The sequence below is a fragment of the Phaseolus vulgaris genome, chromosome 4, assembly GCF_051622355.1.
Source record: "Phaseolus vulgaris cultivar YP4 chromosome 4, ASM5162235v1, whole genome shotgun sequence".
NCBI lineage: Eukaryota > Viridiplantae > Streptophyta > Magnoliopsida > Fabales > Fabaceae > Phaseolus > Phaseolus vulgaris.
Genome location: NC_143501.1, coordinates 23,760,736 through 23,832,824, shown reverse-complemented (window position 1 = coordinate 23,832,824; position 72,089 = coordinate 23,760,736). Strand labels below are relative to the sequence as shown.

General features: G+C 41.7%; 3 protein-coding genes, 1 long non-coding RNA gene and 1 pseudogene across 4 annotated transcripts; 1 reads left to right on the top strand and 4 right to left on the bottom strand.

Moving 5' to 3' along the window:
• Positions 1 to 35,557: 35,557 nt before the first annotated feature.
• LOC150027976 (uncharacterized) lies at positions 35,558 to 40,816 on the bottom strand. The gene is made up of 6 exons (XM_090300979.1): positions 37,649 to 40,816; positions 37,290 to 37,343; positions 37,151 to 37,204; positions 36,727 to 36,928; positions 35,884 to 36,458; positions 35,558 to 35,799 (listed from the first exon to the last, which is right to left on the bottom strand). The coding sequence occupies exons 1-6, from the start codon at positions 40,814 to 40,816 to the stop codon at positions 35,560 to 35,562; spliced, it is 4,293 nt and encodes a 1,430-aa protein (XP_090157105.1). The 3' UTR covers positions 35,558 to 35,559.
• A 10,264-nt stretch (positions 40,817 to 51,080) lies between these two features.
• Positions 51,081 to 52,266, bottom strand: LOC137837435 (uncharacterized). Its single transcript, XR_011085458.2, has 3 exons — positions 52,165 to 52,266; positions 51,612 to 52,085; positions 51,081 to 51,362 (listed from the first exon to the last, which is right to left on the bottom strand). It is a non-coding gene; the product is annotated as an uncharacterized LOC137837435 (long non-coding RNA).
• A 2,410-nt stretch (positions 52,267 to 54,676) lies between these two features.
• Positions 54,677 to 55,231, bottom strand: LOC150027975 (uncharacterized; annotated as a pseudogene).
• A 5,362-nt stretch (positions 55,232 to 60,593) lies between these two features.
• Positions 60,594 to 66,770, bottom strand: LOC137836465 (protein unc-13 homolog). The gene is made up of 6 exons (XM_090301111.1): positions 66,353 to 66,770; positions 65,348 to 65,780; positions 63,377 to 64,261; positions 62,596 to 63,054; positions 62,288 to 62,474; positions 60,594 to 62,134 (listed from the first exon to the last, which is right to left on the bottom strand). The coding sequence occupies exons 1-6, from the start codon at positions 66,718 to 66,720 to the stop codon at positions 61,158 to 61,160; spliced, it is 3,309 nt and encodes a 1,102-aa protein (XP_090157237.1). The 5' UTR covers positions 66,721 to 66,770; the 3' UTR covers positions 60,594 to 61,157.
• Positions 66,771 to 70,085: 3,315 nt separating this feature from the next.
• LOC137838463 (uncharacterized) lies at positions 70,086 to 70,649 on the top strand. Its single transcript, XM_068647707.1, has one exon. It carries the CDS (start codon positions 70,086 to 70,088, stop codon positions 70,647 to 70,649), a length of 564 nt encoding a protein of 187 aa, XP_068503808.1.
• Positions 70,650 to 72,089: the final 1,440 nt, after the last annotated feature.

The following is a 72,089-nucleotide window of genomic DNA, read 5'->3' as shown; positions in this document are numbered from 1 at the left end:
TTAGAGCATTAAAGCAGCTTAGCCTAGAAAATAAAACCAAAAATTGTAGAAGAAAAATACAATATCGATTATTTTTTAAGATAACATATTGATATTTATATCAGATGGCACAGTTATGCAGAAAACCAATGCAGTAAAGAGGAAAGCTTAAAGAACACCAAGATTTATACTGGTTCACTCAAAACTGAGCTACATCCAATCTCATCTCAAACTAAGATGGATTTCACTAAATCGAAATTCTTTTTACAAAAAGACTATTCAAGAACAACTCTTGAACTCTACAAGGGCCAAAGACACACCTTGTAAAACTCAGAAAAGAGTTGAAATGAATTCACCTTTGCTTGTGAACCAAGAAACTCAGAAAAGGATTTCTAAGTCCACAACACACTTTGAAAACCTTTGGCCTTAGAGAATGATGAAAGTTTAACACCAAGAACACTCAAAGATTTTTTCAAAGATAAACTCTCTCACACTTGATCCTCTCAAGCTTGCAAAAGTATGTATGTAAGTTGATCCGATCGGTCATCGGTAGTCGATGACATCAGCATCAGAGAACCACGTGGACCACTCACAGGGTGACACGTGGACCAGGTGGCAGAGAGGTAGGGGGACGATCGCCAAGAGAGGTGATCGGTGGTCAGTAACCAAGTTACCACCGACAGATCAGGCGGCAGAGAGGTCGGGGGACAGATCACCCAGAATGGTGATCGGTGGTCAGTAGCCAAGTGACCACCAGCAGACCAGTTCCCAGACTCGCGCCTGGAGGCAGAGCGCGAGTAGCGAATAAACACTGATCAGTCATCGGGTGTATTGTCATCGGGGTCTCGTGTTACACGCAGTTAAACTGGGACTAAGGTTCCCAGCGAGAGCGTTACGCATGGACCTCGCATGAGCACACCTCAAGGAATCATGCACGAGAGTGGCCTGAGGGAACCAGTAAGCCAGTCGGTGATTGGTGATTCCCTCAACCCATTACATGCGTGTCATCCTGAAGGGTAAGTCGCCTACGCAGAGAGTAACGTTTGGTGAGGGCGCCTAGACCAGCCACACCCGACGTTCTCCTAAGAGTATGCAATTTGCCCAGATAAGAGAAGCATCCCAAGTTACTCCGCAAGGGTGTAGCTTAGGCAGACAAAGAGAGGCGCTAGAGCCCTTCCAGTAAGTGACACGTGTGTGGTTAGATGTGAGTTGCAGGCCTCCACGTGTCACCATCTGAGAGGGGTGCGGTCCAGACAAAAGAGCACTCCGTACCGCTAAAGGTACAGACAGGCGCAGCCAAGCGCAGACATGCGCAGACTCTCACGCTCCCCATTGCTGATTCTGAAGGTACGCTTTCTCTGAAAAGCACGACAGGGTTCTGACACATGCCAGAAAAGCATAACAGAATTCTGTTATGCCCAGAAGCAGGGAAAGAGGGATAAAAGACAGAATCAGAGGGAGAGTGAGGGGGGGAAAAAAAAGATAGAGGGAAAAACAGAGTGCAAGTTTTTCTGATACACACGTTTTTTACTAAGTTTCCAGTTTTCTGGTGGTTCTGTTGAACTAACTTGATCGTCGGAGTGCAAACGGCCGCTAGAGGCGCCGTCTGTGTATTTTGCAGGTCACATTTTGAAGACATCGGAGAGAGAGAGTTCAGAAGGTGATTCTTCAGGAGACACAGTCGCGAAGACAGGGCAGAAAGTGTTACGAAGCGATTCACCCACGTTCAAGTTGCCGGCAGGATCATTTGGCGCCCACCGTGGGGCCCGAGTGAATCGTTGTCCCACATATACCACAGTTTTAAAGCTCACCAGAGTTTTATCAGTTTCTCTGATAGGGAAGATGCCTAGAAACAGACAACCATCACCTGCGCCATCCGCTGACGAAGGAGCTGTGACAATGGCGCAGGTCCTGGAAATGGTGCGCACGCTGCAGGATAACACTGCAGCGTCGAAAGTCGAACAAGAAAGGATGCAGATGGAGTTGGCTGCGTCGCAAAGCAGGAACGACGAACTGAATCGTGTCAACGAAGAGTTGAGAAGATCGCTGCAGGCGCAGAGGGAGCACGTCGTTGACGAAAGGGTGTCTAGGCAGCCTTCACCTCCAAGGGCATTTCCCATGCCATTCTCCCCCGAGATTATGGGAACCATGGTGCCTTCCAACCTGGTGGGGGTAAAAGCGTCGTTCAAAGGGGTAGAAGACCCGGAGGCGCATCTGACGGCATTCCACACCCAGATGATGTTGTCTGGGGGCTCAGACGCTGTATACTGCAAGATGTTCATGAGCACACTGAGCGGAATCGCCATGGAGTGGTTCGTGAGTTTACCAGAAGGGCATATCACGTCTTTCTCTCAGTTCTCGAAGCTCTTCATTGAACAATACATCGTCAACAAGGCACCTGCAGTGGTGTCCTACGACCTGTTCGATGTGCGCCAATACCAGGGGGAGTCGCTGAAAGACTACCTCAACCGTTTTGGAGCACAAGTGGTTAGACTACCCAGCAAAGATGAAGACATGCTTGTGCACGCGTTTAAGAAGGGAGTGCTGCCTGGCCCTTTCAGTGAGTCTCTCATCAGGAGCCATCCCAGCACCTTTGCAGAGATCCGACGGCGTGCGGTGGCGCACATAGTGGCAGAAACAGAAGTTTCTGAGAAGAGGGGAAGTGCTGCGCCACCCAGACCGCGTGGAGGGCAAGGAAAACCACAGCAAGCGAGGGTGCATGAGGCCAAAGAAGGGAAGAAGGTGCGGGAAAAACCTCGTCCCTATGCACCAGGCAAAGACCAGAGTAAGGGGCGTGCAAGGGAGAATAACGCGCCCCCAAGATACAACTTCATGGTGGGGTTGGCGGATCTCATCGCCCTTCCTGCCGTAGCAGCAAGACTACGAGTACCAGAGAAGACAGATAAGGTACTCGGAAGGAAGAAGAATGAATGGTGTGAGTTTCATCAGGCCTCTGGACATACACTTCATTCCTGTTTGGCGCTGGGACACCAACTGGCAGAGTTGGTGAAGTCTGGTTTTCTAGCAGATTACCTGCGTGAGCCACAGGGTGATCGTGCGTCAGGATCCCAAACTGGAGAGCAACAGCATGAAGTCCCTGTGCATGGGGAAGTGCAGACGATCGCTGGAGGCTTCTCTGGTGGGGGATGCACAGCTTCACAAAGAAGGAGATACACTCGATCTGTGATGACGATAGATGCAGCGAGTGAGAGTCATTTCCCTGAGGTGGACATTGTCTTCAGGAAGACTGACCTACGAGATGTTGTCCCACACGACAACGACCCTGTGGTCATTTCTCTCATCACCGCAGGAAGACGAGTGCATAGAGTACTCGTAGATCAAGGAAGCTCGGCGGATGTCATGTTCTGGCCAACGTTCAACAAGCTACAGTTGTCCCCTGATCAGTTGAGACCGTATACTGGTTGTCTCTACGGTTTTGCAGGGGACCAGGTAGAAGTGCGGGGATACATCGAGCTGAGGACAACGTTCACCGACGGAACGGCAGCCCGCACGGAAAAGATAAAGTACCTGGTGGTGAACGCCCCTTCTGCGTACAATGTCCTGTTGGGGAGGCCAACGCTCAATAGATTGGGTGCAATACCATCGACAAGGCATATGAAGTTGAAGCTGCCGTCGATGGAAGGGGCCGTGATAACCATCAAGTCGGATCAGGCTGAGGCAAGACGCTGTTATGAGAACAGTTTGAAGCAAAAAAGAAGTGTATGCCATGTCACAACAAAACCACCACCAGGCGTGCGCAAAGAGCAACCGGCGGTCAGGGAGACACAAGGCGCTCAGAGGATGGAGAACGCCGCGGTGGGGGGCTCCCAGGTGGCCCAAGTCGTGGAAGAGGAGGAAGGCGCGATCACTCCTCGCGAGTCAGGGATCGCGAGAGCGGTCATTGCCAGTGAGAGGAGGCCCCACCCAGCTGAAGGATGGGTCGAGGTGGACATCAGGGGAAGAAAATTCAAGTTGGGGAAATCCCTCATTGAAGAAGAGCGAAGGCTGATCATGGGTGTAATTGAGAAGCACATCAATGCCTTTGCATGGTCATCATCCGACATGCCAGGAATCGACCCCGATTTCCTCTGCCATCGTCTATCAATGGACCCCATGGTTCGACCGGTGCGACAGAGAAGAAGGAAATTCAACGAGGAAAAGAGGAAGGTGATCCACGACGAAGCGCAGAAGCTCCTTGTCGCAGGGCATATCAGAGAAATCCAGTACCCCGAGTGGTTAGCGAATGTGGTACTGGTGCGGAAGGCAAGCGACAAGTGGAGAATGTGCGTGGACTTCACTGACCTCAATAAGGCGTGCCCCAAGGATTCTTACCCCTTACCCAGTATAGATGCTCTAGTCGATAGCGCCTCGGGGGGAAAGCTACTCAGCTTCTTGGACGCTTTCTCAGGGTATAATCAGATCAGGATGCACCCAGTGGACGAATGCAAGACCGCGTTTATGACGGAACGGTCTTGCTACTGCTACAAGGTCATGCCATTTGGGTTGAAGAATGCGGGGGCTACCTACCAGCGGCTCATGGATAGGGTGCTCTCGCCCATGCTGGGAAGGAACGTACACGCCTATGTAGATGACATGGTGGTTACGTCCCAAGAGAAGAAGCATCATGCAGCTGATCTGGAAGAGCTATTCACCACCATTGCCAAGTATAGGCTGAAGCTCAACCCTGAAAAATGCATATTCGGTGTAGAGGCTGGGAAGTTCTTGGGTTTCCTCTTGACAGAGCGAGGAATCGAAGCTAACCCGGAGAAGTGTGCGGCGATCGTGGCGATGAGGAGCCCAACGACGGTGAAGGAGGTACAGCAGCTCACCGGCCGCTTGGCAGCACTGTCCCGGTTTATGTCTGCTGGTGGGGAGAAAGGTCACCCATACTTCCAGTGTCTCAAGCGCAACAACAGATTTCTCTGGACGCAGGAGTGCGAGGAGGCCTTCATTAAGTTGAAGGGATATCTGGCAAGCCCACCAGTCTTGCGAAAGCCCCAGGTAGGCATCCCCCTCCGTCTATACTTTGCTGTTACGGAGAGGGCGGTCAGTTCAGTCCTGGTGCAAGAGCTGGACCAGGCCCAGAGGCCTGTTTATTTCGTCAGCAAGGTGCTGCAAGGCCCTGAAACCAGGTACCAGGCCCTCGAGAAGGCTGCTCTAGCGGTGGTATTCTCAGCCAGAAGACTCAGGCATTACTTCCACAGCTTCACAGTGGTGGTGATGACTGATCTGCCTATCCAGAATGTATTGAAGAAACCTGATGTGGCAGGAAGGATGGTCAAATGGGCAGTAGAATTGTCAGAATTTGACATTCAGTATGAGCCCCGAGGACCGATCAAGGGGCAGGTGTTCGCGGACTTTGTAGTCGAGCTATCATCCATCGCGACACCTGCAGAAGGGCTAGATTTTCGATGGGTGTTATCGGTGGATGGCTCCTCTAATCAGCAAGGAAGCGGCGCTGGGGTCATCCTGGAAGGGCCAAACGGAGTACTGATTGAGCAGTCCCTCCGTTTCGCCTTCAAGGCTAGCAACAATCAGGCGGAGTACGAGGCCCTGATCGCGGGAATGTTGCTAGCAAGGGAAATGGGAGCAAGAAATCTGCTGGCCAAGAGCGATTCGTTACTGGTCACCGGGCAGGTTACCGGGGAGTTCCAAGCAAAGGACCCCCAGATGGCAGCCTACCTGGAGTATGCGCAGCTCCTGAAGACGTCTTTCGCCGAGTTTGAGTTAGTGCATGTACCAAGAGAGCAGAACGCCCGAGCAGACCTGCTTGCCAAGCTGGCCAGCTCAGGCAAAGGGGGGAAGCAGAGGACTGTCATTCAGGAGACCCTGAAGGTGCCGCGCGCGTTTGTATCAGACAACCAGGTGCTTCATGTATACAAGTCAATGGAGCGTCAAACGATCGGTCATCGGTCGTTGACTCAAGAGACGCTGAGAGCGCCGAGGGTGAGACCGCGACCCTCAAAGATCGGTGAGTCGATGGAGGTCCACGCGGAGAAGGAACCCCACACCTGGATGACGCCATACCGGCTATACTTAGAAGATGGTGTACTCCCGCTCGATCTGGCAGAGGCAAAAAGAATAAAGAGGAGTTCAAGTAAGTTTACTCTCACAGATGGAAGCCTATTTAGATTTGGATTTTCTCACCCTGTGCAAATCTGTGTACACGGCGAACAATGCACCAGACTCATGTCTGAGCTGCACGAGGGGGTGTGCGGAAGCCATGTAGGTGGTCGCGCTTTGGCAAGTAGAGTACTCCGCGCGGGGTACTACTGGCCAAAGCTGAAGGAAGATTGCATAAGGTTTGCTCAGCGATGCAAACAATGTCAGCTGCATGCAGATTGGCACAAGGCACCCCCTGAGGAGTTGAGGTCCATCCATAGCCCGTGGCCATTCCATACATGGGGGATTGACATCCTAGGACCTTTTCCCCTGGCGACAAGGCAGATGAAGTTCCTCATTGTGGCCATGGAATATTTCACTAAGTGGGTGGAGGCAGAGCCAGTTGCCCACATCACCGCACAGAAAGTCGAACACTTCGTCTGGAAGAACATTGTCTGCCGCTTCGGAATACCCAAGAGGCTGGTTTCCGACAATGGCACCCAGTTCACCAGTCATCAGTTGAGGAAGATGTGTGAAGAGCTAAAGATACAACAGGTTTTCGCATCTGTGGAGCACCCACAAACAAATGGGCAGGTGGAGTCAGCAAATCGAGTGCTGCTCAGGGGGCTGAAGCGGAGGCTAGACAAGGCCAAAGGAGGCTGGGCAGAGGAGGTCCCCAGAATTGTGTGGTCTTACCACACCACCCCACAGTCCAGCACCCATGAGACACCCTTCAGCCTTGTCTATGGGACAGACGCCATGATTCCTGTGGAGATACAGGAGAGCTCCCCCAGATTCTTGAACTTCGTTGCTGAAGAGTCCAATGAAGAGCGTAAGGTGAATTTGGACCTGCTAGACGAAGTGCGAGAAGAGGCCAGAGTCAGTGCTGAAGCTGTGAAGAGAAGAGTAGAGCGGAGGCACAACTCTAAAGTGAGGCCCAGGCGCTTCCAGGAAGGTGATCTGGTGATGAGAAAGGCGCATCAGAATGACATGCAGAACAAGTTATCCCCGAAGTGGACAGGCCCGTACAGAGTGGTGGAGACATTAGAGAACGGAGCCTATCGCCTAGAGACTTTGGAGGGAGGAGCAATCCCCAGAACGTGGAACGCCACCCATTTAAAATTTTATTTCAGTTAAAATTGTACGGTAATGGCGTTCTCACGCTAAAAGGCACATGCTTTGTTTATGGTGGAAACAGTTGAACAGACAAGGGGGCACTCTTTTCCCTAAAGAGGGTTTTTAACGAGGCCACCCAATTAAAGAAAAATTTCCAGCATATAAAGTGTTATCAAGTATTAAAGTTAAAATCCTCCTTGCCCCAGGTGCAAGTGCAGGTGATTGGTTAGGCCCTACTTGCCCTAGGCGCAAGTACTGGCACCGATCTAAGTCTTCCTCACCCCAGGTGTGAGCGCAAGCAGAAAGGTTTGAAAGGCCAGGGGTGCTAGTAAGACCAAGAGAAGGAAAGGAAAGGTTTTGACAAAACGTCCTTACCCACTTGGCATGCACCAATATTGGCCCAGTAAAACTCTCAGTCAGAAAACCTTACTCACCCCAGGAGTGAGACAGGGAGTGATCGACTCAACCCGCCAAAGGGTGATGACCTCCGGGAAAGGGAAAGGGGTTAGCGAGAAACACTTCCTTTTCCCCAAGATGAGGCCTCACTTTGAGCAATCGATGTCAAGGTCCTTTATGCACTTAGCGCTAGAGCGACAGAGAAAGCTAAGTAAGGACTAAAGAGCGATCACCGATGAGTCGTCAGTAATTGGCTAGTAGTACAAAGCAGCGCACGAGGACTGTTAAACACCAAGCTGAGGGAACAGCCAGTCGAGATCATGCAGATCGCGCTAAGCCTGAGTTGGTTAACACTTAGTCGCGCGCAAAGAGAAGAGAAGCAGATCGCGCTAAGCCTGAGTTGGTTAACACTTAGTCGCGCGCAAAGAGAAGAGAAGCAGATCGCGCTAAGCCTGAGTTGGTTAACACTTAGTCGCGCGCAAAGAGTAAGAGAAGCAGATCGCGCTAAGCCTAAGCTGGTTGACACCTAGTCGTGTGCGAAAGGAAAGGCAAAGCCCAAGATCGCGCTGAACCTAAACTAGCTAACAGTTAGTCGCGCACATAAAGGTAAGTGGAGTCCAAAGAAAATACAAAGAAAAATTGAGCAATTGAAACCAAGGTATATCACCAGAGATGTTCATACAATTGTCAGTTACAAAGAGTTGAATGGTGCAGAAACATAAGGTTACAAAATGAAACTTTGTACAGAAGAAGTCAAAATTACAGAAGGAAGAGATTCAGGGAGTAGGAGGCTTGAGCTTCCCATCTACCACCGAGTGATGAATGCTGAATTGCGCAAGGTCCAGTTCTGGAAGGACGCAGCGGACTTGCTCGAGCGCCAGCTCGAATCCATCAATGAGGGAATCGGCGCCCACGTTCATCAAGTCCTCTTTCTCCGCCTCCAGACTTCGCCTCGAAGCCTCTGCAGCATCCCTCTGCGTGGTAAGGGTAGCAAGGGAGGAGGCAGCCTCAGAGAGCTTGCCCACTGCCTCCTCAAGCTTCTTTTCGGCGGCAGCAGTTGCCTCCTTGGCGGCCTTGAGCATCTCTACCCGCTGAGAATCCTGTTGGCGTAGGGAGGAGTTCTCAGCCTCTAACTCCTCCACCATCTGACTCCGTTCGAGCAAAGAGGAATTCTCAGCCTGTAACTCTGCCACCTTCCAGTCCAGAGGACCAACAGTCTGCCCCATCAAGATCTCCATCTTGATGGTCTCCTGGACCTGCAGCAAGTACTCCCTTCTGGCCTTCTCCACCATGCCTCGCATCAGCTCGACGGACCCCTGAGCGGCTTCAAGGTCACTGCGTAGCGACTCGTTGTCGTGCTCGAGTTCCCTCACCCTTTTCTCCAGGACCTTCTGCTTGCGATGCTGGTTGGAGAACTCCAGCGAGAGCACCACCTGCTTGGCAAGGTGTGCGTCAATCTCCTCCCCGCTCCAGTCGACGAGCTCCCCATTGCTGATGTGCTGTCGCACCATGGAGATAACTCTGCTGAAGTTTTCATGGTTGGCTCCAGTGTTGCTTGGGCGCGAGCCAGACCCACCATGTTCAGCATTGGCGGTGGAGATTGTCATTGGAGGCGGGGCACACTCTTTTTGAGCAGAAACACCCCCAGCAGGGTGAGCGGATGGACCAGGTGATTGGCCTGCTGGGGGGAAGTTGGTGGTTGAGAGGTTGGGGGCGATTTTTGGCCAGGAGAAGGAGGACATGCGGGCTCTGGAGCCGGTCGAGTAGAGGGAGAGGGAGGTGGTGAACCTTCTTCTACCTCTACCACCTCTATCCCTCCAGGCTGGAGAGACGAGACCCCCTCAGCCACTGCTTTCTTCCTCTGGCGGTGAATGAGGGGGGAGCCTGAGCTTTCCTCTTCCACTGAGGCAGCAGCAGCAGCAGGTACCAGCGAGGAAGCCTTCACCAGTCTCTTCCTTTTCTTCCCTTGCTCGGGGCCTTCGGCTGGCGCGACCGAGAGCGGAGGGGCTTCGATTGGCTCGGTGGTGGAAGAGGAAGAGCCAGTCCCTTTGGCCGCTCGGCGTTTAGCGAGCTCCAACACCGCCAACCTCCTATCTTTCCCTGACATTGAATCTGCATAGGCAAGAAAGAGGAAAATTAGACAGCTAAGAGACGCAAGCAAGGTGGAAAGTATAAGAGCATGCATGAGGAAGTATAAATGTCCTAAGGGGCAGCAGAGAAAGAACTACCTATATATTTCTTCAGGGAAACCACATCAAACTCATCCTTGATGAGGCGAGCGGAGTCATACTTAGCCCCCAGGAGCAGCCCACACAGCTTGCGCTCGCAGGGGGCCATGGTCTCGAGATCCTTGGGTTTTTTAAATTGAACCTGGGGAACCCAGTAGAGGGGGTACCCCTCGAGCAGATGAGGGCTTTGTGGGGTGGCGGATATCATATAAAATCTGCCCTTCCAGTCTTTGAAGGACTGCTGGTACAGGCCCAGAAGCACCCGTCCAGCAACCCCGTTCAGGCTGACCCAAAACCTATCCCCTGGTTTCTTCGCCTCAAAGAAGTAGAGGAACACCTCCACCGAGGCGTTGTGCCCAAAGTAGTTGCACAGAATCTGAAACGCCCGGATGAAGGCCCAGGCATTGGGGTGGAGTTGGCAGGGCGCGACGTTCAACTCCATCATCAGCTCTTTCTCGAAGAAGGTGAAGGGGAGTCGCAACCTCAACCTTTTGAAGATCGCGGAGTAAACAAAAACGAAGGGCACCCCATTGGTGGCCCTGTCGTCAGCGCAAATGGGCATCCCTCGGGGAGGGATGCGGACTCGGATGTGGAAGTCGTTTTCCCTGTCTATGGAACACGAGGGTTCATCCGGGTCGTGGCTCAGAAGCGAGTTAAGATGGTCCTCAGGTAGCAAGATGGACGTTTCAGATAGCAACGCCAGAGGGGCCCAGTCATAGACTTTGGCGTTGTCATGGAATGAGGTGACAACAGGCGGTGGCGAAGCTGGTGCACTCGCGGAGGGCTGTGCACCAGAAGAAGAGGCAAGGACGCGAGCGGTCTGCTTCAAGCGAGCCATCGTGAGATAGCTGCAATGGAGGAAAAACGAAGGGTCAGAAATAGAAAGGGAGAGAGTGATGGATGGTTCGGTGAAAAACAGAGAGGGGGAATGAGGAAGAAATGCCCAGGTAAAGGAGAAAGAAGGGGAGGCAGAAGCCAAAGCGGAAACATGGGAAAAACCCTAGCGCGGGTTGAGAAGAAGAAAAACAGGGAAGGTGAATGCATGATAACTAGAATGGTAAATGCAATCGGTAAAGATGACCAAAAAGGGGCCAGGGAAAAGAAAAACCATACCTTTGAATGATCGTAGGAGTATAGGATCACAGAGAATTCGAAGAAAGATGGGTGCGCAGAAGAAAGGTTCGCAGAGAGTTTGGGAGTCAAATGAAGAAGATGAAGGAACAGTGGAAGGGCGCGCCATTTTGAATAAGAGAAGCGCTAGCGACGCATAACGCTGGCCGTTGATGGTGCCACGTGTCGCGAGATTAAGGAAGGAAGCCCAAACGTTAAAGAAGCAGCACGTGAGGTGGCACGTGAGGCGGCCCCACTTGCCACGTGGACTGAGGGCACGACCACTTAGTCTCTTCGCTGAGAACGAGTTCTCAACTCGAGACTGGGGGGCTTGTGATCCGATCGGTCATCGGTAGTCGATGACATCAGCATCAGAGAACCACGTGGACCACTCACAGGGTGACACGTGGACCAGGTGGCAGAGAGGTAGGGGGACGATCGCCAAGAGAGGTGATCGGTGGTCAGTAACCAAGTTACCACCGACAGATCAGGCGGCAGAGAGGTCGGGGGACAGATCACCCAGAATGGTGATCGGTGGTCAGTAGCCAAGTGACCACCAGCAGACCAGTTCCCAGACTCGCGCCTGGAGGCAGAGCGCGAGTAGCGAATAAACACTGATCAGTCATCGGGTGTATTGTCATCGGGGTCTCGTGTTACACGCAGTTAAACTGGGACTAAGGTTCCCAGCGAGAGCGTTACGCATGGACCTCGCATGAGCACACCTCAAGGAATCATGCACGAGAGTGGCCTGAGGGAACCAGTAAGCCAGTCGGTGATTGGTGATTCCCTCAACCCATTACATGCGTGTCATCCTGAAGGGTAAGTCGCCTACGCAGAGAGTAACGTTTGGTGAGGGCGCCTAGACCAGCCACACCCGACGTTCTCCTAAGAGTATGCAATTTGCCCAGATAAGAGAAGCATCCCAAGTTACTCCGCAAGGGTGTAGCTTAGGCAGACAAAGAGAGGCGCTAGAGCCCTTCCAGTAAGTGACACGTGTGTGGTTAGATGTGAGTTGCAGGCCTCCACGTGTCACCATCTGAGAGGGGTGCGGTCCAGACAAAAGAGCACTCCGTACCGCTAAAGGTACAGACAGGCGCAGCCAAGCGCAGACATGCGCAGACTCTCACGCTCCCCATTGCTGATTCTGAAGGTACGCTTTCTCTGAAAAGCACGACAGGGTTCTGACACATGCCAGAAAAGCATAACAGAATTCTGTTATGCCCAGAAGCAGGGAAAGAGGGATAAAAGACAGAATCAGAGGGAGAGTGAGGGGGGGAAAAAAAAGATAGAGGGAAAAACAGAGTGCAAGTTTTTCTGATACACACGTTTTTTACTAAGTTTCCAGTTTTCTGGTGGTTCTGTTGAACTAACTTGATCGTCGGAGTGCAAACGGCCGCTAGAGGCGCCGTCTGTGTATTTTGCAGGTCACATTTTGAAGACATCGGAGAGAGAGAGTTCAGAAGGTGATTCTTCAGGAGGCACAGTCGCGAAGACAGGGCAGAAAGTGTTACGAAGCGATTCACCCACGTTCAAGTTGCGGGCAGGATCATAAGTAATGAAGATATATATTTCAGAAAACTAAGCTTTCCTTTACATAGTGATAAAATAGAACTGATTTAAAAACAAAATCAGTTACATAGGAGAAAATCAACTTGTTAAATCCAGAAACAATTGGTTGATTTTACGAAAATCACTTAGTTTTCAAAACAAAAATTTCTTAAAAGAAAAATATTTAAAATGAACAAACTTGAAATATAACAAATTAAAATAAGGTTTTCAGTTGTAAAATACTTACCAAAAAATTCTGAAACTTTTCAAGTTTTTTAACCAAAATTGATCTTCAAAACAACAAATAATCATTTGAAAACAATTTTAATCAATTGAAAATCTACACTTTCCGGAAATCAAAATATAACCAGTTTGATTGATTGAAAACTTTTGATGCTCTTGATTCCTTTCATCATTACTCAGGATTAAAGATAAAGAAAGACATTTGTTCTGTCTGGTTGACCGGGACGTCTTCGTGCGCGACCTCAACCGTCAGCTAGGGACTCCTTCCCACTGATTGCCTGTGGATTCCTGCAAAAAAGAGGACAAAGAGGCGCCCTAGCGGCCGTTTGCACTCCGACGCTCAAGTCAGCCAGCAAGAAACACCAAAACTGTTCACCTCCGTCTCTGAGCACCGCGTATGGCACTCTGAAGGTGGTAAGAAATAACTGTGTATTGTGTGTCTGTGTTCTCTCTCTCAGGCAAAAATATTTCCCAGTCCCTTGTTCGTAACTGTTGAAGCACGAGCAAGCAACTAGAGAGCTCTGGTAAATTTGCAGAAAGTTCGAACCCCGTTTCCAACATTCCCCGCGCTATTTAAACCTCCCAAGCATTTAAAGCGCCTTAAAGCGCTTTTAATCACAAACGTAACGCACTCATTAAAGCGTTTAATTTAGAAAACGTAGCGCATTTAAGACGTTGAAACGCTTGGGAGCCATCATAGTACCTGAACGCTTGAAACGGAAACTGTATTGAATGACTTTAATTACCTGGCACCTGACTAGAGGGTGTTTCTATTCTGACATGGCTGTCGTACACGTGGAGGGCCTCACGACGCCATGACCCCATCTGGGGGCGTTTCTGCCCATCTGGGGACGTTTCTACGTGTGAGTTCTCCTGCTTGGGAGTGCTACTGCGCTAGGGGTGACTTTTTGGGTGCCAACTCATGCCCCCAATTATCTAGTCACTTACTTTGAGAGCGTATCTGCCTTCCTCTCGTACCCTGCACCCAGTTGCCCTGGGCGTGACCTTCCTCTTGAGTCGTATCTGTCCCACAGGCGTTTCTGGGGCGGCAGGAGCACTTCATGAGTCAGGCTGCCCTACACTGGTACTATTACTATGGCCTTGAAGCCACCTTTTCCTTCTCTTTATCACTGCCCCGGGTTATCGGGACCTGAGGCTTCCCCACGGCGTCGCTCCCTCCATGGTCTTTCCTACCCATGGGTATCGGGGAACCACACTGTGATTGCCTTGCTTTAGCACTGTTTGATCTGGCGACGCCCTGGTTGGGCGACGCCTTTACCTAGGCGACGCCTTGCCTTGGCGACGCTTCTTCTTGGCGTCTCTCCACCTAGGCGACGCCTTGCGTTGACTTTGACTCTACAGCCGTTGACTTTGACTCTACAGCCGTTGACTTTGACTTTGACTTAGTCAACGCCCGGATACGGGACGGTACAACATTTATATACTTGACTAAGCTACCTAGACTCTGATGAAGCAGTAGATCTTCACTTTATGATTCTACTCACGGCTTCATCAAACACATTTAGTTGAGATCTTTGAGATAACCAACAAGGGTTACATCAAAATGATGGTATGGACTATCGAAAACAGGTTCATTCCTCTTTAGAAGATCTATGTATGTGACTGCAGATGACACAGGCTGTCTTTTAAACGGAGTAATATAAAAATAAGAGTGGACCACATATCAAAAAAGAATATGACAGTTTCCTTTGAAACCATAAAATTTTTGTAAGTCTGACCATCCATGGGTAATCCGTGGTTTAAGAAGGTCCATATTATAGCTGACTGTATGTACATTCCCTTTATGGTTTCCTCTAAACTGGACATCAAATACACTATCCTTATTGCCAAATTCCTTTTAAATAATTATATACAACTAAATATTATCTAAACTTGTTAAGAGTGAAAAAGTAACAATTGATAAAAGGAAAAATAACATACCTGATGTTGGAAATTCGTGCACCTAAAGAAGCTCTTATTATACGATGTGATAATTGTTTGTATGCTCAACATTTTTCCTTAATTGAATAATACACAGACAATAGAAATGAAGAGAATTTAGAGAGAAATGAGAAATACAGACAGTTGGGTATGACATGTTAACTGATTAAGAGTCCCTACTTTGAAAAGGAAACGATTTCGAACTTGTGTGTGGTGAAAGAAAGAATTAAATAAGGTGTATTAAATAAACAGATAAAGTAGTATATTAATAAAATATACCTTTTATTTATTTGTTTTTAGTAACAAAATTATCACTCTCAATGGAATTTGATTTTGATCTATGAGTCTGATTAAGTTCATTCACAACTGAAAAAATACAGGATATTGCATCTTTAGAAAACATATAAACATGATAGAGTAGTGAAGAATCAAAATTTAAGAATAATATTTTGGTATAGCTGTCTTGTTTTGAATGTTAGCCACATAGAAAGAAGTGAACGCATTCTTAATAAGACAGCAAGCCAAAATATAAAAAATTTAAACATATGTTTGAGCATTTCATATTATTAAATAAACAAATTTGAAATAATGCAACAAAGTGTCAATTAGAGAAAAGTATTGAAATTGAAATTTAATAACTTTTTCATAACTATATGTAACAAATATTGTATACCACAATTTTGCAATAAGTGTCACGAAAGAACATAAATTATTTTCACAATAACAATTTTGAACTATGAGGTATTTCATAATATATTAGATTGATTAAAGCTTTGTTAGAGAAGAGGTACTTAGTCACACAACATAACAGAATGAACAAACAATAGAAAATAGAATACATATATGCTTTTCTTTAGCTGTCATAATTTGAGTGTTGAAAAATATGAGATTTAATGTCAACACATCTGATTAGCACAACACATGAATTATGATCCTGCCTGTTGACCAGAACGTTGGAACCTGCCTCGTCAAAGGATCGACGTGTGCACCGCTTCAAACCTCCGTCCTTCTTAAAGATCCACCTCAAGAACCTGCAAAAGAACAAAGCGGCGCCGCTGCGGCCGATCGCACTCCAACGCCCAAGTCAGTGACCGAACCACCAAATACTAAGAGCAAGAACACTCAAGAAATCTCAAGGAACCGTGCAATGTTCTCTCTCACAGTAAGCTCTAGAACTCGCAAGCGTAAAGAGTATAATCTGAATGTGCGTACCTCAGAAAGTTCGTTGAGAACTCTTATATACCTGGTCACTTTCTCTCTCCTGGCAGTTACAGACCTGGACACGTGGCTCGCATCCAGTCGTACACGTGCCATTATCTGAAGCCTCCTTGACTGGGGCGCTGCTTCTGACTCTCTTTTTGGCTAAGTTACTTATGCATGGTACTGCCCAGTGCATAGCTAACTTGGGAGTGCGATCTCTACTGGAACTGGCGAGTTAGGGTGCCTTCGTACACCTTCCTTGTGGTCTCGCCGGCCGCCTTCATAATCTGCACCACCTTTATCTCTGGCGATGTGCTTGCTCTGGCGATCTCCAATCACTTGGTCGCCTGAGTTTACATCTGGCAACTTCACCTTCAACTGGGCGATCGCCGGTCCTGGTATGCTGAAGATCGGAACACGCCAACGTAATAACTGGCGACTACACGAACCCCCCCGACTTCCTTCACTTCTGCGAATCTGGCGCCTTGTCAACACGCCTACACTGTAGCTTGGTGCCACGTCATCACTTCCGACTACCAGGGCGGTACACAAGCCCCCCAGTCTTAAGCGAAGACTTGTCCAGCGAAAAGACTGAAAGAGTCACGTCAACATCGACCTACGTGGCACTGACACAGAATTCCAAGCGGTTGTACTTTCTGCTTCTCTGACGCTCCACCAAACCCCTCACCCATCGCTCGACACGTGGCTTCATCAACGGTCACCTTCAGTTACCGTTTGCGCTTCCCAAACCCATTTCGAAAAACCCTTAAACCCATTTTCACTCCACTGTTCCATCACTTTTCTTCGTATTCGCAAACGCTCTAACTTCCTTCTGCAAAAATGCTCTCAGCGTTCTCCAATATTCTGAATCACCAGCATCCTTCATCGTCTTCCTGATCATCAAAAGGTACCTCCTTTCCTTCTTCTGCTGGTTTTTCCTGCATTTTAACCGATTCGCATCATCCTGTAACTGTCTGGTGCATACGTTGTGGGTTGTTTTTGCGATTTCTCCTTCTTCGTAACTTAGGGCTCTGTCAACGTCACAACGAACCTACGTTCGTTTGTTTTTCACCTTTCTTCCATGATCGAGTCAGCCTCTGTGACCCCTGATCATTTTTCCTTTTCTTCTTCCTTTGCAGTTGCGACAATGACTCGCTCAAAGATCACCCCAAATCCTCCTCCTTCATCACGAAACCCCTCTTCACAAGCACACGACCCACCGCGAGTACGTGGCGCTTCGTCTTCTCAGGCTGAGAGGCCTGCACCTTCCCGCCCCAACCTGGCCCAGGCTACTCTGCCTGTCACCGGAGGAGCCTCCGTCCCCCCACCAGACTTCAAAAAACTATACCCCTGGGCCAACTCGACCCTGTTGGGGGAAACATCTTCTGTGAACACTGCGGGGGCAGTTCTGCGACTGACGAAGGGGGATGAGCCTCACCAATCATTCCACAAGGAGCACGATGAGAAGATGACAGTGCTACCTTGCCCCCCTGGCCTGCCAGTTTGTGCTGACGACAAGGCAAACACCGGTGGAGCCTTCTGTTTCGTCTACACAACCCTATTCAAGAAGGTGAAACTCAGGTTTCCCTTCACCCGCTTTGAGAGGGAGCTTCTTACTGAGCTCAACATCGCCGCTGCCCAGCTTCATCCCAACAGCTGGGCGTTCGTGCGAGCGTTCCAAGTGATGTGCGACCATCTGGGGTTGCCAGCATCTGTAGATGTGTTTTTATTTCTCTTCGAAGCCAAGCACCCAGGAGACCGCCTGTGGGTAAGCTTGAATGGGATTGCTGGGAGATCAATCCTTTCCATCTTCCAGCAATCCTATAAAGACTGGAAGGGCAAATTTGTCCAGATACGCCCCAACGAGAAAGACGCGTCGCTGCTCGACGGTTTCCCCTTGTATTGGGTAAACAAGGGGAACAAAGAGTCCAAAAGCTGCTTCAGGAGACCCAGAAGTCCTGATAGCATGGGCGCTTTGGACAGAGATCTCTGTTTTTTCTGGAAGAGTGTGGCAGACGCCAACATCACCTTCCTCACCACCACACTTATCTGCTTCGAGTTCTTCGAGGACCAACTCGAAATTCGAATAGGTTAGAACGCTTAAGTTCTTGTTTTAATACTTACTTCTGTTAACTGTCTCTGGGCGTCTTGTGCGTTGTGCGCAAGACTTTGATTTTATTTTTCTGCACCCTTTATCTGTTTTGCTGCGTATTGCCTTATGCATTCATTTTCCCTCTGAACTAACCCTTGCATTTTTGCTCTATGCAGATAACATGTTGGGCCAGGGCAAGCTTGCTGAATTAAGGGCGCTCGCCGAATCCACGGGTTGGCAACGGGTTCCCAAACAGTGCCAAATTCTGTGGTGGAGATCGCCGCCGCACAGGGCCGATCGCCACCCAAGGGCCCAGCTCCTTCTGATGTCCAACCCGCCGCTCAACGCAAGAAATTTGTCCTCAAAAGACCCAAGAGGAAAACTCCCCAGGTAGTCCACAAGGAGGAGGAGGAAGACGACGAGGCCACTGAAGATGGCCTTGTTACGAAGAGGAAGAGGCTGGCACCTTCTTCACCATCTGCACCACCCCCTCTTCCTGCACCAACACCGCCATCCACGCCTGCCCCTCCTCCATCATTGCCACCTCCATCAGCTCCTGCTTCACCAGTCCAAGCCATTCCATTGGCATCCGCGCCACTTGCGGTTCAGGCCCCCGGGCCAAACTTCATGGAGGATCCCCCGAGCGCCTCCACACCTTGTGCAATAGTTGGAGGGGGTCCTCCTTCAAATGCCTCAGCCGCAGACGTTGCTCCAATCGGGGATGAGGTTGCCCATACCTCTCCAATTCTGATTACCGAATCCCCGACGTCGCCACCACGCCCAGAAGCGCCTACTGAGGAACCAACTAAAGAAGGTGGCGACGAAAACCAACAACAGGCCCACCCAGCGCCTCTACAAGCAGCAAACCTCCCTCTTGAGGTCACGAGGATGTGGGAGCCTTTATCTGCCAAGCTGAAGACGATAGCAGAAGACATCCCCGCCATCATAACTAGAGCTGTGGAGAGCTCCACCAGGAAGCTCCAGGACGACCTCTTCAACCTTAGAACTGAGAACAGCACCATGAGGGTTGAGGTGGAGAAGTTGTCCTTCAATCTGACACTCGCGGAGATTGAACACTCCCGAGTAGAAGATGCGATGAGCACCGAGCTCCGGTTGGCGCGCAAGGAGGCCACCGATCTTCGCCACAAGGTGCAGCTTCTGGCTCAAGAGAAGATTGAGCTGGAAAGCAAGATTGTGCCTTATCGCGTTAAGGTGGCTGACCTAGAAGCCTTGATAAAAACTGACGCCGCCAAGGTGAAGAAACTGGAGCAGAGGTCCGCTGATCGGGAGATCTTCCTGGGAAAGGTGGAGAAGGCGAGGGATGACGCCATGGCTGAGCTTGCCGAGGCCAACAAAGAGAAGGGGAAGATCACTGCTGAATTGGGCCAGGTGCAAGCAGAATCCAAGAAGGTTGCTGAAGACCTTCTCCAGGCTCAAGAGATCAACGAAAAACTCAAGAAGCAAGTCGAAGAGCTGGAGCAGCAGAATAAGGGGCTGAAGGAACAAACTGAAGAACTCCAGAAACAGATTGAAGAACTTAATATGAGTTCTGCCCAAATTCTGGCTGCTGGATTCGCGGCTGCACGGGAACAGTTTGCATGCTTGTTCCCTGATCTGGATCTCAGCATGGTGTCCCTAAACAACGAGGTGGTGGATGGGAAGGTGGTTCTCGTCGAAGACGGATCAATTTCCCCTCATCCACCACCTTTATGCCTTTTCTTTGTATGCAATTGTAAAAACTCCATACTTTCCTGTATACGTGTTTTTGAACTGATACTTATTTCAACGAAATCACCTTTGCGTTTTCTCTTGTAACTTCCTTGGCTGCTTTAACTTCCCTTGCGCAATTTACTTCAGAGGAATAACTTAGTAATTTCGTAGGCACGATCTTGTACTTAACTGTTTCGAACCATTTCAACTTCGAATAATAATCACATTAACAACTTGTAATCTTAAGGTAATTAACCTTAGCACGAAATCACTCTTCAAGCAACGAACTTTAACTCAACCCCTGGCTTAAAATATTTCTTCACCCGATCTGCTTCATCAAAACGGGTCTTTAACTTTCTCGCCACTGTTTGAACTTTTCCTGGTCGCCAAAGACTCCTGGCGATATCAGCTTCTTCCTGGCTTCATGCCTTGGCCATTGTTCTTTTATCTGGGGGTAGAGGCGCCTTTCGGATCCTTCTCTACCTTCCTGAACTTCAGAACAAAAGACCGGGTGGCTAGGCGTTCTCTTCGAACCTACCTTAGCCACCCTCCAAACTTCGTCCACCCTTAACACCATACCTGAACTCGTTCCAAACGAGAAGGATTTTACCTTGCCTGAACTCGCTCATCGGCGAGAAGGTCTTTTACTTGCCTGAACTCGCTCATAGGCGAGAAGGTCTTTTACTTCCCTCTACATTGCCCCGGGGGTTACATCTTCTCGCCCCCAGAAACACTGAGGACTTTTCACTGGTGCCTCTACATTGCCCCAGGGGTTACATCTCCTCGCCCCCAGAAACACTGAGCACTTTTCGCTCTTCCTCGCCTGCACTCGCTCGACGGCGAGGAGGTCTTTAACTCGCCTCAGGACGCGCGAGGGCGTTGAGGTCTTTTGGCTGGTGCCTCCGATCGCCGAAAGACGATGAGGACTTTAACTTTAACTTGTGCCTCCAATCGCCAAAAGACGATGAGGACTTAAAACTTTTAACTGGTGCCTCCGATCTCCGAAAGACGATGAGGACTTAAAACTTTAACTGGTGCCTCCGATCGCCGAAAGACGATGAGGACTTAAAACTTTTAACTGGTGCCTCCGATCGCCTAAAGACGATGAGGACTTAAAAATCTTTAGAAAGCATGCAATATATCTTTAACTTGCCTTAAGCCACATACAAGTGACAAGGTCTTTCTTCAAAACTTTCTGAAAACAACAGGCACGCAATCTAAAACAACTTGTACTTCGAAAACTTCTCTTTATTGCCCCCATCTCCTTGGCCAGCAAAATTCCGGCGATCAGCGCCTCATACTCTGCTTGATTGTTGTTGGCTTTGAAGGCAAACCTCAAAGACTGTTCAATCAGCACGCCGTTGGGCCCTTCCAAAATGACTCCAGCACCGCTACCCAGCTGGTTCGACGATCCATCCACCGAGAGTACCCAACGGAAATCGTCCCCTTCAACCCGCGTCGCCTCTGATGAGAGCTCAACCACGAAATCTGCAAAGATTTGTCCCTTGATCGGGCCTCGGGGCTCGTACTTAATATCAAACTATGACAATTCTACAGCCCACTTCACCATCCTTCCCGCAACGTCAGGTTTCTTCAAGACCTTCTGGATGGGCAGGTCAGTCATCACCAGTATTGTGAAGCTGTGGAAGTAGTGGCGCAACCTCCTCGCCGAAAACACCACAGCCAGCGCAGCCTTCTCCAGGGCCTGATATCTCGTTTCTGGGCCCTGCAACACCTTGCTCACGAAATAAATAGGCTTCTGAGCCTGATCTTGATCCTGGGCGAGCACCGCACTTACCGCCCTCTCAGTTACAGCAAAATACAACCTGAGAGGGATTCCCACCAGCGGTTTGCATAGAACCGGCGGGCTCGCCAGATACTCCTTCAGTTTGACGAAAGCTTCCTCGTACTCTTTCGTCCAAACGAACTTGTTATTGCGCCGCAGACACTGAAAATAGGGATGCCCCTTCTCTCCGCTAGCTGACACGAAGCGAGATAGGGCTGCCATCCGACCTGTTAGCTGCTGGACTTCTTTCACCGTAGCCGGGCTCCTCATTGCCAAGATGGCGGCACACTTGTCTGGGTTGGCTTCAATTCCTCTTTCAGTCAAGAGGAAACCCAAAAACTTTCCAGCCTCCACGCCGAAAATGCATTTCTCCGGATTGAGCTTTAACTTGAACTTGGCGATCGTCGTAAATAATTCTTCCAAGTCCGTCACGTGCTTGCTTCTTTCCTGCGAGGTCACGACCATGTCATCGACGTAGGCTTGCACGTTCCTTCCCAGCATTGGTGCAAGTACTCGATCCATCAGCCTCTGGTACGTGGCCCCCGCGTTCTTCAGCCCAAACGGCATCACCTTATAGCAATAGCACGACCTCTCCGTCATGAAGGCTGTTTTCTCTTCATCCATGGGATGCATCTTGATCTGATTATATCCTGAGAAGGCATCCAGGAAACTCAGCAACTTACACCCTGCAGCACTATCAACCAGGGCATCAATGCTTGGTAAAGGATACGAATCCTTTGGGCAGGCCTTGTTCAGGTCGGTGAAATCGACGCACATGCGCCATTTCCCGTTACTCTTCTTCACCAGCACGACATTTGCCAACCATTCAGGGTACTGGACTTCCCTGATGTGGCCTGCAGCGAGGAGTTTCTGTGTTTCGTCCCTGATCGCCTGCCTCCTCTCATCGTTGAATTTTCTTCTCCTTTGTCGCACCGGTCTCACCATGTTGTCCATCGCCAGATGATGGCACAAGAAGTCGGGATCAATCCCGGGCATGTCCGAAGCGGACCATGCAAACGCGTCCAGATGCCGCTCAATAACCTTGGCGATCTGGTCTTGGAGATCGACCTCCAGAGATCTTCCCAGCTTGAAGATTTTCCCTCCGATCTCCTTCTCGAGCCACTGCTCGACGGGTTTAGGCCTGGATTCTCTGGCGATCACCGCCCTGGCGATTCCCTGCTCTCTCGCTTCCTCAGGGCGATTCCGCGCCTCTTCCACCTCCGGACCAGCATCCCTCTCGCCCAGCTCAGCGTCTACCATCTCTACATCCCTTCCGGCGGCCTCCTCTGTTACCGTCGATCTGGGCTTCACACCGGGAGGTGGGGTGGTTGTTACATAACTCACTGATCTTTTGTTTTTCAGGCTATTCTCATAGCACCTTTTCGCTTCTTTCTGATCAGACTTGATCGTGATCACCACCCCTTCCATGGACGGCAGTTTTACCTTCATGTGCCGAGTCGACGGAATGGCGCCTATCCTGTTAAGCGTGGGCCTTCCCAACAGGATGTTATATGCTGAAGGTGCGTTTACGATGAGGTACTTGATTTTCTCCGTTCTCGAACCAGCCTCATCAGTAAACTTGGTTTTCAGCTCTATGTACCCCCTGACCTCCACCTGGTCACCAGCGAACCCATATAGGCACCCTCCATAGGGCCTTAGCTGGTCAAGGGGCAACTCCAGCTGCGTGAAAGTTGGCCAGAACATCACGTCTGCCGAGCTTCCTTGGTCCACCAGAACTCTGTGGACCTTCCTTCCTGCCGTAATCAACGAAATGACTATGGGATCGTTGTCATGAGGCACAACGTCCCGAAGATCCTGCTTGGTGAACGTAATGTCCACTTCCGGCGAGTGATCTTCAAACATATCCACTGTCATCACCAATCGCGCATACTTCTTTCTCTGCGATGCGGTGCATCCACCACCTGAGAAGCCCCCTGCAATGGTGTGGATCTCCCCGTGGATAGGCATCTCGTGTTGTTGGGCTTCTCCACCTGCTGGCTGGGAACTCGACGCTCCCCCCGTCCTCCTGTCCAGCAGATAGTCATTTAGGAACCCGCTCTTAACCAGATCGTCGAGCTGATATCCCAAAGACAAACACGAGTCCAGAGTGTGGCCAAAACACTGGTGGAACTCGCACCAGGCATCCGGCTTCGACCCCAGCACCTTGTCGCCCACCTTCTCAGGCGCTTTCAACCTAGCAGATATGTTAGGGATGGCGATCAGGTCCGCTAGTCCCATGACAAATTTGTGCTTAGGCGGGCGATTGTATTCCCGGCGTGCTGGTTGCTGGCGCGCTTGGCTCCTTCCCTTGTTCCTCCTATCGTAAGGATGGCGAGTCCTCTGGTCCTTCCTGGCCGCCGCCGCTGTCTCCAGCACCCTCTGCGGCTGGATCCTGGTCTGGCCGCGTGGCCTGGCGGGAGCCACGCTCCCTCTCTTCTCGGCGACTTCATTCTCGTCAGCGATGTGAGCCACCGCAAGTCGCCTGACTTCAGCAAACGTCGCAGGGTGAGCCCTGATCAAGGCTTCGCAGAATGGTCCTGGCTGCACGCCCTTCTTGAAGGCATAGACCAGCATTTCTTCATCCTTGGCCGGCGATCTGACCATCTGCGCTCCAAAGCGATTCAGGTATTCTCTGAGGGACTCTCCCTGGTACTGCCTTATATCAAACAGGTCATAAGACACCCTGGGCGGTGCCTTATTCACGATGTACTGCTCGACAAAAATCTTCGAGAACTGTTGGAAATTGGTTACGTGGCCGTTAGGCAGGCTCACGAACCACTCTAACGCCGTTCCCTGGAGCGTACTCACGAACATCTTGCAGTAGACGGCGTCTGACCCTCCTGACAGCATGATCTGCGTATGGAACGTGGTGAGATGAGCCTCAGGATCCTCCACGCCGGTGAAAACAGCCTTAACCGGAACCACGCTTTCGGGAATGGGCGTGTCCGTGATCGCCTGAATAAAAGGCATGGGAAAAACACGAGGTGGCGACGATGGCGCAACCTCCTCCGCGGCAGAACGCCCTTGCTGCTCCTGAAGAGCTTGACGCAGCTCCTTAGTCATCTTGCTGAGCTCCTCATTCCTGGCGCGAGAGGCGACCAGGTCCTCATGCATTCTCGCCTGCTCCACGCGTGAGGCTTCCACAGTTGCCTGCAACACGCGCATCATCTCCGCCATCTGCGCCATGGTCATGACAGCGGCGCCTTCAGCAGCAACAGGTGCCACGGGCGCAACCGGACTTGAGCGATTGCTTCTCATTTTTCTCATGAACTTCAGCGAATCACAGGAATGCGGCGAACAACACTTCAACCGTGATCGAATAAGCGATTAATCGGAGAAAACAGTGCAAAGCTGCGCAAGAAAACTCAAGAACACCGTAAGCCTTCAAAGAAAACCACAACTTCACCAGAAATCCTACGAACAACCGATCGAGCGAAAGAACTAAAACTCCACCGAACGAATCATGCGCGAACAGCAGGAAACCTCACTCCACCGATCGAAAAGCCAAACGAACGGTACAAAACGCAAATTCACCGAACGAAACTCAGACAAACCGTGACCGATGGTTGCACCAGCACACAACCACGCAGAAAACTTCGAAAACCTCCACGAACTCACGCTGTGGATGGGAGCAAGTTTTACACGGCCCCACGGTGGGCGCCTGATGATCCTGCCTGCTGACCGGAATGCTGGAGACTGCCTCGTCAAAGGATCGACGTGCGCACCGCTTCTCACCTCCGTTCCTCTCCGGGATCTACCTCAAGAACCTGCAAAGAAACAGTACGGCGCCGCTGCGCCGATCGCACTCCAACGCTCAAGTCAGTGACGGTATCACCAAATACTAAGAACAAGAACCGTGCAAATCCTCTCTCACAATCAGCTCTGTCACTCGCATGCGTAAAGTGTATGAACTGAATGTGCGTACCTCAGAAAGTTCGTTAAGAACTCTTATATACCTGGTAGCTTTCTCCCTCCTGGCAGTTACAGACTTGGACACGTGGCTCGCATCCAACTGTACACGTGCCATCATCTGGAAGCTCCCTGACTTGGCGCTGCTTCTATTCTCATTTTGGCTAAGTTACTTATGCATGGTACTGCCCAGTGCATAGCTAACTTGGGAGTGCGATCTCTATTGGAACTGGCGAGTTAGGGGCCTTCATACTCCTTCCCTGTGGTCTCGCCGGCCGCCTTCACAATCTGCTTCTCCTTCATCTTCGGCGATGTGCTCGCTCTGGCGATCTCCAACGACTAGGTCGCCTGAATCTACATCTGGCGACTTCATCTTCAACCTGGCGATCGCCGCTTCTGGTAAGCTGGAGATCGGAACACGCCAATATAACAACTGGGGACTACACGAGCCCCCCGACTTCCTTCCCTTCTGCCAACCTGGCGTCTTGCCAACACGCCTATATTGTAGCAGGATGCCACGTCATCACACCCGACCACGAGGGCGGTACACCTTTGTTACCTTTTCTGGGCTGACCAACATTTGAGTTGAGCTCATGACACCAAGATGACCTCCCCCAAACACTTGGGTCGAGATGACAAGCTCTCCTGCATGGTACACATGCCCCCTGTCTTACTTGCCACTAGGTAATCATTTACTCACAGGGCGCCTATACTCGAGTGGTCATACTGACACCGAGCTAGGTTGGCTTACCTGTGTTGTGCTTAAGCAAATCAACAAAAAAATCAATCCCACAAAGTGCCTATTCTCGTACTTATACCGAGCTAGGTCGACTTATCATGTGCCAATTCAAATAAATCAACAAAGCTAAATGCATCATCTTCCAAGAACAAATTTTGTTCGAATGTATGGCTTTAAACTAGAGGGGGGGGAGGGAAGGGGTGAATGGTTTAAAGATGTTTTTCGAAAACTTTTAAGCCTTGAATGAAATTGCTTCGAGAATATCTTGATAAAGAATTCAGTTTTTCAAAACACAAAGCAAAAAGCACAGCACCAGAAAAACAATCGGTTGTTTATACCAGCAGCAAAATATTAAAACTGAATTTAAAGAGTTAAGGGATAGAGAAAATGCACACAGAGATTTACTCTAAACCCAGAGCTACATCCAGTCTTCTCAGAAACCACTGAGGAATTCCACTAAGCAATCAAACCTAGATCACTTACAACCCAACCAAGAAAGTGACCTTGATCCCCTCAAGACACACACTTCTCTTGGCCAACACACCAACACTAAGAATGCTGATCTTGATCCCCTCAAGAACACACAACACTTCTCAACAAACACAGTTTTCTTTCAACAGATACAAGGATTACACTTGTTACAGAAGCAAATCTGAAATCAATACAAGAGAAAATCCTAGCTCACAATCTTTGGTCAATCTCAATCTCTAAGCAATTTCAACTCTTTCAAAATCTCAAAATCAATGAAAAACTCAAATCTTTTTTTCTGTATATATCAAAGTTTGTTGTTTGTTATCAAATCTTAACAAACTATTAATTTAAGCGTAAACAGTTAGAAAATCATTTAATGCTCAGTCAAAGCACAAACCATTTTTCTGTTATGGTACCAAAACAAACAATCGGTAAGACAGCTCAGCAACAACAAGCACAGCCTAGCCTTCAACATCCTTCAAAGGGGTTTTGGATTCTTCAAAGCTTGAACACCACTTGGTTCAACAAATTTATCACACATTATTCATAAACAAATCATTAAGCAAGAATATCTTAGCCGAAATACAACTTGAGGTTTGCCACATTCCCCTATTGAGGAATGGCCTCAACTGGTCATCCTTGACTTCTTCATTTACTGATTGGAGGGCTCTCATGGTCTTCATTTGCTGCATAGTAAGGTTATGGCCTCTTTCTGATGTTGTGGGACCTTACCTAGTGGTCCTCATACTACTCAGTAACTTGAATCACAGATGTGGATGGGACCTAGTTTTATCGGGCCCCACGGTGGACGCCAAATGTTCTTGCCGATTGACTTGGTCGCCGGTTGACTCCGATGACTGGTCGCCGCCTGTCTCCTCTGGAATCTGCACTTCTCTTGGTCGTTGGAGGCTTTACCTGTAGAGACAAAGGGCGCCTGCGACCGTTCGCACTTCGACTTTTATATCTCTAACATAAAATCACTTGCTACAGGCACCAATGATCCTCAAGTGCGAAACTGCAGGCTTATCTTTCTTTTATACGTGCACATCCCTATCTCTTTAGGGTTAACAACAATTATCAACAGGTATTTCATGTGCAACAGACATGTACGCGTAACAGCCAAGCAACAGAAAATATGTAACGTGATATTAACAAACATATCTATATGTAGTTATAACAATCACATGAGCAACCATATATATATATATATATATATATATATATATATATATATATCTTTATCTTGAAACGCATGCCACTGGGTTTAGCACATAACAACTTTATTGTGCGTTTCGGGCCTATTAAACAGATTGGGTCACTATTGCAGCCTTGACGCAAGGACACGCACAGTACAGTAATCATGCGTTCACACTAATACACACCCATTCATATGCTATTACGTGCCATGCATGTAACTTAACTTGGGTTGCCTTAGTGTTACTGGGCTCGGGCCTTATAGTTAATACTTTACTTATCATAGACCTGGAAACGCTTAAGCGCACCCCTAAGCCTATTACGTTTCTTTACTTCAGAAATTAATCCTATACGTGAAGGATTACACTATATACATGAATGAGAGTTAATATATATGCATACCTAGAGCCCAGTCACATGACATACAAGTGGGAAATGCCGAGGTCCTAGCAACGAGCTCTGAGCGCTACGAGTTCTGGTCCAGTACAATTGTTAACCTTCCAACTTATCTTTGTGGTTCTTTTAATTTAGTTAGACTTATCATCTTCAAGATTGCCTCGAACTTATCAGGATTTGCTTCGATTCCTCTATTAGTCACCATAAAACCTAAACATTTTCCTCCTCTCACACTGAAAACACACTTCTCTAGATTCAACCTTATATCATACTTTTTTATTCTTGTAAACACTTTCTCAAGATTTTTAACATGATTTTCAACTTCACATGACTTAACAATCATGTCATCTACATAAACTTTCATAATCCTCCCCATTTGCTCTTTAAACACCTTATCCATCAATCTTTGATATGTTGCCTCTGCTTTTTTTAAAGCGAAGAAATTGTCTGAACATTTCTCAATTGTTTCCTTCTAGAAGACGAGGATACTCCTCCTCCATAAAATCCTCCTAAAATTGTGTTAATAAATCCTCTAACAGGCCTTCCTAAATTTTGCTCTCGGTTTCTTCTTCTTTGAGGACATTGAAGTTTCATCTGCTTTTTTTTCTCTTCCTTCTACCCTTTCCTCTGTTCTATCATATCTCTCTTCCCTTCTATTCACACACCTTCTCTCCCTTTGTCCTAAACTTCTTCCTTTTCTCGACATTCCCCCATCTCTTAAAAAATGCTTCAACTGTCCATCTTAGACCAATTCTTCTATTCGTTCTTTCAATGCTATACATTCTTTTGTGTAATGACCATGATTTCTATGATATTGGCAATGTTTGCTTTGATAAACTCATTCTGGTGTTCAAACTTTTGTAGGTGTTGGTATTATCTCTATCGCCAATGCTTCTTGTAATATTCGAGCTCGGTTAGTACTCAAATGTTTGTATTGTGGGAATTTTGGTCCACGAGACCCTTCTCCTATTCTTCTATATCACTGACCTCCTTCTCTTTCAGTATGTTTCTTTTCAACTCTTCCATCTGCTCTCACTTTATTTCTAAAGTCCCTTAATTCCTCAATTTGCATAAACTTTGCAGCTCGTTGTGTTAACTCATCAAGATTAGTAACTAAGTTTCTTACAAAGGCTATCAGCAAAAGGTCTCGGCCTTAATGTCGTGATCATATAATGCATTGTCACTTCTGGACTTAGATTGTGTATACTCAGTGCAACCTTTCCAAATGTTCCATGAACAACTTGAGTGTTCTTCTTTTTCTTGCCTTATATTAACTAAGGCAATTGAAGTTAAGTGATGTGGTCAACTTGTAGCAAATTGAGCTACAAACTTCTCAACAAGTGTATCAAAACAGTCAATGGATAACAGAGGTAAACCAGTAAACCTATTAGAATTATAGGCCTTAAACAAGAGGGAGTGAATTGTTTATAAAAGATTTTCACAAATATTGAAGATAGATTGAAATACAATGAAGAATCAATCAATTAGAAATTAGTTCAGCCAATTACAAAACTGTTTTAATTTGATTGCATAAAATCAACCAGTTATTTTTGCGAAATAATCGGTTGTTTATATTAGTAGTGTTGAATATCAAATCAAAATCATTTTTAAAAAGACTAAGGATAGAGAGATTAACACAGAATGTTTATACTGGTTCACTCTTTACCAAGAGCTACATCCAATCCTCAGCAACCACTGAGAATTCACTAAGTAATCAAACCTTGATTACAAACAACACCAAATTGGTGATCTTGAACCCTTCAAGAACACACACCATCTTTGGCAAATACCACACAGATTTCAAAACAACCTCTGAAACTGCACAACACCAATTCACACAGAATTACAGTGATCAAGAAAGAAAGGAATAAAATACACTTGGGTACAATCAAAGAGTAAAGCACAGTGAATACAAGACAATCTTATTCCACACTTGAGAATGATCCAAAGCTCTTTGAAATCTTGAAAAACTTATTTGAATGATTTCTCTTGGTTGATTTACAACCAAGAGCGTAAAACAACTTTTTTAAACTCCAATCAGTTGGTCAAACTATTGAATACAAAAGCCAAAATCAGTTTAAATAACCGATTGAAAATTATGTTAAGGTTTTCAAAAAATCAATCGATTGAAAACACGAATCAACCGATTGAATTGGTTTGACAACAAAGTCAAGCATTTTCAAATCCTTTTCAAAATACACTAAGTGTAAAACAATCGGTTGAATCGACATTTCAGCAGGTTGAATTTTCACTTTCTTTAGAAAACACATCTTTTTCAAAAGGATTGAAATCAAACAACCTTGGATCATTACAGAGAGTGGATTAACAAATTCAAATACATCCAGACACACACACAACCAGCAGCAAGGATCTTCGTGCATTCCATTTGAATTTGGAGACATCAAAGCACCTTGTTTAACACTTCCATCATACTTATCCATGGTTGGATTCTTCCAGTTATCATGCAATGGAGTTTCTATAATTGCTTCTAAAAAGGGATGTGATGTAAGTTGATTTTAGGATTGCACATTTTAATTGGTTGCTCTTTGTTCATGATTTTTTATTTTTTTAACAATGAAAGGTGAGAACCCAAAGAAGATCCCCACTGAACACGAACTTAACCAAATGGTTAAGTAAGTGTGAAGATTCACTTTTAAAGTGCAACTAGAAAAAAACAATTATATGGTGATAATGATGCAATGGTGCGGAATTCAAGATAATAAGGAAAAGATAACCAACAATTTAAGAGACAATAATGAAAGTATAAATAGGAATGGAATGGAGGGTGCAAAGAAAGATAAAAAGAGGAAGAGATGAAGAATGCTTATGGAATAAAGAAAGATGTCACACCACTTGGAGAATAGAGGACTCCAAGATGAGTGACACAAAGAGCCGCCACTTGAGGTGTTACCCTCCCAAGATAAAACCCAAAATGAGAGCTCACAAGTCTTACAAAATCACTCATGCAGAGTTTCTTTACTATTCAAATTCAATGTGTCAATACATGGAGGAAGACACCCTTTATATAGGAAAGGAGTGACTTGGAGGGTAAGATGAGTGAGAGGTAGAAAAGGAAGGGAAGAAGGGTTGCCTAGGGTGTTGACCATTGTCAAAATCGCACCTTAGGCATAACTTCTAGAAATTAGGTTAAAAATCCTAATTCTATGTACACGCGTCATGAAAAGTGGGCTTGGAACAAACCCATTTTGCTAAGTAAACTCCTATTTATGCTATGTAAGCCTACTCTAGCTTATTCTTATATTTGGACCCCCTAAAGTGAGCCCAATTTATTTACAAATATTATGCCCAATTCGTCTTCTGCTGAGGTCCTTCCAACATTTTGTGGGGTCTTGTCTTGGATGTTGAGATGACTTATCAAAGTTTGAAGTCTCTCTTGTGTCTTTGGTCATCTTCTTGGCTTTTTGGGTTGTATCAAGATGCCTTCTCATAGATGTTTCGTTAAACATACTTGATGTTTCTTGTCGCCTCCTTTGTGTCGCTTAAAAACTCACCTCATTATATGTACTCTGATGAATACGTCCCCTCAGTTTCACAGTTTCTAATGAAGTTTTATTTAAAATTGTTTCTTCATTCAAATTTTGCTTCATATATGCGTTTTTAGATCTCAACATACTTATCTCTTCTTCATTGGTCTTCTTTAAAGTATCAAACTCCTCTTGTAATCTGATCAACATAGTCATTGACATAGCATTCGGGTTATATTCCATCTCTCTTGCTTAATCTCCCCTTCTACTTGCCATTCCTCAACTCAATTAAATCACCTCGATCCCCATGGTGGGCACCAAAATGCTCTTACAGGGCTTAGTATGAAGTAAAATAACTTATCTTCTTCTCCTCCTCGCAACCTTCTGGTATGTTGTTGACAACTTGGGCTCACTACAAAAAAATCGTGTATAAAGTGGCGATTTTAATATGGCGGTTATTAATAACCGCCACAAGTTTATGTATAATACGACATCTTAATAACCGCCACAATTATCCTTCAGAATGTGTCATTTTGAAATGCCACAATTCTCTTTCGAAATAAAAACCCCGTGTTTTCCTTCCCTCTATACACCATTTCTCATTATTCCCAAATTTTTTTGAAAACCTCCTTTGACTCTCGGGAAAACTCATCAGAAACCCTTCCATTGGATTTTGAAATCAAACATGACTCTTCCATCTCTGTAAGTTGCCTTCTGTTACGAAACCCTCTCGCTTTCACGAAACCCTCTCGCCTTCGCGAAACCCTCTACCACGAAACACTCTCGCCTTCACTCACTCTCACGCGCCCTAAACCTAACCCTTACTCTTACGCCCTTCACTCACTCTCGCCGCCTCCTTGCAAGGATTTGAAACTTTTGTCTGCCATTGTTTGTTCAGGTTTGTGTTGTATAACCTTGTATTCAAAATCTATTGTTGCATTGCCTTTGCCGTGTGAAATCCATTGTGGTTCTTAATTGTGAAATCTATTGTGAACAAATATTGTGTATGGCTTGAACGAAGCCTTCCACGTCAAATCGTATTCGTCGTCGCAAAGGTTGGTCCTCCATTCCCTTTCCCAACTTCACTGAGTTGTTTTGTTTAACCTATTTTGTGTAAATTTGGTTAGTTAATTTGATTACTTGTGTGATAATCTGGCTGGAAATCGTGAACAACTTGTGATGAGATGGTAGTGTGTATTACTTGGGAAAAACTAAGTTATTTTCTTCTTCTTTTATTGGTTTGGAATATGTGTGGTTACTACTGACTATTATACATGAAAGCAGGCCAAAGCCCTTTCATTTTGGAATCGTTGATGAAGTGGTTTTGTCTTGATAAACGAGGGAAGAAATCCTTTGTTAATTAGTGGTGAGGTAGGCTTAACATAATTTTTAATTTTGCTTGTTGTGGTTCCCCAAATCATTACCATCCTCTTTCATACCCAGGTTGGCAGTATTAAAAAAAATATTTCAACTGCTCAATCTCAATGAAAGATGACTTCTTCTCCTTTTTTATTGCAGGCTAGTAAAGATGTTGCACGATTCCCTGTTGCTGCAAAAGTAGTTGAACTGCTTATACAGAGCATTGTGACTATATTCTGTTGCTCTTCATAATGTCGTTTACTCTGTTTTTCTCCCTTTTCCCATTTTGATCAGTTTATCCAAATAGTTTTATACACTGATTTTATTTTATTAACAACATTACAAAATGAAGCTTAAAGATAATTTTGTGGAGTTGACTGAGGAAGGAATTGGTCTTGCCAAAATGGCTTTAGAAACTAATGACCTTTGGGACGAAAATGATCCCTGGGCAAGGTGAATATTCTTATACTTTAATAATTTGTTGTTCATTTAACATTGGTTGGTGTTTACTCGTTTTGTAATCCCAATGATTGTTTGGCCAAAAATAGGTTGGCATTAATCTTAGCATATCTTTATTCATTGTTTCCATTATGCTCTCTCTTTTTGATGAATTTATAACATAATCATCATTGTTATATTTATTTAATACGGGGTGCTTTATGTGAAGTTTCTGGCTAAAAGGTTGGAATTGGAAATTCCTGTCCAATTAGTTAAATTACATATGAGTAGTAAGAGTTAGATTTGTGATGAATGCTATAAAAGCTAAAGAATTATATCGTCGAAATGTGCAATACATTATCAAAGATGGAAAGGCTTTGATTATCAATGAGGTAATACTTTCAAGGCTTCTTTATGCTTTCAATATTATGCACCTTTTATTTACCTATGCAAGCAAAGATTGACAACAAAACATGACACAAGGACACTATTAAAACACAACCTCCTATTACAAAGGTGTATGAAAGAAAAACAAGGGAGAGAGAAATAGAGTTGTTTTGATTTAATTCAATTAGCTGAGAGTTTGTTAGAGAGCTTTTGCGGATTTTAGGATGGGTAGAGAAAATAGACCGCATGGTCGTCCAACTAAACCTTGTTACATAGATATTTTAATACTTAAAACAAATACACTCTTTTCATGGAACTACTAATTACATACATTTTATCATTAAATAAATTTATCTATAATCAGTTTTGTTAGATAAGAGATAAATTCTAATAATAAAATAAATAAAGACACTAGTACAAAAAGTTAAATTAACGACGGTTAAAATCGACATTTCAAGACGGTTCCAGAACTTATAACGACGGTTTTTCACAACCGTCGTTAAAGGTGGTTTCTATTTTCCAAAAAAAAAAATTACTGACTTTCAAAGACGGTTCCTCTAGGAACCGTCGTTATAAGTGTGCCTTTTAAAGACGGTTCCAAGTGGAACCGTCGTTATATGTATTGTTTAAAAAAAAAAATTATTTTTTAAAAAATCTCAAATAACCTGCATAAAGTTTTCAATTCCAGAAAATAAAAACATTTCAAATCATAATTTAAATATAAAAATTACATACAACAAATTATAACATAATACAAAAAATTTTGGTAATATATGAAAAAATTTGTCATTGTAATGATTTATCTATACTAGAGTGTTATACATGGTTACAAAATACTTTGACCATGTTGTTCTCACATACTCCAATGCTTCTAAATCTAGCGGGTGTTGGTCGTTGAACAACTGTGACATTTGAAATATTTTGAATTAGTGCATGATTAATAAATCTCAAAATTTAAAGTGTTTATTGTATTGAGGTATTACCTTATCCCAACCTTTCTTAATTTCAGCTTGCAAAATAGTCAACATCCACTGCATAACATAATAACCGCACTCATAATTTTGAGGTTGCCTGTTGGACTGCATGTGAAAATAAATGTATTAAATGAATGAGTGAAACACATTAAATTAAGTGAACAAATATACTTTAAATACCTTAAGGTACATCCAAGTGAGTTTTTGTGCGTTTGAAGTTCTCCTCCCACACAACATATTATATCCAGAGTAAGCACTAAAATAATAAGATTTCATGTTAGAATACATAACATTATATAATATATAAGTAATAATAAATGTTAAATGAAACTGTCGTACCTATCTATAATGTTTTTAAAATAGGCAGGAGGTTTTTTATGCAAGGAGCAAAACCATGCAGCGGTATGATCTTGAACAGATATGATCAATAGTTGCCAATGACGCCTGTATAACAAATCAGTTAATTAGTTTCTCTTATTTCAATAATTTATTAAAACTTATTTAATAAATAAGAACTTACTCATGGATGTACGGAGCAAAATAAATGTGTTTTCCACCATTCTTTAAGGCAGTGGTGATGTATGTTTGTGTTTCCGACTTCTTGTTTCCAATTGATTGAGTGATTTGAGGGTCTAAAAACCCATATATATTATGTTTCCCCTCATCAAAGCATAATCCAGAAAGATACCTAAATTTCAATAAGTTAGTACTAATATATTTAATAAATCAAAAGTATAAAGAATTTAAAATTTGAACTTACATCATCCATAATTGCAGAACTGTTATGTTAATCTCTTGATCTCCGGATGCAAGGTCCAACAAATCAGACATGTGAACGTACAACGGTAGATTACTATGCCTTCCAAAAACATTGGCATCCCATGGAACCTCTAAGACGGTTGTATCTAAAGCTGTAGCAACTTCCACCAATGCCGCCAGAGGATCATCAATGGAGACTATTTTCTTCTTTCCCAGAGGCAAATTTGTCTTAGGTTCCTGCTACTCATCAAAACAAAAAATACTTAAATTAGTTAGAATGTAATATATCATAATTGTATTAGTATTAGTGCAAATATATACCATAGAGTCTATAGGTCTGACGAGATGTCTAGGCCAGGCAACGAAAGTATGTAATGCCTCTGCCACAATTGTCACCTCTGATGTCGGCACAGGAACTGCAAGATCACCATAAAGGACCTTCTCCACCGTGACCTTCATGAAATTAGAAGGAAGAGGCACATTGTGTAACATTGTGACCCCTTCATAACACTTACCCAAGGCAACGAATCGGGTCAAAGAATTACACTCAACATATAATTCGCATTGGCTAGTTGAGCCAAAGTCATCCCCTGATAGATCAACTGCCGAACAACTCCCTTTAGTGCTGACTTTCTTAATAGGAGGCGGAGGTGGTTCATCTTCTACCATAGTAGGTGGTTGCTGTGAGTGTCCTAAACCCTCCAACCGCTTTTTGAACTCCATTTCCATTCGCGCACTAAACTCCTCCATGAAGCTTTCTTTAAGCTCTTGAGTTACCTCAGCCTTTAACTGCTCACGTAGTTGTAGTAAATACTCTTGGCTAGGTTCATTGGACAATTGTTCCTTGCTGTGTGATGGAGGTCCAAAGTATGACCGAATCCCAACCCCATATCCAGCTACATGAACACGTCCAGGGTGTTCAGGTCGTCCGAGAGCAACATTAAGAATATCATTGCGACCACATGGTTTAAAAGTCCCCTGTGTTGATTGCTCATTAAGAGAATCCTAAAACAAATGAAAAGAAATTGACAAACTTCAACACATTGAATTTAAAATAACACATAGAATTTAAAATAACACATTGAAAAGAAATTGTCAAACTTACAATGCGTTCAACTGTTTGTTCTGTAGACTTAGAACTCCATGTCCCTAATGTGTTTATACGGGCACCCTTCCACATCTCATGTCGGAGTGGTGGGGATGGAGGTCTTAAAGAATCTACACTATTCATTTCCTCAATGGAAGTAGAACGTGCTTTAATATTTTCTTCAAGCATCCTCTGCTCTAGCAACTTATAACCACCACGAGACAATAAGTGTGGGGTATCATTATGTGCCTGATTGGCTTTTGCTTTGTTTCGAACCTCCTATCATAACACTCAAAATTTAGTAATACGTTAATATAAACTATATTCAAATATAAAAGTGATACTAACCTGCCATTTTTCAGTTTGTCGAATATTGACAAACTGCTGCCAAGTTTCTTCATCAATGGATGCATATTTTGCACAAGGATTTTCTTCTTTCCTTTTCCCATATATATAATCTGTTGTCAATTTTGATTTAAACTGACGAAACTTGACACCCACATCTGAAAGAACCTTCGCTTTCAAGGTTTCCACATTCGGGATGTTGTAATGTGTCTACATTGTTTGAAAGAATTAGTTCATAAACAAAAACAAAGTATACAAGAACTTTAGATTTAGCAAAGTAAAAACAGTTACATACCAGAATATCTTGCCAAATCATGTTTTTCTCGTGGTCAGTCACGTGATCCCAAGACTGAGTTAAGATAGAGATCCTTTCACGAGAAAGTACTACGAGATAACTCCTATATTTCTTTGCATGTTGCCGAGTGGGCACACCAGTGTGGATATCAATAGACAAAGGTATTTTGTCATCTTTAGTTATCTTCTTAAACATATTCTTCAATCTTGTAGGTCCTCTACCAGTTTTTGAATGGGAAACTTTATCATCTGCCATGTTCCTGTTATCAAAAAAATATAATAAGCATCAAGAATATGAAATATAATGAAAATGAAATATATTGTAAAACTAAACATGAATCACATGTACATACAAATATATATTCCTTCATCATGATCATTTCGAGTTGCATGTACAACATCAGCAACATCCTCGTACTCTTTATTGATGGTCGTTCTTGTAAGTGATTCAATCTCACAAATGTCATTGTTTGTATCTTCTGGGTCATTATGTTGTTTTTTTCCATGTAGCACAACAGACCAGTGGTCAGACGTAGGATCTTGGATATAGAAAACTTGGGAAGCTTGATGTGCCATTATAAATGGTTCGTCATGATAACCTATCTTTCGAAAGTCAACCAAAGTCATTCCTGATTCATCAACTTTGACACCAGTCTTATTGTCAACCCACTTGCATTTGAAAACAGGTACAGTAAACTTGGTATAATTAACTTCCCAAATCTCTACTATGACACCATAATAAGGCAATGATCCCACAACAGGATTTTGATCCTTTGCAGTTGAAAACTGCATAGACTCTGCCTCCAAGGTGACTCCGCTATTTTGCATTGTACTCCTATCATCTCGAGACTTTGTGTAAAACAAACAACCATTTACTTCATAGCCAGAACAACATAAAACATCAAATTTGAGACCGTTTGCAAGCCATGTTAATGTTTCAGATGCTGATGGATCATTCATTATTTGTTGCTTAAACCATGACATGAAAGTTTTGTTATGCTCAATTAACACCCATTTTTCTGATTGTCTTGGATTTTTATATTTGACAATGTCTTTGTGTGTATCCAAGTATGGTAACACCTCATCAGTGTTATTTAAGATATACAAGTGTGCTTGCAGAACCTCTTCTCTAGATTTTCTTATGACATGTACACCTCTTGAAGATTTACTTATGAATCTACGAGAGTGCCAACCTTTTTCAGGAACTTCTATACATTTGGCTTTTGACATGTACTCGGAACAAAACTCAATAGATTCTTCTGAAATGTATCTTTCAATAATGGAAGCTTCTGGACGACATTGATTCTTCACATATCCCTTCAAAATCTTCATGTATCGTTCAACTGGATACATCCATCGCATATAAACTGGCCCACACAATCTGATTTCTCTTACAAGATGAACAACCAAGTGTACCATAATATCAAAAAAAGATGGAGGAAAAAACATCTCGAGTTGACACAAGATAACAATTATTTCTTCTTCAAGTTCATCCAACTTCTGAGAGTCAATCTCTTTACTACATATGGAATTGAAAAATGAACATAGTCGAGTGATTGTATGCCTAACATTTTTGGGCAAGATTCCACGAATAGCCACCGGTAGTAATTGTTGCATTAGAACGTGACAATCATGTGACTTTAAGCCAATTAGTTTCAAATCATTCATAGATACAAGACTTTTCACATTTGAAGAGTAGCCTTGTGGTACCTTAACACCTTTAAGACATTCACAAAAACTTGTTTTCTCTTTCTTTGACAAAGTGTAACATGCTGCAGGCAAGTATGTACGTTTACCAACTTCTCTCGGTGCCAATTCCTCTCGTATATTCATTTCAATCAAATCCAGACGTGCATTCACACCATCCTTTGTTTTGCCTTTAATGTTCAGAAGTGTTCCTATTAGACTGTCACACACATTCTTCTCTATGTGCATTACATCTAGACAGTGTCTAACATCTAACTTACACCAATACGGAAGATCAAAAAAGATTGATCTCTTCTTCCATATTTCACTCACAGTTTGCTTCTTCTTCATTTTTCCAAAAGTCACATTAACATTTTTTATTTTTTCATAAATTTCAACACCACTTAAGGGAGTGGGACAAATGTCATGTTCTTGGTATCCGTTAAAAGCTTTTTTCAATCGACGATACGGATGATATTTCTTTAGAAATCTACGATGCCCAAGATACACGGTTTTTCTTCCATGTTTCAACTGCTCATAAGATGTCTTGTATTGACATATTGGACATGCTCTATGGCCTTTCACACTATAACCTGACAAGTTCCCATATGCAGGGAAGTCATTGATAGTACAAAACAACATCGCATGCAATCGGAAAGATTCATTTTTAAACGCGTCAAACACATCAACCCCATCATTCCACAATAATTTCAAATCTTCAATCAATGGATTAAGATAAACATCTATGTCATTTCCAGGTTGTTTTGGACCAGAGATCATCATAGATAACATCATGTATTTGCGCTTCATACACAAAGCAAGAGGTAAGTTGTAAATGACTAACAAAACGGGCCATGAACTATGATTACTACTTAAATTTCCAAATGGATTCATTCCATCAGTTGCCAATCCAAGTCTTAAGTTTCTTGATTCTTTTCCAAATTCAGGAAATTCTTTATCAATATTCTTCCATTGCAAAGAATCAGCAGGATGACGAAGTAATCCATCACATTTTCTATTATCTGCATGCCACCTAAGGTTTTCAGCGTCATCTGCATTTGCAAACAAACGCTTAAGCCTTGGAATTATTGGAAGATACCAAACAACCTTAGCAGGAGGACCTTCCTTTGTCAATTCATCAATTTCATCATTCTGACCAACCTTAACCTTATAACGTGACAAACCACACCTGGGACATCTTCTTAAATCTTCATACTCATTTCTGTATAAAATACAATCGTTAGGACATGAATGTATTTTTCTATACTCCATACCCATTGGACAAAGTATTTTTTTCGCCTCATAATTTCGATTGGGCAAGGTATTTCCTTCTAGAAGCATGTCCTTAAGCAATTGAAGCAATTCTATAAAACTTTTGTCGATCCATCCATTCATTGCCTTCAAATTCATCAACCTTAACACTGCTGATAATCGTGTGAAGTTAGTTGAACCAGGATACAAAGGAGTCTCTGCATCATTAGACATATTTTCAAAAACTGCATTAGCAAATGATTCTGCTCCCACATCACGAATCATGTCTTCTAATCTATCATCCATTGAGAAATGAACTTCCTCCGAACCTCCGTGCACACTTGGCAAGTTTAACAATTCACCATGCCACGTCCATGTTGTATAACTTTTCAAAAATCCATCACACAAAAGATGTTCTCTAATTTCAGAAACAATCAATATCCTTCCATTTAAACAATTGATACAAGGGCACCTTATCCTTACTCCATTCTTATAACTAATGGCATTATGTTCTGCGAATTGTATGAACTCTTCCACCCCTTTTTCGTAAGTATCACTTATTCGTGGTGTATTAATCCAACTCCGATCCATTGAACTTCTAAACTAAGAACCAATACTTTCAATATGTAATCATGAAAAAATAAAACAAAATTGCCGAAGGTCGGACACCTCCAGACTCAGAACCAGTGCGTTCAATATGTCAAAACAATATATAATGACTGAAAATTGCCGAAGGTCGAACACCTCCGGACTCAGAACCAATGCGTTCAATATAAAGAATCAATATCAAACTCAAAACAAATACTTTCAAAATATAGGTGATAATAAATAAGAATACATTAACCTCAAATGGATGGGCGGTCACGACAAGCGGTTGCAGCAAGGAGTCGGTGTTCACGGACGTGCGTCGCGGCACAGGGTCGGTGGTCGCTGAAACGGTCGAGGATCGCGCGCACGGTTGTCGCTGGAACGGTCGTCGCGGTCGCGCGGGCGGCTGGGGAAGGGTCGCGGTGTGGCGGTGCTGTCGCGCGAAGGGGTCGCGGTGTGGCGGTGCTGTCGCGCGAAGGGGTCGCGGTGCGGTCGCGCGGGCGGCTGGGGAAGGGTCGCGGTGTGGCGGTGCTGTCGCGCGAAGGGGTCGCGGTGCGGTCGCGCGGGCGTCAGGGGTTTAGGGTTCACGAGCGGCGCGGTGCGGTCAGGGGCGGCGCGGCTCGGACGCGGTCGCGGCTGTCACGATCGAACGTAGGGGCGGTCGCGCGAAGGGTCGCGGTGCGGCGGTCAAGGTGCGGTGCGGTAGGGCAGTCGGTCACGGTGTGGCTGGGTCGCGACGGTCACGGGCTTGGTCACGGTCGCGCGTAGGAGCGGCGGTGGGTCGTAGTGCAGCGGGAAATTTTATGTTTCTGAATGAAAATAGGAGAGTGGGAAAAGATGAGTTTAAAACAGGTTTTAACGACGGTTCTGAGATGAACCGTCGTTGTAAGTCCACCCCCCGCTCACATTTAACGACGGTTCTGGGATGAACCGTCGTTGTAAGTCCACCCCACGCACTTTTAACGACGGTTGTGGGATGAACCATCGTTAAACCGTCGTTAAAAGTCCAAAAAAAATTCGAAAAAATTACAAAATTGCCATCGCGTAGTTTTTAACGATGGTTCTCTCCAAACCGTCTTTGAAGGATGTCGTTATTGAAGAATTTTGTACTAGTGAGAGTAAAAGTCCAAATTAATTCTTTACAATTACAATGTGTTCAAATGGAGCTCTTAACATAAAAAAAAAAAAAAAAGACGTTGTCTTAACATAAAAAGAAATGGAAACATTTAAACAGAATTTCATAAATGGTTATTGTAATTTTTTTATATTAAAAATAATATAATCCTATTCTACCCCCCTAACCCTTAAATTTAATTGAATTCAATCCTCGCAATGCTAATTGTTCAATAATTATACAATCAAATTCTATATATTTTTTGTATTAAGATGTAACGTGTTTTCTCTTCAACTAATATAAGTAATTATTAGTGAAGCGGCTATATGCAAAATGAGGATATGGGTGTAATTTATCCTAGATTTTGCTCTTCAACTAATATAAGTAATTATTATTTTTTCTGTTGCTAAACTCTTTCTTTATCTGCTATATGTTCTGTTATGCTCTTATATGGTGGAAGTAGTTCAATGTTTGCACACCAACATGAGTGTGCCGCTTTGATGGTATGATAACAAATTATATTATTTTTTGAAATGGTTTGAAGGTGTAACATGATAATTAAGCATTCACTTTGGAAGGTTTGTAAGGAGTATTTTAGTTTTTATTCTTTAGTGCGATTCCTTCGTTCATGTATTCTTAATATCTTCACAGTTTACCCTACATTGATTTTAATCAGACGTGCCGGAATATTTTGATGTAATGGTAGCAAATAGAAGTGTATATTACTATACTTAAAATTTTATTATAGTACTATTTTTATTTAATTTTTTTAAATTGTCAAATAACTTTAATCATATTTTAACTTGTTCCAGGCACCGGAAGTTGGCAGTAGTGTTCCATCACCAAACCAGAATATATCATCAAACTAGAATATATTATGAAATTAATTTATGTTGTAATTTAATTATATTATGAAGCATAACTTTGTACTGAAATTTAATTATAATATGAAATTAATTAATATTATAAAATAGAATTAAATAAATTATTAAAAATATTAAAAAAAATTAAAGTTTAATTATAATATGAAATTAAATAATATTATGAAATCAAATTATAAAATAGAATTAAATAAATTATTATAAATATTAAAAATAAAATAAAATATTTAATATTTGAATTATGACAGTTATAAAGGGTATTATAAATGTCATACTATATTATATTAAGTGGCGGTTAAAACTGGCACAATTTAAGCTAGAATTGGTTTACCCATTTTTAAAATTACGACATTTATAACTGACGTAAATTACACGCTTAAAACTGTCACTTTATACAATGCATAATATGGCGTCTGCTACAACGGTTCTCAATTGACCGCCACATTAAACTTTGTGGCGGCAAGAATTCTGGCGGTACGCGGTACCGCCACAGACGTATAATATGGCGGTTAAAAACGCCAGCTTTTACGAAAATAACCGCCACCACATACATGTTTTTTTGTAGTGGCTTCTTGTTACTAGGCTGATTGACTTGGACTCTCACTTGGTTGAATTGACTTGGGCTTTCTCTCGACTAGGTGGACTTAGGCTCTCTATCAGTTGGGTGGATGTACCTGCAAGGTGATCCAATGATAAAGTTAGAATCAGTTGGATTAAGTTATAATTTCACAAAAAATACTCTACTTATACATGTTAATCAGATCGCCTATTTATAATGCTCGTTATTGGGCTTTATTAATTTTTCGGTCTTTTACTTTTTATACCTTACAATTACTAATTAAGTATATTTTTAATTTTTTGGTCTTATTTATTTTATTGAACCTTGATACAATATTAAAAATATTTTATTAATTATTTTTTTATCTTTTATGATTTTATTGATCTTTAATATGATAATGGTCTTTCGACGCATGTATTTTCCCAGTCAGTACACTTGTTGTTTGAAAAATACACGCACTTTGTTTTAAGAACACGAGGGATGTAGTTAGCCTACTGTATCTTTATTCGAAAAATACTAAAATATGAGAAGTACAAGAATATTATGAAGTTGAAATTATACGATTCTTATAAAATTAAAGTTTCTTCATAACATATGAGCTTAACTCTCCTAGATGTGTTTTTCTTTCATAATATTTCTCTGTCATAATATCCCAAATATGGCATTATTTGCATGTACTAACCTTATTAACGAGATACGGTGCTTGAATTCCATAGTTTTTATATCATTTTTAGTTTTTGGGAGATCTCTGTTGACTACGACGTAGCCTATTATCTCTATATTCTCAACTCTAGAATGCAATGGCATTTTTCTCCATGTTAGCTCTAACTTCATTATTATTATTAGATGACTTTTTACATTAGAAAGATATTGCTAAAAAATTGTGACTTATGATATATAATACTTACATTTATCCATATAATTGGAAGTAGAAAACAAAGTAGTAGAACCACTATAATGAAATCTAACAAATAAAACAAAAGCAACAACAAGAAGGAAAATAACATAACCATAGTAATAGCACCAAAACATTGATTAATTGTGAGAAGTAAGGATATTTCAAAATATATACCTGATAACTTTTTAGGACAAGTGCACCGCGTTGTCAAAAAGTAATAATTTGTCTCTAAGGACGGATATCGATCCCAAAAGGAACAGTTGAATTATCAAGTACAATATTCGCTAAAATAAAACAGGACAATAAAAAGTGTGTTGAAAGTGGTTGTGTTGGCAATGATCAATAAGAAAACAAACAAAGAATTTGTTGCTTCAAGTTGGAACAATAGGGATTAGGTTTCATCTATCTTACTCTCATGTATTTTGATTAGCATGTTAGTCTTAAGTTCTTTGATTGAAATTGATGTCCGTATAAAATTCATTTATATCGATCTCTCGCATATAAAATTCTTAAGAATGTTTCCTAAATATTGATCTCTCACATACTTATAAAAACAACTCAGAGTCGCGCTTAAACGTTAATAGCAATTAACATTTCAAGTCTATCTCTAGCACTCAAATATGTTAAGTATTGTTGTTTAGGCCAGAACCCTAAAAATACCTCTCAGTCAGATTTAAGATTCTCAAACATGTCACATCTATTTAGAAGCAAAACAACAATATCAATAATCAATCAAGAATAAAATATTATATCATATTTAAATGTCACCTCAATACACAAGAGTTCAAACAGATTACTCTCAATACCAAAGGGTGGAATTAGCCACGCATACTTCTAACACCTTCCGTTCTCCCAATTGGTTACAATTCACTCAATGGTGTTTTCCTCTCAATCTGGCACACTATGGTTGAGCCTATAGCCCCCTATTTAACCTAATTTACTAGGTGACTTCTTGCGTCGCACTGATGGGCTTATTGATAAAACATAAAAATGGCCCAATTAATTTGTCGCATTCTCGCTCAAGCGAGATATAGCTCGCTCGAGCAAGAAAGGCGTCAATTTTTTAGAACGTTGCTGGAGCATTCTCACGTTGCTACTGAATTGGACTTTTTTCCTCTTTTTGTGCTTTCCAGAACTTCCAGCATTCTCTTTTTATCTTATATCCTTCTTCTTTAGTCCAAATCTCCATTCTTCCCTATAAACCTGAAATTAACACCAAATATGAGAATAAAATGTTCTCAAATAAAGATCATAAAAAATGTAAAAATGTATAAATTCATAATTTAGGAATTATTTTATATGTATTTTAGCAATTGATACTCATAAGTGCCCATATTTTAATATGAGATATTACTGAAATTAGGCACTTATCAATACCCAACTAGAGTCAGATACTTGAATTAGATACTTGGTTAGGAGAGGTACACATGAAAATTTTCTTTACTTGAGTCATGGGAAGAGGGAGTGGTTACATGAAAAATATTAAATTAAAATAAATTGTATTTAATACTAATAGGGCTTTAAAACATTAAAATGGACAAGGAATTTCTAGGGAGACAGGAGGTGCCACAGCTGTGGATCATATCAAATACTTTACAAACACCAATGCTTACTATACGATCTTTGAATGTGTAATTTTGGTAGTTTCTGCTTCTTTGCAGTACAAGTGAATATATTATAAGAACTTGAGCTTTCTATACTGCTAGTTTAGCTCATGAGTTGAAACAAACAAATTCCTTTATTTCATTGAGAAGAATGAGTCAAATAGCTTGCAAACTCATATTGGATTAAACTCAACTACGCTTAAGTAAATTGACATAAATTTAGTCTAAATCATGAGTCTGTTGTCCTCTTAGCTTGGCGATACTAGCATGAACAGTTTCCATGTCATAGATTAGAATGCAGGCAACTAAACTATGCCTCTCCTCTGCCTTTTTTCTTGATTAGTTTTATGTAGAGGTCTGAATTGTAACTACCTAGGTTCCTAACCAGTGCATAATGTTGTACACCCTTATATGTTGAACTTGATACATAAAATAGGGTGATACATCATTCAGAATATATGAACCTATCCTTAGAATATTTTGTGGAGATCCAACTTCATGTTTTTACTTATGCATAATTAATGTACCATAACAGAGGTTCTATATCTTATTAGTCATACTAAATTGATTGTTGCACAGACCACTATTGATGCAACATGCTCTCCCCCAACCAAAACATGGTAATTTTTTTACCCTTTTTCCAATTTCCTTCCCACAAACAAAGAAACAAAGATTTTCACATGCAATTAATAAATCAAACCATCTTTCAACCATAAGCTTTAACAAATTACCAAAAAAAAACTTCACAAAATAATATAGAGTGTTAAGGATAGGGAGAAAACTTGTGTTATTGGTCCTATTCACCCAACATTTTGGTTGTCTCGATTCTTTGTAGATGTGTGGATGCTCTTCCCCAAGGAAGAATACTACATTGAATGGTTTAAAGGCTGGTTTCAAAGATGTCGAGCTCAAAAGGATTGGTTCAAAATGGTATCGTGGAGAGTGTAGGCATGGTCTTGAGACTCACTGTGCCAAAATCCATAGTTCAACTTCGTGAATCTAAACACAGTTGAGAGGAACACTTTCAAAAGTAAGGGTCTTAAATGCAAACCAAGAGCACAGCCTAAGCTAGATTTTATAACATTAAAAAGCGAATATGATCATACCAGAGAAGATGAACTAATATTAATAAAAAATGTCAAAGAAGAGCGAAACAAGAGACAAACCAAAGAGAGGTGTTGAATCCTTGAGCAGAGACCAAAGGCACCAAAACCACAAAATGCACGAAATGCACAAAATACTGTAGTTCTGGGAGGAAAATGCACTAGTTGAGAATAAATTCTTCACAAAAAAAAACAAACACACTAGAGTTAGGAAAAGAAGTGATATAGGGCATAAGAAATGAGGGTTCGAAAATACATACCAATTGGAAGCATAAAGAAATGAGGTTCGAAATTTTTATATGGAAGCAGATGAAAATGCGTGCGATGTCACACTCAGTTCCTATTCCTATAGTGTAGGGAGAAGATGATTGAAGATTAGTTCTAAAAATGGATTTTAAAATGGATGATGTGAACATATGGAAAAAATTTGTGTGAAGGCAACGTGTGTAGAAATAAAGAGCGAGGTGTACTCCGAAAACGTATGTAGAAAAAAGGGAAAAGTATTATGTGAGTAGAAAAGTGTAAATAATTGTGGGAAAACTTAAATTCTCTTCTCTTCCTTCTACCCTTCCCTCTGAGTCTATCATATCTCTCTTCCCTTTTATTCCCATACCTTCTCTCCCTCTGTTTTGAACTTCTTCCCCTTCTCAACATTCCCCCCATCTCTTACAAAACACTTCAACTGTCAAGCTTGGATCAGTTCTTCTATTTTTTCTTTCAATGTTGTACATTCTTTTGTGTGATGAGCATGATTTTTGTGATATTAGCAATGTTTGATTTGATCAGCTTGTTCTGGTGTTCGAGCCTTTCTAGGAGCTGGTATTAACTCTACCGTCCATGTTTCTTGTAATATTTGAGCTCAGTTAGTACTCAAAGGTGTGTATTGTGGGAATTTTGGTCCACGAGGCCCTTCTTTTATTCTTCTATATTGTTGCACTCCTTCTTTTTCAATCTGTTTCTTTTCAACTTCGTCATCTGCTCTCACTTGATTTCTAAACTCCTTTAGTTCCTCAATTTGCATAAAATTTGAAGTTCGTTGTCTCAACTCATTAAAATTAGTAGTTGGTTTCTTATAAAAGCTATTGGCAAAAGGTCCCAACCTTAATGTCGTGATCATAGGATACATTTTCACTTCCAGACTTAGATTGCATATACTCAGTGCAACCTTTTCAAAACGTTCCATGAACAACCTGAGTCATTCTGCTTTTTGTGCCTAGGGAGAAGATGATTGAAGATTAGTTCTAAAAGATTTTAAAATGGATGATGTGAACATATGGAAAAAATTTGTGTGTGAAGGCAACGTGTGTAAAAATAAGAAGCGAGGTGTACTCCGAAAAAAGTATATAGGAAAGAGGGAAAAGTTTAATGCGTGTAGAAAAGTGTATATAAACGTGGAAAAAATTAAAAAAATACAAGAAATTGGGTACAGTTTGTCAAAACATTATGGGTACTATAAAGGGTTTAGAAAACCTCTGGTATGACATGTCTTACCGAAGGTTATTAGAACCTCCATTAAAAAACCTCCATAAAAAATAATTGATGGGAGGTTGTGGGAGGTTGGTTTGGTTTTTGAGGTTAGTCCAAGTTAGGGCTTACTTAACCCGAAATTTTATGAGGGTGTGTTGACAATGCCATGCTTTAAGGTGCATAGCTCAAGTGAGATATTTATCAAGAACATAATTGCATTTGAGTAGTGTCAACCTCTTTGTTCACCTTACATCCCCGAGTACATTATGATTCTAGATTTTCTTATCAACACAGGTAAAGATGTGAACATACTAGTTCAAAAGAAAATCCTTGTTAATTTGTTGGGTGATGATGTTGCAGTGGCTACAATGGTTAATGTACCTGTATAGACGATAGGGCCTAAATAGTACCTGGAACTGATTGCACAATTTCTTGATGTGCCAGTTGCTTCCTCGCTCCTCACTTCAAGTCTGCTCCTTTGATTGCTAGAGCTCGGTCAGGGATGACCTGAAAAAGGTACTTTGACGATCAAGTAAGTACTCTGTGTAAACACTGTATAGTGAAAACTAATTAAAGCGTACCTTAGACCTTTGTAAAGGGTTTATTTATAGTGTTTAGTCATGGGTCCTTGTTGTGATGGGGCGAATCAATTAAATATTAGTTACTAACTGGTTTATAGCATGATCCCTGATTTATTGGGAGATATATTGGTATACCTATATTTGGAGAATATCTTCAATATCTTTTACTCACTACAAAAAAAATCTTTTATTAGATTGGGCCAAAGGCGGACACTAATCACAAAAAGCCCACGCAAAGATGCAATTAGCGTGGGCTTTGCCTTCACACAACTTTGAAGCTAATATCCCCATCGCAAAAAAAAGTGTCGGGTGAGTGGCGTCGCAATAAGTTGGCTTGCGTGGGTTTTGCCTACAAGTTGGCAACACAAAAAAATTACAAATGTTAACTTAAGTGGGGGCTTAGCCTTGGGCAGAAAGTGAGGGCTTAGGCTTAGCTAGGGGGACAATAAAATTAGCGTGGGCTTAGCCTTGGATAAGGGGACAATAAAATTAAAAATAAAGCTTGGGCTTAGCCTTGGATAGTGGCACAATAAAATTAGAATAAAGCGAGGGCTTGACCTCGGTAAAGTGACAATGAAATTAGAATGGGCTTAACCTTGGATATGTGGACACATAATTTTTTTTTGTATGCACTATTTTTGGCAGCTATTGAACTCCACTTTTAAATAAAAGTTTAGATTTTAAATATTAAATATTAATATTTTTTAATTTTTTAATTTTTTTTTGCAATAGCATTAAAAAGAAAAAAACATCAATAAATTGATAAATTAAAAACTAAAAAACAGCAGCTATTAAACTCCACTTTTAAATAAAAGTTTAGATTTTAAATATTAAATATTAATTTTTTTTAATTTTTTTTTTTATAAGTTAAAAACTAAAAAACAAAAGAAGATGTTTGTATTATTTGGTGTCTTTGTATGAGATGTTATAAAGGATAATAAGAATTAAGTTTAATTAGTTATAGCATACATTTCACTGTTAACTAAATTCATAATGACTAAAGAAGATTAAAAATACAATGCACAAAATCTAAAATTGATGGTCTTTCATATAAGAATTAAAATGTAAAATTTGTTAAACTACAAGGACTACCAAGATATTTTACCAAATAATGATTTATGTAGAATTTTCGTTGTCTTTTTACTGGTAGAAATTTGCAGAAATTAAGGGTTTCAAAATAAGCCCCTTTTAGTATTTTCTTCCAAACAAGCTAATATACATGTACAGTGATATCTTGGTGGCTGCAAAAGAACAGTTGTTTTTTAAGGCATTCCATTGAAAATTGTCTAGGGTTTTGATGCCATGTAGGGCCAACATAGGTAACAATTAATTTGTTACATTATTATCCTTGCAAAGGAATCGCAACACTAAGGGACCATCACAGTTCAGTGCTTGTCATGACATAACTAAGCACTAACCCAATCAATCGGTAGGGTCATGTATATATAAATCCATCATTGATTGTAAAGCTGTATTCCATCATGGAATTCAACCTTAACAAAACATGCATAATATAAGAGTCTATAGCACTCACAGATAAAAAAAAATAATGATGAATAAATTAATAGAATGAAGTTTTCTATTCCAATTGTATTGTACTGAGAAGTTCCTCCACATGTTGGTGTTCAGAGGCAAGGCAACAAACTAACTAATGCAAGTCAGTAAAAATTATTAGTCAGATACATATGTGGCCGTGCAGTTAACTTTTCTTTGTAATATGAATTATTAAGCAAGCCATCTACTACAGGGCTCACTCATCATACAAGCCCCATAAAGATGCTGAGGAGAATAAAACAAGTTTTCGCCAAAAATAAAAGGAAAAAAGAAAAGGATAAAGGGGGTTTATAATGGCCAACAACAAATTGTAAAAGTCAATTCAAGCAAGCCACTCTTCACATTTTTCTTAGGGTGGCGTTAAGAGTTTGATCACCATAATCAAAATGCAATTATTTGGCCTTAGAAACAGTACCATTCCAGTACCATGAAATCCCATGAGTTACTCAACTCTGTACCATGATTCAAAACTGAGGAGAATCGACCCGAATTTACAGATCCATGCATAATCCAAATATAAAACAATACCATCTCTAATTTTTGGATTGATTTCCACAGTTAATCTAATTACACCAAAATGAAGAAGTTTGTGATTGAACATTGAAAGGCAATGACACTTGCCAAATGTTTTAAGCAAAGATAGATGTCACAACCCAAAACAGAAAAATTGCAAAATTGCAATATTTTCCCAAAACAGAAAAATGAGAGATATTGCATGAACACACTGCCAATAAGATACTTACCCAAAATTGCAATCCTTTTTCCCTTGCTTATATCACGAACTTTTACTGCATGAACACACTCACTCATCACAACATTACCAAGAAGATAAAAACATGCACATCACAACACTACCAATAAGATAAAAACATGCTCATCACAACACTGCCAAGAAGATAAAAACATGCAAAGAGTCATGCATGCAATGTGAGTAATACATAAATGACTCAACCTCTCCATGTCTTTCTATAGAATTGCATAAATTCTTGTCAAGGAAACTACAAACCAAACTTAAGAAAGGTTTTAAGAAAACTTACAAAATGATGAACTCAAGGCAGGGGTTGATCATCAAGGTTCCGAGCATAGTGAGGGTGAACCTGACTTGTGCATGTTGAGGTGTCAAGTTGTTGCCGCTCCATCATCATGGTTAATTTTTGCTCCATGAACTTTATTTTATCCTCTAACATTGCACACTTTTGATTTGCTTGAGCAGCTATTTGAGTTGCTTGGTCGACTCTTTCATTTGCTTGCATCACTTGTTGATGAAGTTGTTCATTAAGAGAAAAGTAATCACTAGAAGGAGAAAATATTGAAGGTTGGGTTAGGAAAGACACTCCATGGCGAATGTTGGAAGCCAAGTCTGCAGTGCCATAACATCGACCTCTACTCTTGCCTCCAGCAACATCCTTCCAGCATTGAAGTTTTGTTGTTGGATTGATCGGTTGGCAGTTGGAAGATGATCCTTCAGAGTTGTCTGATTGGAGGGCTTTCAATCGCTCATGGTAAGTTTCCTAGTTCATTGTGAAAATTGTAAGTGGGGCAATACTAAGGAATATAAATCATGTATAGAAAAGTAGAGCAATAACTTACATAAGTCTGTTTGGCACGACTATCTACCCAAAGTCCATCCTTCTTAGTGTGTGTGGCCATGAATAATTCATCAGGTTCAACCGGCCGACCAAATTTCCGTTCCTGAAATAAATGAAATGGTTACCAACTTTAGATATTATCTACTAAATTTAAGCTTATGCAACGAAATATAGATACTTACTAGGCTCAATACTATGCAGACTCCCTTTATCAATGTTTGCACACCTGGCAATATTAGAGGCATATCCATCAGGTATTTTTAACTCTGTAATCCATTTATAAATTGATTTTGCATCTTTTTTTTGTGAAAGTGTAGTTTGCCTTTGGCTTTCCTAACTTCCCATTTTGTAACTGAACCAATTCCAAGTCACCACGTGCACAAAATTCAGCAACATCCATTCTTGCCTTGTGATTGTCCTTTGTTTTATCCTTGACATCCATCACAGTATTGAAGACATTATCAAAAAAGTTTTTTTCAATGTGCATGACATCAAGATTGTGTCTTAGCAAATTGTGTTTCCAATATGGCAGATCCCAAAAGATTGATCTTTTTGTCCAATTATGATATTGTCCATACCCTAATAAAGTATCAAATGGACCATCAGTCACCTTTGGAAAGTCTCGAATAAATTCCCACAATTGCTCTCCGTTTAGGAAATTAGGAGGCCCATCCAACTCAATCCTGTTTTTCGTAAATCTCCTCTTGCTTCTCCTAAATGGGTGATCAGTAGGCAAGAATCGACGATGACAATCAAACCAACTACTTTTACCACCATGTGGTAATGTCAAAGCTTTCGTGTCCTCCATACAATGAGGACATGCTAATTTCCCTTTAGTCCCCCATCCTGACAACATGCCATAAGCTGGAAAATCATTGATTGTCCACATCAAGCAAGCTCGCAGGACAAAGTTTTCTCTTGTAGAGATGTCATATGTCATGACACCTTCATTCCACAATTGGTTAAGATCATCAATAAGAGGTTGCAAGTAGACATCTATTTTTTTAGTTGGGTTACTTGGGCCAGGTACGAGACAAGTTAGAAAGATGTATGGTTTGGTCATACACATTTCAGGGGACAAATTATAAGGAGTAAGAAATATAGGCCAACAAGAATATGGGGATGTTGAAGCTTGGACATAAGGAGTGAACCCATCAGAACATAAACCAAGTCTCACATGTCGTGGGTCAGCAGCAAAATTCGGATATATCTTATCAAAGTGCTTCCAAGCTTCCCCATCACATGGATGTCGCAGTATACCATCTTTTTTGTTTTCAAAATGTCATCTCATTTGGTTAGCAAATTCTACTGATGCATACAGTCTTTGTAATCTTGGGATGATCGGCAAATAAAACATTCTCTTCCTTGGAATTTGTTTGTATCTTCCTTCGTCACCCTTAGGAGGAAAATACTGAGGAAGATGACAAAATTTGCATTCAGTTAAATGGTTGTCATCCTTGTAATATAACATGCATCCAGCTTCACAACAATCAATTTTTTGGGCTTTCAACCCAAGACTTGACACAATTTTTTTAGCTTCGTAGTAGTTTTTTGGTATGCAATTATCTTTGGGAGCTACATCAACTAACAACTTTATGAAATGGTCTAAACATTTTTCAGGTGTACGCCAATTCGTTCTAGCTGCTAGTAGTCTGATGGCTACTGATAATTTTGACTCGGTGGCACCATCATAAATCGGTTCATTTGCAGCTGCTAACATATCATAAAACCTTTGTGCTTCCGCATTAGGTGACTCTTCTACATATTCATCTTCATTGTCCATGTCACCATAATGACTTGTTATGTCTGCTTCTTGCATGTATGCATCATACACCATATTGGTCATTGAACCAATGTTATCAACAAGTTTCATCCTTGCATGGCCACTGGATGCATAACCAACATTGTCCTCACTTGACATCTCTTCTCCATGTTGAACTCATACTGTGTAGTTATGTTTAAAACCATATTGTAGCAAATGAGCCCTCACATGAGATGGTGGAAGAATTTTCTCACAGACACACTTTATGCAAGGACACCTTTCCCTCCTTCTAAAGTATAAAAAGTTTGATCCATTGCCTTTGAAACAAATTCACTCACTCCGGTAATGAATTGTTTGCTAAGTCTCCTTGAAGGATCAAGTCGTTCATACATCCAACTTCGACCCATTTTTCTGCATGTTAGAATATTTTTTCTTAACTATTTTTAATTCTAAATAAATTTCCTATCAGCTAATCATATATAATTACTTCATAAGATTAATTTGTCTAACACAACATAAAACCTCGTAGGCGCTGGAAAGGGCCAATACACACTTGTATGGTACTAAAGTATTTACAAACAAATCAACTAATAATAATACATATTAGACACATAAAAAAAAGCTTATATAATTTTTATTCAAGTTCTTTCTCACATAATTACAAGAGGTAACAGCTTAAATCAATCTGCAGTAGAAAGAAATTGGCAAAACACTGCTGCAAATTTGCTTGAAATTTGTATACAACACTTCTTTATCTTTTCCTTCTATTTTTTTTTAAATCAGAAAAAAAGGGAGGAAAAAAGAACATAGATAGAACAACATAGTATAAAGTAGCAGAACATGAAAAGCTAAAGAAGCATGTAGATTGAGAATTTGGATTAAAATCATGAAGAACATCAACCTTAGCAGAGCAGGGTAGAAATGTTTGAAAGATTGAGAAGGCAATAACATCCTTGGCTCTCCCTAGAACCCTATTCTTACCCTTCAGTTTTAGTTTATTACTCACACAAGCCACCCCTTCCTTTAGTTTATTGAAACACTTGAGGGTCTTCTCTGTGACACCAACTTTCTTCTTTGAGAATTTGTAGCTCCTCAGGTACATTTGCCTACAGGAGAAGCTATCAACTCCTTTTGTTTGCACATTAGAACCTACACAGATGTTAGAATTCACACTCTTCACAAATTCTACATCAGATTCTGGCCACTTGTAGAGGTTTACATAGGTTGGCCTAAGGGGAAGAGCTGTTTTGTTGACAGAATCAGCCATAGGTTTTGGGAATGGTTCCACAGCATAGCATTATAGCATAATAATAGTAACCTGAAGCTTATGTAGTGAAAATTTGAGTTACCCTAGAAACAACATGGTGCAATGGTTTTGTATAAGATAAGTGCCAGGGGATGTGACAGAATGAGTTTTTTAATTATCCAACCAGATATATTGTTGTTCCTTTTCAATCTCTCATTTGAAATCATCCTTTGACATTATGAATGGCTCTATATCCTATACTTATACTCACACATTCAAGGCTTCATAATCGCTTTTCTGATTTTTAGAAACCTAATGCTCTCATCAATTCTTCACTCTTAATTTGATCCTAAAACACTCTTAATAACTAATAAAAACGTAGTATCCATACTTAGTAGCACAACACCAAAACAAATCCAAGTATACCAAAACTGTTTGTACTTGAACTAGGTTGTCTTTTGTACTTCACATAAATGTTGATTCTGGTAGATTATTATAAGTTATCATATTTGCATCACTTATAATAAAAATATATATCATCTCTACTTTTTGTAATTATTTGTTTAAAAAAATCTCTCTAATAATTTGCATAATTTATTTAAAAATAATAAGTTTAGAGCTTAGTTTTCGGAAAACATTTTAAGAGAATTACATATATAAGAAAAGAAGAACAAAGAAATGAAAAATTGTTACAAAGAAAGAAATGTTCTGGTTTATGTCTCCCTAATGTTCAACTGTTACTGTCCCTGCTGCTACTTGGTTCGACCATTTCAGTGCTTTAGTTAGTCTCTTATGTTGTCTTTTATTTTCTGTTGTTGAATCACTTTTTTTTATATGTTCTCATGCGAATGTAGTGCTGGAGTTCTGGTGTTATATTGCTGTAAAGGCATGGTAATGCTTGTAAAGCCATGTTGCTACTTCTATTGCTAATGCTGGAAATTATGCAGATTTTTACTGCATAATTATTCTATATTTTTTTATTAACAAGAGAACCAAACTTCTTATAAACTTAGGCTTCTTAATTTATACCTTCCACACATTCAACAAAACATAACAACCTAACCTAAGTCCATTAGAGCAATCCAAATTGCATAGGTACAAAGATTCCATGACTGCAGCATCAAAAGAACACATTCTAAGCAACTGGAAGACTAACCATAAATCAAAACCATGCCATATAAAACACTGGAGGTTAGCTTAGCTTAAGCTTATGTTTGTCCCAACGCTTCTTCTTCCACTACCTTTCAAAACCATTCCACTACCTAAGCATCCACTTAGGTAGTAGTGATCCAGAAGACGCTGTTATACCCATGGCTCCTCACTCTAATGAAAAAAATCAAGATAGAAACGAAGCGAGAAAACTCACAGTAGAACGAGGCACAACTCTGTTGTGGAAGCAAAACTCTCAATAGACTCAATTAGGTAGTCCTGGGGCCCTCTTAGCCGAGCTCTTTTATTAATATGGGGTACCTTTATCTCAACTTTCAGTACAGGGCTGGCCGCGAGGCTTGTTCCTCCGCAATCCCAATCCGCCACGAAGAGCCTTGAGCCACGAAACACGAATTAGCTACTGTATATGGATTGAAAACGAAAGGAAATGTGAAACTTACGGTATTAGGGCACAATGCTTGAATGCTCTCCGTCGCAATGCTTGAATGCTCTCCGTCGTCGCAATGCTTGAATGCCTCCGTCAATGCTTGAATGCTCTCAAATGTTGTGGGTTTAATAAGGATGTGTACTGTCTTTGTAAAAGTTTACATTATTAACATGAAAAGTTAATAATACTAATTTATTGTTCCGGCCGGTTGACCTGGGTCGTCTTTGTGCGTGGCTTGTTCTAATGAGTTAGGGCACCTTCGTTTTGCTTCGTCTGTCAGTACCTGAAAAAAGAAGAACAAAGGGGCGCCCTCGCGGCCGTTTGCACTCCGACGATCAAGTCAGCTAGCGAGAAACACCAAAGTGACTAAAGACTGTATGATTATCTCAATGACTGGAACTGTGTTGCCCTAATTGCCTTGTGCTCACAGCTGGGTGTGCCGTCAAGAACAATTAGGGTTTTTTGGTCTGTATGTCTATCTGGGAAAACTAGGTTAAAACTCGTGTAACTGTGAACTGAAAAAACGTACCTCTTTAGGGCTTATTTGTGCCCTATATATAAGTGAAAACTAGGGTTCCTTGGGGAAAGTCCTTGCGCCGCTATCTTTAACGTATCTGGCCCATGGACTTCCCTCATCTGGAGTGCAATGTATAGCCTTACGTCCATTTGGGCTCTAACTTGAGCGCTGTATTTATCGCGCCATCATACTATTCGAGTGCCCCAGTTGGACACGTGTCATGCATGCAGCCTTCCTGGATACTTTTGATGAGCACGTGGGTATTACCACACGCCCTTTTGACTTGATCATTTATTCTGTGCCTAGGGACCCACAGTGCCGCTGCCCAACTTAGGGTTATTCCCTCGTGTGGGCCCCCTCTCTGTGAAATGCTTACGTCATGCGGGTTGACTCTTCAGGCGATGTCTTACTTAGGCGATGGGCGATGATCCATCTTGGCGGTGACACATCCCGACGATAACCGCTATTCATGCTGCAGAACGCCGCCCTTTCATACAACGACTACGTTGACTCCTTGCCTACATACCTTTCTCTTGCCTACATACCTTTCTCTTGCCCACGTCATCGCACCCGATGACCTGGTCGGTACATTTATAATTAAAAAAAATGATGAAAAACAATATTATAATCTTAAAAAGGGATGATTACAAACTACAGCATCCTATATCATAAATATTAAAAAACTAGAAATATACACATATATAATATTCATGTACCTGTAAAATTCGAAATCCAATTAGTAATCAATTTTAAAATTCAAGAAAATAGTCAAATATGGTGTAGAGTAAATATTATATATTTTTAGATCTCTTATTATAATATGATAATTACTATTATTTTACCGTGTAATGATAAAAATAAATATTTGAAACAAATATGGTTATTACTACATAACATGTTTAAAAATAAATATCTAATTTTCATCAAATAAAAGTATTATTTTATTGTTTTAACAGCTGTTAAGTTATGATATTATTGTTTTATCATTACTTCTATCATTCATTTGACATTGATTTAATCCTCTAATTTTAATATCAAGTTTCCTAAATAGTAAAAAAATAGTCTTTAAAATATTTATTTCATATATAACAAATATTAAAATGATAAATTTAATACCAGTTGCTAGACTGATGTTTTGTTCTGTTCTTGCACTTTCAGGGAACATCAAATGCATCAGAACATAATATGGACGAGGATTTTTCTCCAATAGATGTGGATGTAAATTTAGTAAAAAGCTTTCTTGATTCCTTTTCTTCCCAACAAGGCCTTCCTGGTCCGGCTTCTAATTTGCTCGGCCTCATGGGGGTGCAGTTACCACAAGATACTGAAATATAATATATGTGAGAATGTTGCTGATGCCTCATGAGGAAAAGTGGAGTGAAGTGTGTAGGAGAGAAGTCTTCAGAATTGAAAAATGAAAGAAAAATTAAAATTAATTATTTGTGTGTAATTTGCGAGGGCTTAACTTTCATATTATTTAAATTTAATTTTAAAACTTTTAGCGTGGGCTTAACCTTCAAATATTTAAATTTTAATTATTTTTATAATTGTAGTAGCGGCCCTTTCAGCAACGCAACCATTATTTTTATTTTTATTTTTTATTTTTTTTAAGTTTACGTGGGAATAACTCACGCTTTCCTCACACCTTATTTAATTTATTTTAATAATGAAGGTTTAGTGAAGGTTTAATGGACACTATTTAGTGTCCACTTATGGCCTTCAATATTTGTTTGCAGCTAAATTAAGATTTTCTTGTAGTGACTAAATCAGTTTTTAGTTGATTCCTCGAAGATGTTACACGAATTATGTGGGACATGATCATGATTCGTACAAAATTTTCATAACTGTCATTGTTGTCCTTTATTGAGTGCCTTAAATGTATTTTGACATGGCTGGTCGGTCACCGAGACTGAGCGACTGACTGGTCCGGTACCAACCGGTACAATTAACAATATGTGTTGCAATGTTACCCTGTCATACATTAAATCAAGTTATCACACTTGTGTGATCAATTGAATGGTTTCTAAAAAACCCTCGAAAAATGTACAAGGCAAATCTTTATGCATGACTACTTCAATACACTTTGGAAGAGAGCATCTGCAATTGTGCTGCTTTTGCTAACTTTCATTCGGACATTATGTTCAATCGCGGAACTCTTCAAAAAAGGGTGAAAGAGTTTTTTTGTTTATCATTAGTAGTTAAGTATAGTAAATTTTATTTTTTTGTTTTACTTTTAAGATAATTATTTTTTATCTTTTAACTTTTAAATTTGAATCATTCTTCATCAAATGAACGTTAGTGTTTCATTTTTAAAAATAAGTAATTTTAAAACAATGATGATTTTTACTTTCAGTGATTTTTGAAGTACATCTATAGTATTTTCAGTGTCAGTTCATTTTTCACCATTGCTTAATTTTATTGGGAAATCTCCTCTTCCATTGTATATTTACATACTCAAATAGTATAATACAAAAATTAATCTTTTAAATTATTTTTATTTTAAAAAAACACACTGACAAGCTAGCCCGTTGAGTCCTATCTCTGACCACCAGGCAAGGTGCACTAAAGCAGACTCGCAGGTTGAAAACACCAACTTAACCCACATAACCCACCCCCACCTTATGAGGCCTATACAAATTGTGAAATGAAATATTTTTCATTGATAACTGCTAGACAGTAGTGTTACAGTTTTAGCAGATTTGAGTATTTGGTTATGGGCAAATCATACAATATTATTATCTGTCATTACAATAATGCAAGTTTGAATATTTTATTTTATATTTTGATGGACTAAACTATGAATTACTTTCTTTTCTCTTGTTATCCCACCACAGATAATCTCTTGGTCACTTATTTTTCTGAGACATTTGAAGTTTGTGAGGTTTGGACAACTATATCATGATCACAATTGCGGCTGCATTTTCCTATAATGCTTTGCAATATTAGTAATTGCAACACAACTGCAACTTAATTTGGAGGTTTGTGGTTGAGTGCATCACTTACCAAAGAAATGAAAAGATAATATCAGTTCAAGTTTGTTTTAGAACCTTTGCGTATACTATTGCTAGTCTATTTATAATTTTTAATTACTTGTTTATTTATTACAAAGTAATAAAGTCAAATGCAGAGAACATTATTTGTTTGGATTGATATTCAAAGCGAAATCTGAGTGTAGTGACTTGGTTAATAATATATTATTCACTTCCTTATCATATACCAAGTGTTTGAAAACTGTTTCAGGATCAAATTTCATTGATCTGTGGTCAAATGTGTTTAGGAAGGTAAAAACAAAAGCATTTTAGTTGTTTCAATATTCTTGAATGTTCATTTACCCATTTGTGAGAACAACTTTTTGGAAAAACCCTTCTCTTTCTCTCTCTCTCTATTGTCATTTTAACCAAGAAAAGTCCTTCTCTTATTAAGTACTTAATGTCACATTAAATACAACACAAGAAAACTTTGGTCTTTTGTTTTCTAAACCCTATAGACTAACATAACAGGTGGCAGCATCCTAGCTATAAGCTACTCCTGAACAGGATGCGTCAACACCAAATAAAGTTGTGCTTCTTTCCTTCTCCCTTTTTCTTCAAAAGAAGGTAAAATAATTCCTTTTAACAGAAACATGATTCAGAAGATAATCTGTAGTCTGCAATTGTTTCTTGAATCAGTTTAATGCTGAACAAGCCTAGAGATGAAAGCAAGACAGTTCTTTCTTGAACAGATATGTTCCCTTATGGTCTATTCCACAACTTTTGTTCTGTTTTTTATACAATCTTCACCCCCCTCTCCCAGATGCTTGTTCATCCTAGTTAAAAGGAGATATTTATTTTGCCACTATGTTCTGCAAAAGTTTAAGATATAACTATTTATTGTCATCTCCTCCTTGCTATTTGGAATGTCCTTTTTAAGAAATTATTTGCAACTCGATCATTTCTATAACACAATACCCTTAATATTGTGTTGGGGTCTGCTCTATTCCACTTTCCTGTAGTTGGAGGCATTGACAACTTCTGGCCATTACCATTGGCTCCTACTCCACCTGCCTCACTGGATAAGGTACTTAAGTTTTCCACCAATTGTTCAGTACTCATTCCCATCAGTGCTATTACACCCTCCACAACCTCAGCCTCTTTCTCCACCATATTTTCTGCCAACAATTCTTCTCCACAAACGTAAAACACCTTCTTCAAACTTTCAAAATCCTCTTGTATAATCTGGTGATCAGATTCATTGAACACTCTGGTGGTTCCACCAGCAAGTAAAACTGTTAGGAATGCATCAAAGGAAGCCTTCATAACTTGCTTTACTGCCAGTTCTTGAGCTCTTTCTGTTAGAATTGCTGTCATTAGTTTGATGTTATGCTTGAAGATTGTCAACATTTTGTTGATGCGAGCGTTGGCAACATCACCAACATAGAGGCTATCGTAGAAGAAAGGATTTGAGTCAAAGAACATGAGCCGGTAGGAAGCAACTTCTGAGACATGTTGGCATGCTGCTAGGATGGCAGTGTTGGTTGTTTCAAAGTATGAACTGCTGTTACTTTGAGCCTTGTGACTATTTGCAGAACTGTGGCGATTTGAAGGAACAATTCCTTGTGACAAGGAAAGTGATTTGTTAAGTGAGGGAATATGAGAAAGGAGATAATGTAAGGAGTTGAGACGAATGTAGAGGCGTTGTGTTCCACGGCTAGTGCATGAGTGAGGATGCTTAGCTTCATATATGGAATATATGTTTGGATCTTCACAACTAACACTGCATGGGCTAGCTATCTTCCACAGCTTGTGGAACTTTGAGTTCCTATTGCACCTCGTCAACGGGGGAAGCGAGGGAATGTAGTTCTCTTTCAAACCTGAGACAATTTTAGATCAAAACATAACAAATCAGAATGCTCATTGCTGCTTCCTAGTAGGTCTTGAATGTTTATTATCTTGATTTAAAATTCAAACAAGACATATCTTTGAAGCTTTCCAGTGTACACAAATTTAGCTTTAAGAGTACTTACCACATGCTGCAACAAACATTGTGTACTCCCGGAAGATCTTTTGTAATCCGTCAACAAGTTCTCGAACTAACTCTTCAGTTATTGATATTGGAATTTGAAAGAATTCTTGCACAATTTTCTTGGCCAAATTCATCAACTCTACCACTGTTTTTGCATACGGCTCTGATTTAGACTTTGGATTCCATGCCTGAATAAAAGAAAAAATAATGCATGAATTATCTTCCAAAACAAAAGTATGTTATAGAATTTTCCAAATGCACACTGTGTTCTCCTCCAATTATATTTGTTAAGAAGAGGGTAAAACTTACTTCATTTTCTTTTGCTCTCTGCACGCAATCTCTCACTTTGAGTAGTGATTCCTCTATCCATTTTCTAATCATGGTCAGTGTGGTTGATTCAACTTCAAAAGGAACCATCTCTCTCACTACGGTTTTGCCTCCATCCTCACAATCAACTGAGTCTTCAACTACCATTTGAACCAAAACATCTTCTAGAATTTTAGCCCTACGCAGTACTAAAATTACCTCAATTGTTACTGATGTGGTCATTTCACTTAAGTATTGCTTTAGCACATGTCCGTAGCAATTGTTTAGAGTCAATGCTGCTACTGCAGCTGCAATTGAATGCCATTTCTTCAATATTGGACTATAACTTTGCCTCTCCTTCTTTGCTAAATTTTCAGTCTCTTGAGCCAATTGAACCATAATTTCACTTATTTCTACCTTTGTTTCAGATTCAGCAGATTTAGCATTTGCTGCTTCCATCATCTACAATCATCAGAAAACAAAGACGTTATGATAGTTTGCTTTTCACTTTTAAAGTAAAAAATAGGAAATACTAAAAGTTAATCACCATTAGGAATTAAAAGTCGATTAGACTTGAATATGTTTTCAGTCTGTTCAAATACCATTACCATTATTCCTTTAAAATTGCAAAGAAATCATAAGTTTTTAGTCCCTGGCAAGGAACTGGGAGGACAAAAGGAAAATAAAATTTAAATGAAAAAAAAATCATATTTTTAATGACAAAACCAGCCAAGAATATATTTTAAGTCAAATTTTATGCATTCTTCTAACACATGCTACCTACCTTTTCAAAAGCATTTTTCAAGGAAGAACGAATATAATCATCAATCTGGTCCTCGGAGGAATCCCTTGTAGTCTTATGTCCTCTCTCTTGCAGTTCTTCATCGGAATTTTTGACATCTCTCAAAATCTTGGTTGCTAACCTCGCCACAGGAAGAAGGTTTTCAATTTGTCGGATATTACCTTCTTGAAAATATTCATGGTAGTTAAGAAATCTCTTATCTGTCCATTCCTTCAGTGAACTGAGCACAGATGTCAATATGTGAATATACAAGGACTCCTTTTCTTTCTTACTATCATTTGACACCTCGCTCAATGTAGCATGTGTGGCACAAAGAAGGTCAGGTTCTAGATCTGTCTGCTCAGTTTCCACATATTGTTGAAACATCACCCATGCAAAGCAAACATTGTGAATTGGCTTATTGATTCCCAATGTTGACCAAGTTTTCTTTATCAGATCAAGTTGCTCCTCCACCTCATCAAGCACTGATGTCTCCTCCCTTAGATCAAAAATGGACTGGAGAAGGGAAATGTAGAGGTGAATGTTCACAGGGTATCCATTAGCCCAGTGGCAAACATTGGTGGGATTGTCATTGGGAGTTCTCATTGATAAGGAAACCACAGAGTTGGTAAACGTTCTCATGGTGTCTGAGTTTTTTCCAGTGTCTAAGGGTTTGAATTCAGCACTACGGATAATTTCCTTAAGGTTCTTGGCAAATGTGTTGTTCTTTTCTACGGGAATTGAAGGGTGAGAGAGGAGACCTGCTTCAAGGAGTTTAAGCTGCCTCTTTTGCCACAAATGGTACTCATGGAAATCACTGAACTCTGAAGGCTTTAGGTGGCGCAGGAGTTCCAAAGGGAGAATGATAGTTTCTGCTTGCCTCCCAAGCTGCAGTTCATGTGTTTTCAAAGGAAAATATGATGTAAGAACTTTTCACTAGTGTAGCAAGAGTTTGCAACGAAAACCTTGTGTATGTATTTAGATTCACCGTTTATTTAATCCATTTTAGAAATATCCGTACTAATAACTTCCATTTATGCATGAAAATAGAGAGTAATTACATTATTAGATCACTGAGATGTTAGTTATAAACCATAAAAGCCTTACATGTAGTTAGATTCCTTGTTTTCCTTAATCCATTTTGGCTATATTCACACTGATGTCTTCAATTTCCATTTCTGCATGTATTTAGGAGCTAACTACTTTTTCAGAGCACTAAGATGCCAGTTTTAAACATTTGCAATATCATGAGCAGCAAATACTAGAGGCAATATTAAACAAGTTCTAACACCTCAAATATATCAAACCATGTAATGTCAAGTGAGCAAATACATAATTCAGAGTTCGGATGGAACTCGAAATATGTTATTTAATAGAGACTAAAATCTATTAAAAATAACTAATACGTTTGCTTGAAACCAAACATTATTTTATACAGAGCAAATTGGCAATGAAGTCATTTTCATTGACACAACACTTACATTAAAAGATTAACCAACAATTCCTTAGCCCCAAGTATTTCTCACATCACACAACCCAGTGACGATTATGCCAAACCGTTATGCAAAACAAAAACCACAACAGGAAAAAGAACCAACACAACATAAAACTCAACCCAAAAGAAAAGACTAAACAATGTAATGAATAAACACAAACAAAATCGAGTTAGGCTTAAAGTTTCTTTACTTAACATGAAAACTTTTATTAAAAAAATAAAAAAACAAACACAAACATTTTCAAGCAACCAATCACCATAGATATTTTATAATGCCTACCAACTCCTAGATAAGACTCTTAAAATAAGCATTACATAGGTTAAAATTTCAGCTTATGCAACATTTTATGATTGAATGATAATGTAAAAAATCATATGTTAAAATCTCGGCTTACGTAACAGTTTGTGATTGACAACGTAAATAAAAGAACACGTTTAAATGTACAAGAGAAGAAAAATGTTTGCACATGTTGTCTTACTTGACCAACAAGCGTCCTCACAAGTGTTTTCCTCAACCGGTTATCACTCTGCTCCGACACCCCCATCTGCAGCCTCATGACTTCCGCCATGGTCATCGTCCGTCTTGGCACAGAACGTGACCGTGGACTCCGCTCCGTCACCGGCGATGCTGGTGTGGACAACATCACCCTTTGAGACAAGGAGCTTCTCATCATCTTCAGCCCAAGCGCTAGCTTCAACCTACTTGTCTGAGACACCCCCGGACTCTTCCCGCCACCACTCCCATCATGCTTCGAGTAAAATGTGATCGCGCTCCGGCCACCGAACCCTGGCGAGGATCGGCACGCTGTGAAGAGGACTTCATAAGCAGTTTCCTTTATGTCATCGTGGTCCAGACCCTCCAGCTCCTGAAACGGCCATGCGAGGTTGCTCTTCTTGTCGTAGAGACAAAACCTGTGACAATGTTCCAAAAAGTTGTCAGAGAAACAGTTTTTTTTTGTGTGTATATATATATATATATATATATATATATATATATATATATATATATCTTAATCCTTCTATCGTTTTCAAAAATAGTTGAAAACTACAATTGCAACCACAACATCAAAGTTTTTGAGTTTGAGGTGTAATAATTGTGTCTAATTTCTAATGTCCCTTTCATTCCTTAAAACATCATTTTATTTTGATATATATTGATAAAATGCAACTACAACACGACCACAACGATTGTGGCTACCTAGTTTGTAACTGTTCCCAATATAAAATAAATGCAACCAAAACCAAAAGTTTAAAACCTTGTACCCATGTAATAATTAATAATAATACGATTCTATTTAGAAAAACTAAATGAATCAAAAAAATTATACAAGTTAGAATCATCAACTTCTGCATGTTAGTTTTTGAGAAAAAAGCCTACGTAAGAGTTGAAGTACATGAACCCGTTTTAATCTAGGAAAACTATCAGAAGGAATGTGCATATATATATATATATATATATATATATTGGCATGACAATATATAACCTGCGTTTGCTGGTATGAGAATAAGGGTCGTGATAATAGTGGTTGAAGGAGGGTGATGAGGTCCAAGGAAGGAGGCCGGAGTCAGATTCCTGGTAGGGGGGGGAAGGGAAGGGTCCAGGGTAGGAGTCACGGCGGGAGTGGGAGGTGGTGGACGGCGGCGAGAGCGGGAGGCAGGAGGGACCAGGAAGGGACTCACGGCGGCTGTGACCTGTTCCCGAGCGGCGGGTCTCGAAGATGGAGGGAGGGAAAGGATCGGGAGAGGAATCACGGTGTTGGACGAGAGGCGGAGTAGGAGGGATGAAGATAGTCGGAGACAAGGGAGGAAAGTGGCCGGGAGCCGAGTCGCGGCGACGGGCATGAAGACCCATATGAGTGGTAAGGACAACAAGAATGATGTCAAGAGAGGAGAAGGTGAGGAGAAGATAGTTTCATAGTTTAAAGTTTCTTTTAGAAAAGAGAAAAAAAAAGAAAGAAAGGTGATGGATATGGTATTCTTGGCGGGTATGTCTGTTAATTACGGTTGCATGTGTTAGGTTTGATTAGGAGAAACTAATATTACTATATTAGACATGATGATGAGTTGGTTAGCTACAAATAATGTTATCTAAAATTTTACTTCAAAGAGATCCAAACACTTTTGGTATCCATGCATGTCTTTGCTTGGATCAATATTTAATACTTAATTAATTAGTATTTAATACTTTTGCCAATTATATCTAATTTACTAAATTTTGCTTTCTCTCAAACCCCTTCGAATAATAACTATAAACTAAAAGCTTATTCAAAAGTAAAAGAAAAAAATAACAAAAACACAAAAGGTGTTAAATATATTGAAACTTTTATTTTCTTTGGTGTGTAATTAGGTGGCGTATATAGAGAGGCAGAAAGTGATGTAAGTATCTGACACGGAAAATTATCTTTGCAGCATGTACAAATCTAAAGTATAAATTCGCACGACCGAACCGACTTACTAACTTAACCATTCAACCACTTCATAGACACGTGGCCGATTGATCCATGACGACGAGTCATGGGTTGACCAAGTCAGTAGGGTTAATTTATAATTAAGGGTTGTTTAACACAATCCTAAACAGAAACCAACCTCATAATCCGGTCCACCAATAAAGGTTTATTAAGGTAATATAAATAACACGAATTACAAGGACCAGGTACGTCATTATATACAGTACTCTGACATCCGAGTGTCGACACCCTAACTGACTTGAGCGTTGGAGTGTCTTCTGCAGGTACCATCCCCGCCTGTGAGACCAGACGACCGAGAGGAGGAAGGAAGAGTCGTCAGCTTGGAGCGACAGCAGCTGACCAAATGTAGAAGCAGAAGCAATCGTTCTCTAGGCCCCAACACTCGTTCGAGAACAATTGGCCCCCACCGTGGGTCCCAAGAGAATAGTGTGAAGAAGCAACAGTAGATGGTATCAACCCGTAGGATGGCGAGCGAAAGGATGCCAGAGGCGGATCAGGCGGTGATGCTCATTTCCCTTCAGAAAGAACTGGCTGAGATGAAGAAGGCACATAAAGAAACCACCAAGAAGAATGAGGAGGAAATCAAGAACCTCCGAAAGGATTACCAAGAGATGAAGAAGTTGGTGGAGGGAGGATTGTCCCTAGGTCTAACAAACTAGATCGGGAGGTCCTTCGCACCATTGTCGGTCCCTAGACTGAGAGAGAGCCGAAGAACAAGAATCTCACCTTGGAGATGGATGGTGAGTCTCACCCCAATAAATCGCTGAATACGACCGGCACCACTATGACCGATCGTCGTCATCCTTTCACTGACTTCGTCATGGGGGCTCCTTTACCGGATAAGTGGAAGGGGTTCAACAGGGACCGCTATGATGGGACAACTGACCCTGATGAACACATGGACGCGTACACAACTCACATGAGTTTGTACACCACGGATGATGCGGTCTTATGTCAGGTCTTCCCCACCTCTCGGAAGGGAGGCGCTTTGAGCTGGTTCACGAAGCTCCCTCCCAACTCCATTGACATTTTTGAGACGTTGGTAGCCAAGTTCGACGTCCAGTTCACTAGCAGTCGGCCTCATCACCTAACGTCCATTGCCCTGGTCAGCATCCGCCAAGAGAAAGGGGAGTCGCTGAGGAAGTTCATCGACCAGTTTAGGAAGGTCGCCATGAGCATCCGAAATCTGAGTCCTGATGTGGCGATGCACCTGATGTAGACCAATGTGAGGTCCAAACCCGTCCTATGAGTACTTCATCTATTTTGCCTCAAAGGATTACAAGAAGCAAGGCACAAGCTTTAGGTGATGGACATCAATTAATGTCTCTTTTTGTAATATCTTTATAATAGATTTAAGATAGAACATTAAAAAGGAAGTAGTAGGAAAATTCAATTTTCTAGAATAGGAAGTGACATGAAAGGGGCGGCATTTGCAAATGCCTTTCCATGTACCTTGCCTCTTCATTTGCAATGCCTTTTCATATACTTTTCCTATTCATGACCGGTCCTCTATTACTATATAAAGAGGAGCTTGGTTCTTTTGTAAAGATAACATTGATAGTGAATTTGGAAGTAAAGAAACTCTACTCAATTTGAAAGAGATTTGTGTGAGACTTGTTCTCCTTCTCTCTTAGTCTTATCTTGTGGGTTTTGGGAACTCTCAAGTGGCGGCATCTCACTCATCTTGCAGCCAATCATCCTTCAAGTGGCATGACCTCTCCCAAGTCATCAACCACATAAGTTTCTTCAACTCTTCATCTTCCATACCCATTCAATATCAAAAACTCTAAAACATGTTTTGTTTCTTGTTCTTGATTTTCAACCGGTCAAATGTTGTTATTGAATTTTTCTAATTTGTAGTTTGTCTTTGGTTATTGTTTTAATCGGTTGGAATTACTTTTTGAAGTTCTATTTGGTTCATGTTCTTGTAATGGGTTTCTTATGTTGTGTTCTTGAATTGCATTAGAATCTTGATACCAATTCTTGAAAGTTTCTATTAATCAACCAGTTTGGGAAGGTCGCCATGAGCATCCGAAATCTGAGTCTTGATGTGGCGATGCACCACATGCTCACGGCCCTCCAACTGGGTCCCTTCGCATATAGCTTATGCATGCAGACGCTGCAAGCCTGGACGAGTTGAGGCGCCGAGCTGCCAAGTTCATGCAGCTGAAGGAGTTGCATGAGTTCAGAAATCAAGCTCAAGCAGAGCGAGCGGTGAGAAGAAGGACGACAAGGAACGACAGGGAAGGCCTGGGTCTGGACGAGGAGACACCAGGCGGGACAACCGTGGCCCTTGGTTTTCCCGGTACACACTCCTCAATGCCAATCGAGGGGAAACCTTACAAGAAGTTCTTAGCGTGGAGCTATTGCCACCTCCAAGAAGGGCTTTAAGTCCCGACAATGCCGACCGTAGCAAGAAATGTCGGTATCACCAGAACACCAGTCATTCGACTGAGGAATGTCAGGCCTTGAAGGACGAGATTGAAGAATTGATATAGGTTGGGCATTTACGCCGCTTCGTGCAAGGCGGACGTAGCACAAGGCTCTCCCCGCGACGCGAAGAGACAAGAAAACAAGACCTTCCCCTCCAAGGGCAAGAGAAGACCCTCCAAAGGATGACCGAAGAAGGGGCCGTGAGGCCATAAACACCATAGTCGGTGGATTTTCCGGAGGAGGTAGTTCAAACAACACCAGGAAGAAACATCTTCGGGCGGTCCATCAGGTCAACTTCGTGGCCATCCGCCCGAGAATGCCACCTATCACATTTACAGATGATGACTTCAAATGGGTGAACCCCTCCCAGGATGATGGGTTGGTGATATCGGTCGACATAGACAATTTCACCATCATGAAGACCCTGGTGGATCAGGGAAGCTCGGTCAACTTCCTTTACTGGAAAACCATCAAAGCGATGAGGATCCCAATAGAGGAGATGACGCCCTATGACGACCGTGTGGTCGGCTTCTCGAGTGAGCGTGTAGGTACGAAGGGGTACATCGAGTTGTACACCACCTTCGTCCTCAATAAAGTTAGCAAGACTCTGAATATCAGGTATTTGGTCATTGATGCTAATACATCGTATAATATCCTGCTAGGGCAGTCGTCTTTCAACAAGCTTGGGGCAATAGTCTCCACACCGCACCTAGAATTGAAGTTCCTCTCTCTGTCGAGTGACATCTTGACCATTTATGTGGATCAAAAGACGGAAAGAGAGTGTTATGCAGAGAGCCTGCGAGTTAAGCCCACTCGACAGAAGGTTGTTGATAGTCACTCACCCAGACGCAAGATGTCCGAGCGAGGGAGATCTCCTTGAAGGCATGTGCGACCGGCCGAGCATGCAGTTGCCATGATTGACCTCGACCCGCGAGAGGTTGAACCAAGGTTGGAGACGAAGGACGAGTTGCGTCACGTTCCCCTCATCGACGAAGAAAGATATACGAGCATCGACACGACCACGGTAGTCGCTGACGCCGAGCTCATTCACCAGGCCCTCAAGAAAAATGTCGATCTCTTCGCCTGGACGGCCGCTGAGGTGCTAGGAGTTAACCATGAGGTCATAACCCATAGATTCTCGGTCTACAAGGAGGCGCGCCCAGTCGCACAGAAAAAGAGGAACCACGGTGAAGAGAATAGGCTCGCAGCCAGAGCAGAGGTCGACAAGCTCCTTAAGGTCGGGTTCATTCCGGAAGCCCGGTACACCACCTGGCTGGCCAATGTGGTTATGGTGACCAAGTCCAATGGCAAGTGGCGGATGTGTGTGGACTATAAGGACCTAAATAAGGCATGCCCGAAGGATTCCTATCCCCTGCCTAACATTGATCGACTCGTCGATGGGGCAGTCGGGCACAAAATATTGAGCTTCTTGAACGCTTACTCTGGCTACAACCAAATAAGCATGCATCCCAAAGACAAGGAGAAGACGACCTTCACGACTGACGGTGCAAACTACTTCAACGAGGTAATGTCGTTCGTCCTGAAGAACATAGGGGCAACCTACCAGCGGTTGATGGAAAAAATCTTCAAGGGGATGATTGGTCAAAGTGTTGAGGTCTACGTAAACGACTTCGTGGTCAAATCTGATTCGTGCGACCAACACATCAAATACCTGCAATAAGTCTTTGATGTCCTGAGGAAGACCAACATGTGCCTCAACCTCGAGAAGTGCGCGTTCGGGGTGAAGGGGGGCAAACTTCTTGGTTTCATGCTGACCTACAGGGGAATCGAGGCGAACCCCGACAAATACAAAGTCATCACTGAGATGCCTGAAGGAGGTGCAACAGCTGCTCGGCCGGTTGATAGCATTGTCTAGGTTCGTCCCTCGGTTAGCCGAGTGAATCAGACCCATGGCGCAAATGCTTCGCAAGACTGCAAAGCTCAGTAGGAATGAGGCATGTGAAAACATCTTCACCCAGCTCAAAGACTTTCTGTCATCACTGGCCGTCATTTAGAAGCCCAAGCAGAATCTACCAATCATAGTATACCTGGAGGTCTCGGAAGAGGCGGTCAGTGCTGCCCTCGTACAAGACATTGACAAAGAAGAGTCTCCAGTGTACTTTGTCAACCGCACACTCCATGTTGTTGGGACAAGGTACCAGATGATAGAAAAAGTGGCACTAGCCCTAGTGTTGACCGCAAGGAGGATGCGATCGTACTTTCAAAACCACACCATTACAGTAAATACCAACTACCCTATATATAAAATATTGTCTAAACCCGATCTTGAAGGGCGAATGATAGGGTGGTCGGTCGAGTT

Excerpts from the sequence above, each read along its gene's own strand:
- LOC150027976 (XM_090300979.1), bottom strand. The coding sequence starts at position 40,816 with ATGGATCGGAGTTGGATTAATACACCACGAATAAGTGATACTTACGAA. Across the intron at positions 37,344-37,648 it reads ATGATCATGATGAAGGAATA|TCTTGGGATCACGTGACTGA; the intron begins TATATTTGTATG and ends ATCTTAACTCAG. Across the intron at positions 36,459-36,726 it reads TGAGATGTGGAAGGGTGCCC|CTGGATATGGGGTTGGGATT; the intron begins GTATAAACACAT and ends GTGTTCATGTAG.
- LOC137836465 (XM_090301111.1), bottom strand. The coding sequence starts at position 66,720 with ATGGGTCTTCATGCCCGTCGCCGCGACTCGGCTCCCGGCCACTTTCCT. Across the intron at positions 64,262-65,347 it reads TGAGGACGCTTGTTGGTCAA|CTTGGGAGGCAAGCAGAAAC; the intron begins GTAAGACAACAT and ends CATGAACTGCAG. Across the intron at positions 62,475-62,595 it reads AGAGAGCAAAAGAAAATGAA|GCATGGAATCCAAAGTCTAA; the intron begins GTAAGTTTTACC and ends TCTTTTATTCAG.
- LOC137838463 (XM_068647707.1), top strand. The coding sequence starts at position 70,086 with ATGCCACCTATCACATTTACAGATGATGACTTCAAATGGGTGAACCCC.